The sequence below is a fragment of the Monocercomonoides exilis genome (genome assembly GCF_001643675.1).
Source record: "Monocercomonoides exilis strain PA203 chromosome Unknown scaffold9-1957334, whole genome shotgun sequence".
Classification (NCBI taxonomy): Eukaryota; Preaxostyla; order Oxymonadida; family Polymastigidae; genus Monocercomonoides; species Monocercomonoides exilis.
Window position 1 is genome coordinate 747,509 of NW_027150554.1, and position 54,804 is coordinate 802,312.

Genomic DNA, 54,804 nt, shown 5'->3' on the forward strand with positions numbered 1-54,804 from the left:
TCGAACGAGGACCTTCACTTTGTCCATCTTATCCATTTGTCAGTAGAAAAAGCTACTCATTCAACAAGTAATGCCTTTTTCTTGGTTTGAAAAAAAGACAGACATTTATTTGATGAAAATCAGAACAAATCGGAATTAATTGATAATCTGGATGAAGTGTCTTCATTTGTATCTGATGTCAAGCCCTGTTTTGTAATCAGCTTTAAATGATCAAAAGTTAAAGAAGAGCCTAAATCTATTCTTTTTCCTTTGGTGTTCAATTTTTTCTCTATTTATGTTGTTTGAAAAATTTCAACTGTTTTTGAACAAACTCTTGGTGAGAAATTGATTATTGATATAATTATCTTACACTTTGTGTTTTCAATTTTTTTTATGCCTGTTTTCAAACATGATTTTTTTAAGTGTAATTTTCAATTAAGTTGGAATTCAAATTATTATTTTGTTATGTTTATTTTTAAATGAATGTGTGCGGAATTAGCTTTTTTTTTAAAAAAAATTATTCTATTTTTTTTGAAACAATGCGATGTTTGAAATTTTTTTATTAATAATAAAAGCATTTCCACGTCAATTGGTTAATAAGACATTAAAAATACTCTTCAGAAAAAAAAATATGAAAAAAAATCATCGAGTTCCGGGTTTATGACATGTCCCGGTTTTTTTACACACTAGCCCAGCAATAGACCTTAAACGAATTGAGCGGGTCAATTCGAATTGATCAAGTCAAAACGTTTTTTGTTTATTTTATTGGTATTGACTTAATCAATTCGGTTTTCCCTCAATCTTATTTGTGATCAAAAATTCAAAAATTATATATCAATTTTGATCATAATTCTTTGAAGTTTTTTGTGTTTTCTGTTACAGAGCAGTTTGTTTTTATTAATTTTTTTATATGTGTATCATTAATGTATTATTAATATATTTGCGTTAAGTTTTTTTTTTTAAGATCATGAAAAATTCATCGAAATTTTCGAAACAAGTTTTTTTTAAGTTATTTTTGATTTAATAATAAGTTTTTAATGTTCAAACTGTTATTAATTGTTTTTATTATGAAGCTAGTATTCATTATTTCGTTGGTTTTATTTCAGTTTTATTTAGAAAAGATGTTATTTATTGAACTATTGTTTTTTCATACAACTTTATCTGAATAACGAACTTTATCATCTATCATTTTTATTTTTTATCAAGAAAAGAATTGGTTAAATGATGAGTGGTTGAAAATTTTTTCAATTCGAATTTGTTTCATTGTTTTTTCTGTTTTTTTATATTTCGTTATATATTTCTAATTCTTTTTTATTCATTGAATTTTTTTCTTCAAATCAATCAAAATTTATCAAAATATAAAAAACAAAATTTGTTTTTAATGTAAAATTTGTTAAAACAAAAAATAATGTTGAATAAAGAATTTTGAAAAAATCAAAACATAGAATCTTTCGTTTTTTAAAAAAAAACATTCACATTATAATTAATATGAAAAATAATCCATTTATTCTTTAAATATTAAAAGATATAAACAACTTAATTTTTGAAATTTTCTATTGATCATGCACCCAGAATTGAATCAACTGGTCTTGACTCAATCAAAACGGTTTTGAGTCTCACTTTTTGGTTTTTTATGTGACTTATTGGTATTAGTCAAATCGAATACCGCATTACTTAATAATTTCGTTTTAGTTCTAATACTTTCTTATGACTCAACTTAAACCTGGCCAAACCCTAACCCTGAAAATCCAAAAAAGATCAAATTTTTTTGAGTGCTAACCCTAAAAAGAAGAGCGGGAACATAACCCTAAACCCAAGATCTGTTACGCTAACCCTAAAACCTAAACCAAGCAATTAATACATTGATTATTTTTGAATTTTAACCCTAAAAATAAAAAAATACTGGGTCAGATCAAAACTGCCCCGTTCTCTGTGAATATGCCCAAATTTTTTTCCTCACGTCACCCAGGGCTAACACCTATACTGAAAAAAAGTTATCACTCCATCATCCACTTGAGTAGGCCTTTGCGACAAGCCGACATTTCACGAAGGACCTCGACAAGTCGACAGACAAGACAGTCACAAAATTTTGAATTAATTAATTTATATTTTTTATTGAAAAACTCATTTTTTTAATTCTATTAATTTTTTCATGAAAATTACGTGCAAAATTTGATTTGAAACAACTTTTTTATTTCTTTAATTATTTTTTAATAAAAATAACCTAAAATGATATTAAAATGGGTTATCGACAGATCTTTGTCGAGATCAGTCTGTTGAAAGATCAGTCTGTAGAACAGATCAATCTGTCGTATGTGTCTATTTCTATTAACTTTTTTATTACAGATATTATATCAATTGCGATTCAGTGACGAAAACAGTTTTTGATTTCGAATAAAAGGATTATTGAATCAATAGAAATTGCAAGTTTTACATGTTTGTTATTATATCATAATTACTCCAAACCTATTTTTGTTATATATTTCATCTGTTTTTGAATCACCGAAAAGAATGCAAATATTTAAATAAAGTTTTTTTTAAAGTGTTCCATAATAATAATTTGCTTTGAATTTTGCGAACAAACACGATATTTTTGGTTAAAGCAGAGGAAGAAAAAAGAAAGGTGTGATAAATATCTTTGTAATAATATTTATAAACGATTAACAGGAAAAGTTATGAAATGGAATTGTTTCTGATAACGATGAAGAATGAAAATAATTTGTGATAATCAAAACATAACTACTGCAGCTTCAAAAGGAATAATTCCTCATCCGAGCAGAAATTGAAAGAAGAAGCGATATCACCGAGATACGCAGTGTTCAATTATTAAACAGGAAATAAGAGAAAGAGAAAGAAGCTGCAAAGGATTAAGAAAAAAAAGAAGAGCTAGCGTTGAATACTGAAGAAAAAGAAAAAGAAAAATATTATTGGAAATAATCTGTCAGCAGTCTTTTATCTTCTCCTTCTTATCCTCTTCATCTTCGTCTTCAAACAGCATATCATTTCAAGTGCTTCAACAGATAAGAGAATGCAACAATTGCAATCAAAGATTTCATAGAAACATCCTCTTCTCAATCCGCCTATTGATTATGATCCAATGTCTCATTCATCTTTTCACCCACCGTTTGAATCAGTATCTGGTTTTGAAGAAAAGAAAAGAGAAAGAAGAAAAGATTAAGACAAAAGTGAAGAAGAAAAAGAAAACGATGAAGAAGATTAAGTTAATGCTCAATCTGCTCAAAGGCAATGGAATTGGAAGAAGAAAAAAGTTAAACTTTCATTAAACACAAAGCCAATTCTTATATATCATTTTGATGGAATGCTGTTATTTTTTCTAATTGATATCGTCCATTCCTTTTAAACATAAAAAACTATCTGAATATTCTTTCAATCTTTTGTTTGTCTCCAATTTTTTCTTTTTAACTTTGTTTTTTCTTTCTCAATAACCTTTTCTTTAGTGCTCAGATATGCCCAACCAATTTGTCTTCGATCCCGCACATTGCGCATCTGAAAGCGGCATTCAATCTCCTCCCCCGAATATTGTCGATCCAAAATAGGTGAGTCTGAATGACTTCCTCTCTTGCAAAGCAGCTAATGGTTTCTTCAGACATTCCGTGGCCATCTCTCTAAGAATACTACCCAAACGCCGAGAAAGAAACAAACCCCTCAAAATCTGTTTTGTATTCGGACATCTTATCAACAGCTGATGAAGCAATCTTCCCCTTTTCTGTTAAAACCCCCTCCACTGCCCTCTTCATGAAGGAAGACAATTCACCTCCCCCTGGCACTCTTCCACAAGAATATCACTACCCCATTCCCATTGAAATACCAGAATCTGAATCTCCCGCTCAATTCTTCCCAACACTCGTCTCCTTCGAACTGGGGCTGCCTGAAAGCCAGTTTCCTCTTCTTCCTGTTTGGGTTAAGACTCCTTTTCTGTTCGTGAGAAGAGCAACGAAAAGAGCAAAAGCGGAAAAGCAGCCAGAAACAGAGAGTGAGTCTGAAGATGAGACACCTATTCCACTATCACCGAAGCACAAACCAGTTGTGCAAGTGAAAAGAGTTGTGAGTGAGGTTTTCTTTATTATCGATAATATTCATTACAATAACTTATTTATCTTTCAAAATATTTTCTTTTGTTCCATTTCTTTTCAAATTTTTATTTTCTTTCCTCATTCCAAACCCAGCCACCTCCCTCAACCGATCCCATCTCCATCATCCCTCCACCTCTTCCTCAGCTTCCTTTTGTTCCCAACTCCCCTTAAATAAATATTCATCTCTGAAGCACACGAACTGAGGAGCCAGAAGATCGCCTCTGCAGTGAATTCACTTTCATTTCTCTCTCTTTCGCTCAGTACTGGCAGAGAAAGCAGATACAACAGCCCTTCCGATCAACTTATGTAGCAAAAATGACTCCCTTTGAGAATGAATTGAGTGATTCTTCATTGGTTTCAGATGAATTGCTGTCTTTTCACTGGTTAAGAGGCCGAGAACGCCTTTCTTCTTCTTTAAGATGTTAGCACAACCTCGCTGTTATACTCTGCCTGGCTATGTGGAGACAAAAGTGGAGAGGAAGAAGAGAGCAATTCAGAGAGAGAATAGGGAAAGAGAGAGATGTGGAGGAGGAGAAGGAAGAAGATGGGGATTGTGGGGAGAGGGCAGAATGAAGAGGGAGAAGGAGAAGAAGACGATGAGGAAGAGTTATTCTAGTTGGAAAATAAAATCCTGCTGATAAATCGCATTATGTGGTCTCAGAACTATCCTCTTTCAATTTCTGTTTCAGTTCAACTTCCTCTCATGTTTTCGTTTCCTAATCCAGTTTTGCCCGTTTCTTCATCGTCATTCAAAATATTCACATTAGTCATCTGCTTTCTCTTCTTCTGCTGCATTTGCATCTGAATCAGCTTCTTCTATTGTGAAATAAACACAAATGCTTCTCCAAATAGGTGATTCTTGTTATTCTTGATAATGTGTTTTCACTCAATATCAAAAAGGCTGTCATTGAAGATGAGAATCCCATTCAGCACCAAGCATCAAACGAGCATGGCGTAGCTTACGTTATCACACCTTCAGCTTTGAGGTTGTTCTTCACCATTGACAGAAATGGCAAAGATCAGTTACTCGAAGATTTGCAACAGCCTCTTGAGATGATCTATTTGTCGAGCATAGACACAAAAAAAGAATTAACAAAGAAGTTTTGGCCACACTGAGGCATCATTTAAGAATTATTACTTGCATATCAGAGCTCAAAGGAAGAATAAAACAATGCATGCTTGCTGTTCATACAGCGTATGATGGAAAATCAGTAGGAGCAGAGCAAATGGAATTCTTTCGAATTGTGAAGATTAGAATACAACTTGGGATTTTTCATTCGCGAATCCTTCGACCAAACTGTTTGAGTCTAAATTGAATGAACACACTTTCAAGACGAATCTGAAAACACACATTATTTGTGCGATTGTTGTGGAAATGTTAAAACGAAATCTCGAAAGTGTGCCATTTCGAGCTCCTTCTTTGTTGGAAACTTTTTCAGGTGTGCTCTGAAAGAAGATTCGTTCATAGCTTTGTTCTATATTCATGTCTTGGAATTATTCGGAGAAAAGTACATGACTGAAGATGGGAGTTTTTCTTACGACCTAACTTGAATGAAGAAAGGCACATTCACCACTTCTCGAAAAAGCACTCATAATTGATCATCTTCACATATCTCATATTACCTCATCACGCTGATGCATCCTCATTCATGTGTGCATAAATCATTCACGTCGACTACTGTTTCATTATGAAAGATAAGACTTCCTGAGCCTTTTCCGTTCTATCTTTTTTCCATATGTCAAAATTTTTTTGAAAAGTTCCTTTTGTTGAATTTTGAAATAAAATAAAAATTTCATATTTTCATCAAATTTCTGTTCCCACAAATTAAACTTCACTGAAATGAAAATAAAAACATCGTAAAGGTTTTGATATCCATTCCAGTGAAGTTTAATTTGTGGGAACAGAAATTTGATCGGAATATGAATTTTTTTATTTATTTTGAAAATTAAACGAAAGGAACTTTTCAAAAAAATATTGACATATCTTTTTGCTATATAAGTGGCTAAGAGGTTCAAATTATGTTTGAAGCAGTTGATCTGAAGGACAGCAATACTGATTTGCACTAAATGCTATGGCAGGCCAGCTCTGTTTTTGCTTTTCTTCCTGTTCCCAGAACTCTTTTCGATTTTCATCTTTTGTTCGTTTTGTTCGCTAATAGCTAGTTCAATTCAATGAAACCATCTCTTCCATTAACCGCCTCTGCATATTTTTCTTCGTCAAGTGCTAATCCAGCAGTTAATCCTTCTTTATCTACTTTGAAAAAAGCGTGACTTTTTCATTAATTCAACAGCTGCTTCTCGTCTTCCAATTGTCTTTTTCATGTTCTAATGCAGTTCAATTGTTGGCCACTGGATTCAGCCGATTGGCAATGTTTTTGAAAGATCATTTTAGGATGTGAAAGTACAGGATCAAGCTGCATGGAATGAATGCAGATAACACGGCAATATTTCTTTTTTCAATATTAACAAAGAAGGTGAACTGTTTCCAGATAGTATCATGAAATTGATAGTTTACTTAAATAATGAATTTATTTAATTATATATATTTGATTATGGCTTTTGTGTGTTTTTATTTCATCTTCAAAATGAAAAATATGTGTTGCTTTCTCTTTTTTTGAAATTTTTGTTTTTTAATTTTCGTAGTTGACGCTTCAGAAGAATAAAATTCTCAAAATGTCAAAACTTTATTTCTCGTTCATGAAAATTAAAATTCAATAAAGACATAAAGTCAAAAAAATTCTTTTGATTATAATTATTGAAAATTAATTATCACTTTTATGAAAATTGAATTGAGTGTTGATAAAAAAAAAAAAAAAAAAAAAAAAAAAAAAAAAAAAAAAAAAAAAAAAAAAAAAACACTCGACACTGGCTTATTTTTTCGACAGACATAGGTTGCCAAAAATTTCCTTATCGCAAAGACCTACACTTGAGTTCAAAAATTCTTATTTGGGACAAAATTATTTGCTTTATGAATTTTGTTTCACACTATTCCAACTTATATTTTTCTCAACTTTTTTTCATTTCTATATTTTATTTTGCACGATAATGTTAGTATTATAATCATACGATTGCAGAAAAAGTATGGAACAAATCTTTGTTTTTTTCATAAAAATTAAAACTTCATCCCATTTATCCAAAATCAAATTAATTAATAATATGGTTTATCATTTGAATTTATAAGCATGGTATGATCAACATTATTTTCGGATAGATCAACATTAATTAAGGACAGACTGTAGTGATTTCGAACCATATTCTTATTTTATTTCAATTAAAATAGCTACAATAATAGCAACCAGTGCGATAATTTACATCAAAAATGTGTCAGCCCGCGAATGGAATATGAATGAAAATGAAAAAATAATAATTCATCTTTCAGAAATTTGTATGTAAGCGATTCTTTTTTATGAGTATTTTTATGTGATTCAACTCGTTAACGTCAAATGCTTGCTGTTCATTTCGTATGCAGCACAGGTCACGTATAGCAATCTGTTCCATGCATCGAACACAAACTCTGAAGCGAATATTAATCGAATATTAGTGGATGAAAAGCGAGAAACGAACGACACGCTTTTTCGGATGCAAATCCCACTGTATAATTCTCTCGCAAGTTCCACTTTCCGCACAGCATGTACAAATACAATGGGAAAGAGGGTGGCAGCTTTATGGGGTCATATTTTGGATGTTACACATTGCTGATTCAGATTAAGGTAGTAGAAGCAGTGGAGAAAGGGGAGGCAATGGTTTCATCCAAGGGCTTAACATGTCAACTTTGGATATGTTCAAATTGACATCGTGTGTGGCAAATGCACCGGAGAAATAGAAGATCATCCGGCCGAATGAGATTGTGATTGTGGAGCAGACGCAGTGCATGCCACTTAAAGAGGAGATATTTGTAGAGGCGAAGCTTGATGCGCCCAGAGCAGCAAACTTTGTGGACCAGCAAGTGAACACAGCTATTTTCGGTAAGTTTTAGTTTTTTTCGTTCAAGATTGCCTGGATTCTCGAAGAAGAGGGAGGTCAGGAAAGCTGAAAAGAAGAAGGCAAAATATTTTGAGCTTGATTAAAGAAAAGAAAATAATTTCAAACAGATTGTCTTATGCAATGGTGAAGATTTGAAGCGATGTGGTGTGAGCTGAAATTTTCTTTTAATTATTACAAAGAATTTTTGTGCATTTATTTTTTTAAATAGATTTTTTTTTAATTTTTGTAATTTTTAGAACTTTTTTCATTATTTATCATGAACTTCCACTTTTTCTTGTGAGTTGATCGAATCGGTCATTTTGTGAATGCGCTTATTAACAATCTGCAGCACATTGCCTATCTGAACTACATCGGCAGAGAAATCATCGATTCACCCAATCTTTCCAATCAGATTGGACTCACTCAAACAATTGCTAATAAGCTCTGTCCAAGATACGATGAAAGAGCAATTCATCATTTAATAAGGTTTGTAATTTTTTTTGATTATTGTTATTATTGTTTTTATCATATTTCTTGTTTTTCTATTTTTAACTTTTTCAAACCCTCATTTTTATTTTTACAATTAATTGATACGTAAACATATGAACCATCTCTTTTTTTGTTATAATTTCATTCAGTTTCTTCTTTTTAGAGTGGGCAATGGGTCTCCTCCACGATCACCTACCACCGTTTGTGTCATCATTGGAGTCAGAGCTGATGAAAAAGACTGAACCGGGAACCCTCTTCTGCGCATTTGGCTTCCACTATTGTCACTGTGTTGCGGCTGACTGTTCATTCCACATGAAACGAGACTTCCTCTTCTCACAGACCACTAAACATTTCTTCTCTTCGTCGTCAATGCCTTCTTCTTATTCTTCCTTCTCAAATCAGTCATCCACAAACCGTTTTGTTGTTTCAATGATCAAAAAAGTCAAATGCACATCGCAAAAAGCAGGAATTATCTCCTCTTTCCAATAAAAGTTCTCCTCTTTTAACTGTCACTCCATATCTTCTGTGAATAACACTCCATTCAAACACCACAATTCTCCTTCTCCTCCTCTCTTCTTTCTTACTTTGCCTCAAAAAATAATTTCAGCTTCCACCAAATGCTCTCTTTCCTCAAATATCTTCAACAGATAAAACATCTTTTTTGTGTAACATCACAAGCACAAATAGAGCTGCCACGAGCTGTCAACATGTTGATTCTTGCAGATCATCTATGTCTTCAAGTTCATCACAACGTTCTTCTTCTTCTTCTTTGATTTCCTCCTCCTGCTGAAGGGATATCAATGGACAGATCGCTCAATTCTTCCCATCGTATTCATATGTTTTCACGCCTGAAGCGCATTCCTTAATCAAAAAAGTTGTATCTTCCTTCCTATCTCCAAACTTTGCACCACCGCTGCTGGGCGTTTCAAGCACAGGTATTTATTAACAAAAAGACAATAGACAGAAAAATGGAGTCTTTTGCATCATTTTTCTTCTATTACTTACACCAGCGTCGGATGATGTGTTGAAGAAATTATTGTTCCCATATGAGAAATGCATAAATGATAAAAGGTTGGGTAATGCAAGATAATGACAGAGAAGGAGAGAGAGAAGGAGAAGTGGAAGGAGAGACCGAAAGAGAGAGAGAAGGAAAAGGAAAAGAGAAAGAGAAACGAGAGAAATTTCCTAGTTTTAAGACTGTTAGGCGATTGGGTAGAGCATCTTGACACAGACGAGGCAGTCGATGAATGTGGAGTCAATCCATTGACACTCGAAAACTACTCATCTTCCAACACCATCAACACATTTGGTTTTCTTGATTATGCAACCAATCTCATTGACGACTTTCTCTTTGAGCAATTACTGAACAATGGCGATGGCATTCTGCGAAGAAGATTCAGTTCGCTTGCAAACAGCCTCATTTCGAGCAGAGAATTGTCTGTTTTTCAGTCAGATGCGATCTGAATCCATCTTATGTGCATCGAAGACAAAGACTGAGAAAAAGCAATCAAAATTCAACACAAACCTTTTTGACTCATTCAATTGCTGGCGTTGGCACATCAACAGGCACATCTCCTTCTTCATTGCCGATGAATCCTTTCTTTCTCTTCCTCAATCATCTCCTTCACCCTCTCCTTCAACTTCCTCTTCCTCCTCTTCATCATCCCAATATATTCCAGTGGTAAAAGGGATTTCTCTCCGCACCAGATCACCTCATAGCTTAGAGATTTCCTGCTCTCCGCATAAGAGCTATGCTTCCTCTCCTCCGCAGACGCTATCTCAACCGCTGTGCACAATTGGCTGCTGCTTCTTGTGCCTCACGTTCTTCTTCTTCCTCCTCCTCCTCCTCCACTTCTTCTTCTTCATCATTGCTTCGTTCTTCAAGAAACAGATTTCTGACAGGCAAAGAGCAGCAGATGAGGAGGATGCAGCAACAGTTCGGAAGAAGAAGGAAAAGACAATATTTTGTTCTCCCTCCAGATGCATTTGAGGCGCTGCCGCTGTTTGCAAAGTTTCGGATGGTGGAGCGGTATGCGGAGAATCTGGAGAAGAGGAAGAGAGAAAGAGAGAGAGCGAAGGAAAGAGAGAGAGAGAAGCAAGGAATGAGAGAAGAGAGGGGAAAAAAAACAAGAGAGCTGATAAAGTTGAGGAAGGAATTGAAACCTACAAATGATGAAAATAACAATGATGATGAAAAAGAAAAAAAATGAAAAACAGAAGAAAACGAGAGTTTATCATTGATTGGAAGAGAATCTTTGAAAAAAAACGAAGAAAAATGAAGATAGTGAATGCCTTTCCGACAGCTCCATCATCAGTGATGAAGAAGAGCGAACAGATGAGACACAAACAGAGAGAGAAACAGAGGTTGATGCGAAGGTATTACCAGGCGCTTGAGCTTCAACGTGATTCTGTTGTGAATGAGGTGCTTTTGATGGTCAGACCAAACCTGCTGCTTTCTCCAGAGCCGATTGATGAGTCGATAAAAAGACCAGGAATGAGTGGGAATGCTTCAAAAATGAGGGGGATGGCGAAAAGGATGAGAAAGAAGAGAAAGAAGAGAAAACTTCTTTGAATGAAAATGGAAACAAGGAAGAAGTTGAAGGCGATGAAGATGACTGAAAAGAAGAGGATCAAGAAGTGATTTTGGAGGATTCAATGAACAACCGCAAAGAAGTTGCTTGAAAAGCAAAGACAATAAAAAAGAAGCAGAAAAGAGTGCAAACGCCAAAGAATCCATAAAAAATGACAAAAAACTTGAAACGAACAACAATGAGCCAAAACCAGAGCCACTTTCATCGCAAGTCCTGCAAAAACAGCAGCAACAGAACGCAAAGCAATCACATTCCCCAAAGCCTAAACAATATTCTTAGAAAGAGAAACCTTTGGAACGATGCACTTAACACGAGGGAAGCGAATGGACGGCGGATGGAGAGGAGTCGGAGGGAGAGCGTTGATTGTGTACAGCCAAGAGATGGAGATGGGAAGAGGAGCTGTTGGTGCACCTATAACTCCACTGTCACCTGCTGTTGGAGGAGGAGGAATTGGAGGAGGAGGAGGGGTGACGTTGGGTGTGATGGGGATGAAGGATTTGAACAAAGAAGTGACAAGGGCGATGCAAGATGAGTTTCAGAATGAGAAAGGGAAAGTGGACGATGAAGAAGCAAAGATCATGTTCAGTTCATTGGAATCTGATGATCAGAGAGAAAAACTGCTTCGGCTGATGAAACTGTGGGAGATACAAAAGAAGAAGAAGGAGAAAAAAGAAAAGCGGGATCGCAGGAAAATGGAGAAAGAAGAAAAAGACAAGAATCTGTTTAGCAGCATCCAAGGAATATTATAAAAACATCTTGAGACCAACCAGAAGGAGAATAAAATGGCAAGCGATGCGCAACAAGAGGCGAAAGAAAGCCAAACGCCAATTTTGACAAGAGAGCGGAAATTGGACTGCATGTTGAATGATTTAGCGAATTCTGACCTGGAAGATTTGAGCGATGAACTGGATGTGCCCTGCCGTTATGTGCGAATCAAAAGCGAGGAAAAAGGGCAATTTGTGTGGAAGATGAGGAAAGTGCCTGTGTATGCAGAAGTCGACGCGATGCAGACGAGAACGCGGTGATCTGATGAGCGCACTGAAGAGCGGGCTGAGGCAGAGCAGGGCGGAGTTGAGAAGAGGAAGGGGGACGAAGTGGAGGGGATGGTGGCCATACAAAGAGGAAGCAGAAGCGACACACAGGAAGGGAAGGAAAGGAGCAGGGAAAGGATCACCTCTGCTGTTTCAGAAGGAGAATGGGAAAAGAACATTCAGTCAGAACAGCGAGCCTGGGAGAAGAGATGCGTTGTCAAAAGTCTTTTCGTCGCTGTCGTTTACAAAGTTGGCTTCTTTCTTCACATCGCACAATTCAATGGCAATGGATCTGATACAGAAATACCATGCACTCAATTTGGTTGTGCCTTTTAATTCAGCTGCCGATTTTACTTCGAATACAAACATTGCTCTTCATCCTCTTTCTCATTGAACTTCTTCACTTGTGAATTCGTTTTTGTTTATGAACATCCAACCGCAATCTTCTCCTTCCCTCTTGTCTCAAGCTGTTCATCCATCTTCTGCTAATTTTGCTTCTCCTGGATCACTTCCTCCACTTTCACTGCCTGCTCCTTCTTCGTCTACTTCTTTTTCATTCAACTCTCCTTGAATTCGGAGTCAGACCTCATCTTTCGTTGCTATTTGGAAAGATACAAAGAAATACTTATTCAAATAACGAATATCAGCCGAAATTATAAGACATGGAAATTATTTAATATAACGCTAAGAAAAGCATGCACGTTATCAACAAGAAAATGATTCTGGCTTTTTCATTTGGAAGCTGAAGCATTTGAAGTGAAAAGAAAAAGTATTCAAGCTATTTTTGTTTGGAATGGCTGGGTTCCAAAATAGTCAATGGCAGATTTCGCAGCTACGAAGCAACAGCGAGTTGCAGGAAATGAAAGCATGAGGGAAACTGATTCAGAGGAAAAGGCTTAAGTGAAGAGAAATTATATGAATTCTAGCGCAAATCTGAAAGATTGTTGGAATAAGAATATAGAATAAAATATTATCTGAAGAAAATTGTCTGAAATATATGAATATATTCTTTTTGAAGATACGAAAACAATGAATTATTTTTCTTGAGCTTAATTTATAGTTGATGGAGAAGAGAAAATAAATGAAGAAATAGTTGATGAAATTGAAATATTTTATTTGATGAAAATAGAAGGAAAAATAAAGAAATTAGAAAAAGGTTATCATTTCCAGTGATTTTTGTGTTAACTGCGCTGAAGGTGAGTGTTTGAGTTGGAACAAATGTTGAGGAAAGGAGGGTGAGAGAGGCGTCTTGGAGGAGGGAAATGAAGCTGGTGAGAGCACACTCGATGGTGGCACATGGGGTCTGTTGGGGTCTGCCACAGGCATCAGCATCAGTTCCTCTGTTAGAAACGATTTTATTCAAAGCGATGAAGATGATCCAGATATTGAACTTGACTTTATCCAATGTTCCACTATTTCGTTTAACGCTTGATGAATTCGATGAAACGAATAAAATGAATGGAAATTTGTTGGCCTAATAAAGGAAAGGGAAAAAATAGAAAAATGACTTTTATTGTTCAATTAGTTTCAATAATTTTGTTTTCCTTTCATTTTTTCTGTTCTTTTTATAAGCTTTCTCTTTGCAATGTTGTATTTTTCCAATTATGAACTTGCAATTTTTTCTTTTGAAGTTTTATTTTTTTATTTTTGGCTAATTTTTATTGAACTTGATCAAAAAAATCTTTTCGCACTGAAATTATCAAAAAGGTATGTTTTTTCGAATATAACAATAAAACAAATATATATTACAGAAATAAAAGCTAAATACTCGTAATTAATCTAAAAACTCTTTGATCATCAAATACCACAATAGATTTTATTTTTTCTATTTTTGATCTTTTTTAATGATACAGTCTGTCCGTAATTAATGTTGATCTGTCCAAAAATAATGTTGATCATACCGTAAAGTTAAAAAATAATTGCAGAGCCATTATTAATAGAGAATAAAAACAAAAGAAGAAGTGTTAACAAACTGGTTCCTTTTTAATTGTTTCTTTAAAATGATTGACATTTGAGATACAATTTATGAAAATACACACGTTGCATTCACGTTTGCATTTCATTTCGATTGTTCCTTTGTGATCAATGTTTGATTGTGTTTCTTTTTTTTATTTCTTGATCTTTCAATAACCTTCAGTTTCTATGAACAGGATATAATCAATTTGTTATTGTGTTTTGTTTCAAACTTCTTGAATGCGGAAAAAGCTTGAATTTATGATAATATTGAAATCATTTTGCATCATATTTCATTTGATGGTTCGAAATCAATAATCTATTGTTTTTCTTTGTTAATTTGCAACATGAAAGATGCCCTAAAGATTTTTATTTATCATTTATGATTTTTATTCAAGAATTGCTTTATTTTTAAAGAATATTCACATTCACTATTTTTGTTTGAAAATTTTATCATAGGAATATGTCTGACTTTATTTCGATTTATAAATAGAGAAATATATAACTTAAAAACTTTTTCATCATTTTCATTTTTTATTCAATCATTTTTTTAAACTTTAAAACAAAACAAAGAATACTCATAATTATTATTTTTTCTTTTATTTCATTAGTGAATATTGAAAATGTTTAAACTTGTTTAAATGAAAAAAGTCAAAGATTGTGAGTTAAACATTACAAATCCTTTTTTTCCAAAACCACAGGTCACGCATCGTTTTCCACATGCATAATTGTTTTTCTAGCAACGCGTGCTGAAATTTTCTGAAAAGATTGAAGCATTGTAGATATAAAATGAGACTCATCCTCCCATTTCAACGAGTTTTCTTCGACTTGGGCTTTCCAGATTCCAAAAATGTTTTCGATAGGATTTAGATCAGGGGAGTAAGCAGCATTAAACAGAACTTTGTATCCAGACTGTAAAATAATTTCATCAGTATTCACATGATGAATCGACGCATTGTCCATGACAATAACTGAAGATTCAAATGATTTTATGGATAGCAAGAATCTTTTCAAATACGCTTCAAATAGTTCGTGGTCTATTATTCCTCGAACCACTTCTGTGTATCCCATTCCGTTCATTGAAATTGAAGTGATGGCAGTGATAGATTGAAACAAAGGAGGAGGAGGAACAAGCACTTTATCCCCCTTTTCCGACCATCCGTACTTTCTAATGCAGCTTATGTTCCAAGAAGTCTCGTCAATAAAAAAAGGAACAGCACCATCCCGCTGATATTGGAAAAGCTTCTCCACAAAGTTTATTCTTTGGAGTTTATTTTCTTCAGAATTGCCAGCTGACGGTCGCACAGTAATTCTTTTAAAAGAAAACAACGGAAACTTGTGTGTCTCACTGTTTCTTTCTGTCAAAATTTTATGAACCGAAGATTTTCCAATAGAATGGCCTGCATTTGTCATTTCGTGTGCAACTTTTCTCAAAGTTGTTAGCGGGTTAAGTTTCATTTTTTCTCTAACTATTTTATCCAAAGTGTCATTATCGACTATTCTTTTTATTCCTCTTTTTTTAAACGGTTGTGTAATTTCCACACCAACCTGCAACTTTGATAAATACCTTGCAGTTGTAATTGTTGTGAGCAAGCATTCTTTGGCATACCATAATTCTGTCTTTGTCTGACCATGAACACGAAACAAATCCGCAAGCTTTCTTCTTTTTTCCAACGTAGCTGGAGTGTAGGGTTTTTTGTTGATAAACGTTTCAGAATCATAAGCTTTTTGTATTTGTTCGTTTTTTTGTACTTCGGTTTCTTTTTTCTTCAATTCTGCTCTCATGCGAATTACATGGTGAATACTGTCTTCCAGGGGATGAGCGAAGGGCATTATGACTGGCCTGTCACTGTATTCTTCTGCATTTGGAACATTTTGAGTGATCAAATGTTTTTTTATGTCGCTTGAGCATTCAATAAATAAATATTGCTCATAAAGATATTTTTTCACTGTTATTATCAGATATTAAGGTTTTAAAAATTTAACACAATTGAAGGTTTGATCAACATTATTTTTGGACAGATCAATAATAATTACGGACAGACTGTATCAAAAAAAATCACCCATATTCAAAAATAGAAAAAACAAAATAATCTAAATTTTCAGACCATTGCTTGAATATACTTCAGTCGGACTATTTTTTTATCGGACAGAAGGGCAATCTCCTGATTTATAACTGTTTCTAATTGGTTTTTAATAATAATTACAGGTCTGCCTATTTTGCCAACTTGTTGTTTTGCTTTCAAAGCAAACATTCCTCTATCCCATGCTCCGTTAGAAATAGCGTTGGATCCCACAGCAGCTTTCCATGTGACATTATGTTTCTTTTTGATTTCAAAGACTTTTTGTGAAGGGGATGTTTGATTTCGGTAATCTGATGTTGCCATCAGTCTGTGAAGTTCTTTGGAAGATATTTTTTTTTGTAATTTCCATTATTATTCATTTGATCAAAAATTGAATGAACCATATTAAAAAGATTTTCAATGATAGAAAGCCAATTATCAACATTCAAGAATTAATAAATGTGAAATAATAGTCATTTGCTTTAATTATCACATAAGAAGAAAATTCTTTCCATTTATTTTTTTCTACAAAAGTCTGTTGTTATTTCTTTGGAATTTGGTAGTTTATTCGATGATTGCTTCAACTACATTTCAAGCTCTGAATGCATTGAGTTTTCGAAAGTCATTTTGTTCATTATCAAAAAAATTGAAAACTTATTTCACATTCTTTTTGGTTTTCAGATTACTTGGACTACCGTATTTTCAACCGATGGTGTAGGAGAAATAAAAAGCATTATAAATTATTTTTCTTTCTTTTTCTTTTTTCTTTTTTTTTTTTAAGTTTTAATTTTTTCTTTTTATTATTTTAAGGAATCATTTTGACTTGTATTTATCTTATAAAAACAAAAAAAGTTGGAAAAAGAAGGGGGAAAAAATGAAAACTTGACTTAATTCAACCAACAGATTTGGCTGTTTATAAGAAGTTCGGCATCTGGATAAATATCAACCTTGAATCCCAAAATAACAAAGCAAATGAAGTGAAATATCGTTTTTGAAAAGGAAACAAGTATCAATAAATTTATAAATAATAAATAAAATAAAATAAAATCTGAAAACATAACAAATGCTACATATATTTCGCGAAATAGCTGGTTTTTGTAAAAGTTGAATAGAACAATTAATTTTTTTTCACATATTCCTTTGTTATTAATAATCTATCTCTCTTTCTTTTTCTTTTTCTTTTTCTCCTTTTTTCCATCTTTCTCCATTTTTCTTCAAATTTTCCTTCTCCTTTTCTTTCTGTCTTCTCTTTCTTCTCTTTTTCTTTCTTTCTTTCTTTTTCTCCTTCTTTCTCACCCTCCCCCAATTTTCTTCATCTGCTTCTCAAGCACAGCATGTTCAATAGGAACATGTTCAATATGAGGGATGTTTGGAATGTGTTTGATTGTTTCGTGTGTGCTCATCACTTTCAGCTGAATTTGGTTGTGGCGTCGGGTTGAAAGAAGAGAAAGATGAGAAGGAGAAGAGGAAGAAGAGAAAGAGAAAGAAGAAGAAGAAGAAGAAGATGGTAACAATAAAGAAAATGGAATGGAAGAAGAAGAAGAAGAAGAAGAATTAGGATTAGAAGATGAAGAAGAAGAAGATGATGATGATGGAGAAGAAGAAGAAGAGGCATAATTATTAGCAGCATGAGGAGTTCGATAAGAAGAGAGAGGAGAAGAAGAATCTGCAGAAAGATGACTTGAAGGATGCTGTTTGGGCTGAGAAGAAGGATGAAATGAAGATTGGACGGAAGAAGAAGTTGATGATGATGAAGGAGAGGAAGAAGAAGAAGAAGAAGAAGAAGAAGAGGAGGAGGAGGAGGAAGAGGAAGATGATGAAGGAGAAGAGGAAGAGGAAGAAGATGATGCTGATGTGGATGAAGTGTTTGACTGTGAAGATTGCTGTGATGTTTTGAAGAGAGAAGAAGGAGATGAAACAGATGAAGAGGAGGAAGATGGAGAAGAAGAAGAAATGGAAGAAGAGGAGGAAAAAGAAGAAGAAGGATTAAGAGAAGAAGAGATTGTAGAGGCGGGTCTTGTTTGTTGTGATGGAGTGTGAGGAGGAGGGTTAAAGCGAGGAGAAGACAGAGGAGAAGGAAGAAGAGGAGGAAGAAGAGAAGGAGAAAGAGACGGGTTGGGAGAACGAGGGGTAGAAAGACGAGAAAGAGGAGGTTGGATGGAAGAAGAAGAAAAGGAAGAAGAAGAATATGAAGAAGAAGAAAGAGAAGAAGAAGAAGAAGAAGAAAGAGAAGAAGAAGGAAAAGATTGAAAAGATTGAAAAGAAGGCAGTTGGGAAAGAGGAGAAGCAAACATTGGAGTGAATGCACATGAATTGTTTGGTAGAAGAGAAGAAGAAATTGTTTGGGGCTGGCAAATCACGTTTAATCCATCGAAAACAGAAGAACTTGGGAGAAAAGTGATGAAAGGAGGGGAAGAAGAAGAAAGAGAAGAAGAAGAAGAAGGAGGAGGAGGAGGAGGAAAAACTGAAGGTGATGATATTCGTGATAATGAAGAAGGCGAAGGAGAAGAGGAAGAAGGGGAAGAAGAAGAAGAAAGAGAAGAAGAATTTGACATGATATTCTTGTTAATTGACAGGCATGTCAAATCGAGTGAAGGCTGGCTGGGAAACAGAGGAACGCCAAAAGTGCCTAAGAAAGCGCCATCCAACGTGAACAAGGCAGAATGCTTGAAGAAAGTGAAGAGGAGGAAAGGAGGAGGGAGGAGGACGGAGGAAGGAGAGAGAGGAAGAGGAGAAGAAGAGGAGGAAGAGGAGAAGGAAGAAGATGATGATGATGAAAATCTTGGTGAAATTGGAGTTGTTAATGAAGAAGAAGAGGAGGAGGAGGAAGAGGAGGAAGAGGAGGAAGAAGAGGGGGGAGAAGAAATTGATTGCGAATTGTTGCCTTTCTGTTTATTCTTCCAAACAATCGGGAAAAGCGAGGGGACAAAGCAAACTGATGTGATTTCGTGTTCTTCTGGCTGAAAGACATAAGCAAATGGAGAAGAAGAAAAAGCAGAAGAGGAAGAGGAAGAAGAATTTTTAGAAGAAGAAGAAGAAGATAAAGTGCCAATCGGATTTCCCATCGAATCGATGACAGGTTTTTCGAGCAGTTGCGAAAGAGAAAGAGATTTTGAGCGTTCTGATTTAAAGACAGAGAGAAATGGGTATAAACATTGAAAATGGAAGCGGAAGAGGAAAGAGGCAGGGACGGGAGAAGGGAAAGAGGAGGAAGAGGAAGAAGAAGAGGAGGAGGAGGAGGAAGAGGAGGAAGAGGAGGAAGAATAAGATGAAGGAGAAGGAGAAGAAAATTGTGAGAATGAAACATCATCAGTGGAAGATAACTTGGGAGATGGAGGAATGGTAGATGGATAAAAAGAAGAAGAAAAAGAAGAAGAAGAAGAAGAAGATGATGATGATGTTGATGATGAAAGAAGATTGGAAGAAGAAGAAGAGGAAGACAATGAAGAAGAAGAATAACCAGAAGAAGAAGAAGAAGAAGACAGCATATTCAAAGAAGGAAGCATCGTAACAGCATGAGAATGCTGAATGAAATGATTTCTTTGCTTTTTTTGATTGAATCTTCCAGAAATCACATTTGAGCAGAGCAATTCGTGTGCGTCAAACACGAACACTTCCCCCTTTGGAGAGCAGACAGCAAGAGGAAGAGGGAAGAGAGAGAGGGGAGGGAAGAAAGAAGAGGAAGAGGAGGACGAAGAAGAAGAATATGAAGAAGAATAAGAATAAGAAGAAGGTGTGGTTAAACGAGAAGGAGAAGAAGAGGAGGAAGAAGAGGAAGAAGAAGAAGAAATTATGTTTGTTTCTTCAAATCCACCATCACCTCCTCCTCCTCTTCCGCCCAATCCAATTGGAGAAAGAGGAATATCAAGTGAAGAAAACACCTTTTGTGGTTGTTCATCACTCGAATCACTGCAAAATGAACTGTCTTCATCATCATCTTCTTCTCCTCCTCCTCCTCCTTTTTCTTTTTCTTTTTCTTTTTCTTCTTTTCCTTCTCCTTCCTTCTTCTCCTTCTCCATTTCCTTCTTCTTCTTCTTCTCATTCATTATTCCTCCTCCTCTCCCTCTTTCTCTTTCTCTTCTCTTCCTCTTCTCCATTTTTTCCTTCTCTTCCATCCACAACTCCCTTAGCATAGCTGGTGTGTGTGTGTCAATACATACAAACCCTCCTCCTTCTATGCCTGTGGCAATATCAGCCAGAAGATGCTGGTTATTCGATAACTGAGAGGAAGAAGAAGAGGAAGAAGAATAAGGAGAAGGAGAAGGAGAAGAGGGAAAAGGAGAAGAATAAGGAGAACATGACAAATTCTTTGAATGAGAAGAAGAAGAAGAAGAAGAAGGTTGAAAAGGTTGAGAAATATAACCTTGTTGCGATGGCATATGTTTTCCTTCCTTCCCTTCTTTCCCTTCTTTCCCTTCCTTCATTAAATTCCCTTCTTTCATTGCATTTCCGCTGATTTCGCTGTTTATTTGTGCATTTGTGTTCCAAAAGCGGAGGTGGCCGTCCAATCCGAATGTGACAAGCACAGAAGGATACGAAGGAAGGAAAGAGCAGAAGAGAAGAGAATCTGAGTCAGGGATGAGAGGAGGAGGGATGGAGGAAGAAGAAGAAGAGGAGGAAGAAGAAAGAAAAGAAAGAGAAGAAGAAGAAGAAAGAGAAGAAGAGGAAGAGGAAGAAAAAGAGGAGGAGGTGGAAGAAAAAGAAGAAGATAATGAAGAAGATGATGAACTGGAAGATAAAAGATCTGTTGTACTTGAAGAATTTGAAGAAGAAGAAGAAGAAGATGGATTTGTATGTTTATGCGAATGTGTTGAGGAAGCAGCAGAAGAAGAGCGAGTGAGAGGGGATGAAGTTGATAATTGTGATGAATTCTTTGAAGAGGAAGAAGAGGAAGAAGAAAAAGATGACGATGATGATGATGATGATGATAAAGGAGAAGAAGAAGGAGAAGAAGAAGCATGTGTTGTTGAATGAACAGCTATATCATCTGTTTTGCTTTGTTTTTGAATTGTTTCTTCATTTCTTGGAGAAGGTTGCGAAATTTCTTCATTCACATTTTTCTCTTTCTCTTTCTCCTTCTCCTTCTCTTTCATTTTTTCTCTTCCTCCTTCTCTTCCTCCTCTTTCTCCACCTCTTCCTCCTCCTCTTCCTCTCACAGGCACTTTCCCCATCCTCCTTCCAGCAGCCATCCATATGTGCTTCATATGCGCTGACTCCACATTCCACACACAAACAGAGCCATCAGAAAAGGCAGTGGCGAGTGAAGAAGGTGGTTGGAAGGACAAGAATGTGATTTGGGGCTCAGATTCAATGAAAGAAGTGGAGGTGGTGTTATTGTTAGTATTATTGTTGGAGAAGAATGGACGATAACTGCGAAGAGAGCGAAGGGAAGAGATGGAAGAGGAAGGAGGAGGACGTGAAGAAGAAGATGATGAAAGAGAAGAAGAAGAAAGAGAAGAAGATTTTTCATGTTTATTATCTACATAACCATCAGCTTTTGCCACATCTTTTCTTGTTCTTGGTGTTAACATTCCATTTTTCATCTCTTCTTGCCGCAATTTTGCTTCAATTCTGCTTTCATTCGCTTTTTCCCTCGCTTTTTCTTTGAATTTGAACAATTTTGTTTCGACATTTTCATATTCCCCTTCTCCATTCTTCTTCATCATCTTCATCATCTTCTTTTTTCCTTTCGCCCCTTTCTCATCTTCTTTCTCTTTTTGTTTCATTCTTTCTCTTTCTCTCTCCCTCTCCCTTTCCCTCTCTTTCTCTTTCTCTTTCTCTTCTTCTCTCTCTTTCTCCTTCTCCATCTTCCTCATCCTCTCATTCTCCTCCATCACGGGCACAATCATAGAAAAATCATCTTGTGGCATCGAAGCTGTCGAAAAGGTTGAAATCATCTTGTTCCCTTCCCCCACAAAGTTATTCACTGTTCTTGTAAACCTCTCCACTTTGCTTAGAATAACAGAATTAATGTTATTATTATTATAACTGCAACAATAATTATCCCTTCCACTTCCTCCTCCTCCTCCTCCTCCTCCTCCACTTCCTCCACTTCCTCCACTTCCCCCATTTCCTCCTCCTCCATTCGAAGCAAACACCACGTTTTGTCTCCTTCTCTTCTGTTCTGAACGAAGGTCCCATTCATCCAAGCCTTGCCCGCCAGTAACAAACAGAACATTCTGTGTGGAAGAGTTGAGAAATGCTGAGTGAATAAAAGAAATGGAAAGGTTGTGAGAAAAAGGGGATTTTAAAGAGGAAGAAGAGGAGGAAGAAGAGGAGGAAGAAGAGGAGAAGGAAGAGGAAGAGGAAGAAGAAGATGAATAATTATAGTTACTTCCTTGTGTGTTCATAGAAGATGCTGTTGAATCATCAACGGTCACAGCAGGAGCAGGCAGATTAACCTGAAGATCAATACTCGTTTCATTTCTTCCTCCTCTTCCTCCCCCTCCTCTTCCTCCCCCTCCTCTTCCCCCTCCTCCTCCTCCTCCTCTTTCCCCTTCATGCAGCACCGGATTCAGCGCGTCCCTCAGCGAAAACCCATTCACAATCTTTCCAGTGCTGAAATTCGTGATTAGAATCGAGCCATCCCCAGCTCCAGACAGCAATTTCCTGCCAATCGCATCTAAACACACAGATGTGACCCACTCAACATGGGGGAGCACAAAGCGAAAGATGTTTTTTGCTGTTTTTTTGCTCCACACATTCACCGTGTTGTGCACATCTACTGTGATCACTTCATCAAACGTTGGGGAGAACAGAGAAGTCAACAAGGGGAAACGATGTGACACGGCATTTTGGTCAGAAATGTTGTTCTTCTTCCACAAAAACAGCCTCCTGCTGCCCATCAATATACCCCCAGCTTCTGGGCAATTAACCATCGTGTGTATGTGCGAAGAAGTGAATGGATCAAACGTCGAAATCAGCTGCAGGCAGCGCTGTGACCGCAAATCCCAAATTCTGATTGACCTGTCCAGGGAAAGCGACAAGAAATGGTTTGATTTTTCCTCAGCAACGACCGAAATCACGGGACCTGTGTGTCCGTTGAGCTCGCCCAGAAAGCGGAGGGTGTTGGGATTCCAAAGGAGGATAACGTTGTCGAAGCCAGCAGTGGCAAGCATGTGGGCGCGCTGGCACCAGGCGAGGCAGAGGAGGCCGCGGCGGTGAGAAGGAGAAAGAGAAGAGGAAGAAAGAGAGGGAGAGGAAGAAGAAGGCAAAGAAGAAGAATTAAATGGAGAAGAAGAAGGAAGAGAAGAACTGTCAATTTGATAAGGTGGATATGCAGCAGATAAAGTGGAATAAGAAGAAGAGGCCGAAGAAGAAGAAGAAGAAGAGGGAGAGGGAGAAGAAGAAGGTGATATTGAAGAAGTTGATCTGCTTGTCTGAAGAAAAGCATTAAAAGGATTGCTCTGTGAATCCATTGGTGAATAAGACGAAGCATCAAATGGAACAGAAATAGAGAAAGAAGAAGAAGAGGAAGATGAAGAAGAGGAAGAAGAATTCATCAAAACCGGCCCGTAACTCACTCCCTTCCCTCTCTCTTTCTCCTTCTTCTCCTCCCCCATTCCATTCGCCGTCCCGATCGTCGTCACCAGCTGCAGTGTCTCCAACACAAAGAATTTGATTGTGCAGTCCTGTGATGCTGTTATTAACAGCCCCATTTCAGACACAAAGGCAACACAAGTTATGCCTCCTGAATGCGCTTTTGTGGACCAGCTGCCTTCGAAGATGCGCTCGTGGCAGTCACGAGGGGAATGGAGGGAGGAAGGAGAAAGAGAGGAAGAAAGAGAAGAAGAGGAAGAGGAAGAAGAAGAAGAAAATGGATAAATAGAAGAAGAAGAAGAAGGTGATATTGAAGAAGAAGAAGATTTCAATGGATTGAGAGAAAGAGGAAAAGAAGAAGAAGAAGAAGAAGAAGAAGAACTGCCCATTGGATGATTAGAGAAGGAGAGCTCAAAAGAAGAAGAGGAAGAGGAAGAAGAAGAAGAAGAAGAAGAAGAAGAAAGAGAAGAATAATTTTTGTTTGATGGATGGAAATGAGATGATTGAGAAGGAGATGTAGAATAAGGAATGGAGGAAGAAAAAAGAGGAGAAGGAGAAGAGGAAGAGGAGGAAAAGGAAGAGGAAAAGGAAGAGAAAGAAGAAGAGGAAGAAGAAGAAGAAGAAGAAGGTGACAAATTGCTAAGTTTTAGACGAGGGATATGAGGAGTGGAAGAAGAAGATGATGATGAAATGGAAGGTTTTTCAAAGGAAGAAGGATAAATAGCAGGTTGTGTATAAGAACGAGGAGAAAGAAGAGAAGAAGGAAGAGGAGGAAGAAAAGGAGGAGAAGGAGAAGGAGATGAGGAAGAAGAAGAACTTGAAAAAGAAGAAGAAGAAGAAGAAGAAATATCATCAGCATTTTTATTTCGAGCAGAAGATAAATCAGAAGAACGAAAAGGTGACAAAAGCGAAGAAGGACGAAGAATTTGATTGGAAATGGAATTTTTGTGTTTGTTTTCTTCATCCAAATTGAATGGGTCTTTGCTCATTGGAATAAGAGCTGCTGTTTGGAGTGAAGAAGAATAAGGAGAGAAAGAGAGGGAAGAAGAAGAGGAGGAGGAGGAAGAAGAAGAAGAGGAAGAAGAAGAAGGTGAAGATGAGGAAGAAAACAAAGCAGAAGAAGAAGGGGAAGAGGTAGACGAAGAAGAAGACGAAGAAGAAGAAAGATGATTATTTTTAGCAGGATGGTATATTTTAGGTGGATGAAGCAGAGTTGGTGGAGAAAGAGATATTCTTCCTGTTTCTTCTCCTTCTTCCTCTTTTTCTTCTTTTTCTCCTCCTCCTCCTCCTCCTCTTCCTCTTCCTCTTCCTCTTCCTTCTTTTGCTTCTTCTTCCACTCTTCTTCCCTTCCCATCCATCATCACCACCAACCTCCTCATATTCACTTTTCCTTTCTTCTCTTTCTTCTCCTTCCTCTCCCTCTCCTCCTTCCTCTCCCTCTTCTCCCTCATCTCCTTCCTCTCTCTTCTCCCCCATTCTTCTCCTTCGCTCTTCTTCATCCCCATCTTCAGCTCTCGAAACGTTAAAGGTGTGCGCTGAAAAATGAATGCTGTGTGATTTCGGCTTCTTTCTGTGTTTGCTCTTCCGTGTGTCCTTGTTGTGTATGCACGCCCTGTCACTCGAGAGGAAGAGAGAGGAGAAGAGAAAGAGAAAGAGGAAGGAGAACTGGATGATGAGGAAGAGGAGGAGGAAGAAGAGGAAGAGTTTAATGCTAATGTTGGAATTGCTAGTGGTGTGGGAGTAGTAAACTGGTTGCGTGGATGAAGAGGAGAAGAGGATGGAGAAGAAGAGGAAGAAGAGGAAGAATTTGATGATGATGAACGTAAACCCAGTGAAAATCTGTGTGATTTGCTGAGTTCTGACTTCTGGCTGCTTCTCAGAGGGGAGCTGTTGTCATACACCACCCTCCAATCTCCTTCTTCATTTGCTCTCATTCTTTTTCCTCTTCCTCCATCCCATCCTCCTATAATATCTCCTTCTTCCTCTCTTCCCTCTCCTTCTCCTTCTCCTTCTCCTCCCTCTTCTTCCTCCTCCTCCTTCCCTTCCCTCTCAATCAGCTCCTCCATCGAGCATGCTGGTGTCAGAACAGCGCTCCTCCCCAGCGACAGCTGCGGCAGACGTGCAATTTGGATGTCTGTCAGACGAGGCGCCGCCATCAGCAGCTCCACACGCCGCGAGGGAGACAAACTTCTTCGCTCTCCTCTTCGGCAGCAGCTGCTGATATTGTCATTGACATTGCTATTGCCATTGCCATTATTATAGCCAATGCTATTTGTGAACCCCGTGCTGCTTCCACTGATGCTTCCTCTCCCCTGCCTCCTTCCTCCTCCTCCTCCTCCTCCTCCTCCTCCTCCTCTGCTCCTCCCTCTCTCTCCGCCCACCCCTTTCGTGATGTCAGCCAAGGGCTGTGCGCTGTCCACCATCAGAATCAGGTCTCCCCGCGGCTTCGGCAGCGGCTGCTGGACGATCTGCGCGAACTGGGCTGCTGTGCGGGTGAGGGAGAGGTCTGTTACTCTGTGCACCATCTCGAAGGAAAGGGCAAAGAGCTCCAAAGTGCCGTTGGCCTCGCCCACGACGAGGAGGGGGTGGAGTGAGCGGTATGTGGGGTTGGAGGCTGAGGCGTGCGCCAGGTTGGCTGGGGAGTCGATTGGGGTGGAGAAAGAGGCAGTGGAGGAGGAGAAGGAGGAGAAAGGAGAAGAGGAAGAGGAAGAAAAGGAGGAAGAAGACGATGATGAGGACGAATATGTGTTTGCTGAAAGGAAGTTGGCAGAGAGCTGTGTGGTGTCGGGGGCGTGGTAGAAAGGGTGGAAAACCTGCCTTCGAATGAGTGTGACACCATCGCTCGGCTCTTCTTCTTCGCTTGGGGTATTTCTGCTGCAGCTGCTGGCAGCAGCTTTCCGGCTGTTGAGCTTGTCAGATGCATTTGATGAAGAAGAGGAGGAGGAAGAAGAGGAAGAGGAAGAAGAGGAGGAGGAAGAAGAGGAAGAGGAGGAAGAGGAAGAGGAGGAAGAAGAAGAAGAAGAAGAAGAGCTCTTTGAATTCGAATTCTGGCTCGAATAAGAGAAAGAAGAATGCGAGTGCTTTGCAATCTGCACAGAAGGGGTCACAGCACACATGGAGAGTGGCATGGACTCGAAGTTTTTGATCTGCCCGACCGCAACAAGCGAAGGCAGCTCGTAGAAAGTGACGTGGCATTCGCTCGACGCCACCGCCACAAACACATGCGAGGAGGATCCGACGCTCTTGGGGGCAGAAGAAGAAGAGGAGGAGGGAGAGGAGGAAGAGGAAGAGGAAGAAGATGATGATGATGAAGATGATGAATCAGGAGCCACAGCAACGCCGCCTGTTGTGGAGGTGATGGCAAGCGGAGGCAGCTCGCACATTGCAGTTATGATGAGCGGCTGGCGTGTCTTCACTGCGTCGATCTGGCGCTGCTTCTTCTCCACACTCACCGGCTTCAGCCGCGCCGCCTTCTTCCGCAGAAACAGCTGCAACGCTGTCAGCGTGCTACGCCCCGCTGTGCTTTCTCCGCCTGTGCTGCTGTTTGCACTGCTAACACTGCCAATGCTGTGGGTGTTGTCTGCTCTTTCTTCTTCATTCTTTCTTCTGTGTCTGTCGGTGACTGACTTGTTCTTGCTGATGCTGATGTTGCGGCTGCTGCTGCTGCTGCCAGTGCGTGCTGTTTCTCCGAGAAGCGGGCGAAGGCCCTGCGTTGACTGGGTGCCGTCCAGCATTTCCTGTTCGGCTGCTCTCACGTTGAACAGCGGATCTGTCAGGGTGATGGAGGAAAAAGGCTTCGTGGCTTTGGTGTGATCCACAACACATATTGGAGAGCTAAAAGTTGAATCCCACAATACTAAAATCCCATCCTCTGCTGTCGAGATGTATCGTTGGGATCTGGAAAGATAAATGCCATGGCTTATAGGATTGTCATTTGGCAAATTTTCACTTGGAATGCTCATCGTTTCGGGTTCTGATCGATAAAGTGCATCCTTTTCATATCAGAAATTTTAAGAAATGATTATTTATTGAAGTTTCATTTGTTCATTTGATGTCCATCATAAATGCTCAATAAAAAGCTGACACACCTGAGAAGAATACGTTGTTTTAGACAAATCCAGATGAGCAACATAAAAAGACGAAAACTGATCCCACGTAACTAGAAGAATGAATGATCAATTTTTATTTTGCACAATCAAAATAATAAATTTAAACTTTGTCCAAGGTTATCTGCATCTATTTTTTTAAAGATTACAGAAGATTCATAATGAGAAATCAAAGAACCAAAAGTTTTTCTGATGGCTCTGTAAAACTTTGTATCGAAAAACATATTTCATCAAAAAAAAAAAAAAAAAAAGAAAATTTATGAAAGCAAACTTGTGATTCAGTTATTCCGAAAGAAGAATATTTCGTGCAATTTTGAAAAAAATAATTTTGAAGCAACTTAATGGTTTCGAAATTTATAAGTTCACTCAGATTAGTATCGCGTTTCCATTTTCTATGCTGGTACGTGTGGAGCATGTCGAAAACCAATTGCTTCTTTTATAAAAATTGTGTTTTGGATAATATAAATTTATTATGGGCACAGAATATTAAACTTTTCTAAAAATTTGCTGAAAATCCTGACATGTTCGCATTTTAAAATAATTTTTGGTAAGAAGGCAGATAACGACAAGTTAAAAAATACGATTCATATGTTTTTATTAATTTTTATTATCACCAATGAATACAATTATGATATTTCCAAAGTGGTTTTCGAATAAAAGTGATTCAAAGCTGAGAAAACCTATCTTTAAAATCCAAAAGGAGTATTAATTTAAAAAACTTCCCCATCTTAAATAAAAAAACTCAAATCAGTTGATTAAATTAAAAGTTCACGTAAACATGATCCTAATAAGCATATTGACAAGGGGATAATCTTCATTTCCAATAAAAACTTAATAATAATAATCTCTCGTATATATCTTTGGGGTTTGATCATTAATTTTTCATAACTGCTGCTTTATAAATACTAAAAATTTTAAGTTTTTTCGAGAATATTTATCCTATTTGAGAATTTAAACATGTATAAATGGGGTTTTCAAGGTCAATAGTTCTTCTCAAACACAATTTTTATACCGGTCGCTATGTACCCTCTTTCATTATTTTTTAACAGCGGAAACAAGTCAATGGAGCTTGTTTTTTTTTTTTTTTTTTTTTTTTTTTTTTTTTTTTTTTTTTTTTTTTTTTTTTTAGTAGGTGATTATTTTTGAAATCATAACTTTTTTCGGAGTGTTGATTCTTTAAAACATTTTTTGCATGGAAATTTTTTTTCATTTTTAAAAAAACATGATAATTGTTTAAAACAACGATGTTTGAGAACATATTCATGAAATAAGTTTTTTGAGAAGAGTTAAAACTTTTCAGTGTTATTTTTATCAGTGTTCAAAGTGGATTCATAAGCAGAAATGGGGTGAAATACGCATTTTCAAGCTTTTTTTACACAAAGCATGAGATAATTGCTTCACTCATAACATTTCTAAACATTTACAGATTACAAATTAAATCGAATTTTCTTATCCGTAAACATCCGTCATTGATGCAATAGCAAAATGTTTTGTAACGTTACGCGAATGTCAAATTATGGACCCATTTTTATTGTGTTCTTTGATCTTAAAAAGTCAATGAAAAGTGCATATTTTTTCAATGAAAATGCGTGAAGAGAAATATTTTGCCCCAAATAACAACAACAAAAATCATCTCTGTCTTTCTATCACATCAAACTTTGTCTTTCGATTCAAAAAAATTAACATAACATTTCAACATAAATTTTATTTTCAAATTCATAAAATATTCAAAAATTATCTTCACCCCGAAAAAAGTTATGATTTCAAAAATAATCACCCATATTCAGACGAACACTGTTGTCAATGATAGGAAAAAAGACAACTTCGATGAAGAAGATGAAAAAGTCAACATTTCAAAAGTCTGTCCCTATCAATACACCAAAAGGAACTTCGAACTTGAAGCTTCTCATCCTCGAAATGTCGACATCCAAAGGCTCTCTGCATCAAATCAACTAACTCTTCTTTCATTTTTCACTCTTCATCAAAACCTTCATGATCAGCATCATTATTCTAACTCTATCATCTTCAATATTGATGAATCTTCTTATAGACTCTCTGATTCTTTCTCAACTCTTGTTTTTCATCCTTCCGACATGCCTCCTTGTTTCTCCAAAACACCGATGAATATTCCAAATGCAACTCTCGTTGTTGCAGCTGCAGCTGATGGATGTTGCCTAAAAAGCGTCGTTCTGTGGCCTTGTCGGAAACTGCCAGATGAACTGTGCCTTGTTCTGAGTTCGCAGTTGGATGTTTGGGGTGAAAATGAAGGCTGGATGACTGAAGCGCTATTCCTCAAACACAATGAAGAAGTGTTGCTTCCAGGGATCACGCATAGAAAAGAAACTTTGAAGAAGAATGATGAACGTTGCCTTCTCCTTCTTGATTCTCATTCTTCAAGAGCGCAGCCTGACTTGTGGAAGATGTTTGTTGATTCTTCAATGGATGTCGTCACCTTTGTGCCCCACACCACTCACATCGCACAGCCGTTGGATCGTAGCGTATTAGCTGTTTTTTAAAAAACATTTATTTCCAATTACGAAGCACCTTCTTCTTCTTCTATTATTTTTCGACGAGAAGCATTAGCTGATGTGCTTCCACAAGCTTTTCAAACTTCTTTGTTGCCTTCAACAATCAAATCATCATTTGCGAAGAGCGGAGTGCTGTCACATCAGTGGAACGAAGTGTTAGCCAAGCTTCCAAAAGAACCTTCAGTCACTCTGAAGAAAAGAACAAAAAGGTTTGATTATTTTGGAAAATTAATTATTAACGAAGGATTTTTTTTTGAATGGAAGAAAGAAAAGAGTTAAAAAATGAAGAAAAAGATAATGAAGAAACTGAAAAGGCTTTGTTTGAAGATGAAAAACCGAAAAAAAGAAAATTCAACCCATTGAAGATTTTAAATGATGATTATTCTGATGAAGAAAAAAAAGAAAGAAATACTCGAAAAATTGTGAAACGAGCGCTTGTTGATTATATTTATTATTAATTTTTTTTTAAAAAAAAAACAAAATCAATACACAATACACAAAAATAAATTCATTTATTTTTTGTTCGGTTTTTCAAAAAAAATATTCGGGTATATAAATCACCCTATATGAGTAATAAAAATCAATACATCTCATTTTTTCAAACATTAACAAAATAATGTGAAAATTTCAACGATAGTCCATGATAATATTGTCTGTTTAGAAAATCAAATAATTCATGAAATTTTGTGATGGTGTCTTCGTATCCTTCTTCTTCCAGCTTTTCAGTCACTTTCCTTTTTGAAGCTTTTCTTTTCGCTTCTTCCATTTCATCATCTTCCTCTTCTTTCAATCTTCTTGAAACATTCTTAAAGAACCGTAAGCATTCATATACCACACCTTCGCTCAACGTTGGAAGCTGTATCACCTCCAAAACAACATCAACTGCTCCTCCTTTTAATAAGTCTTCAACTCTCACACTCTATTTTCTGCTGCATTTCCCAAGGAATAAATGCACTTGTATCTAATTTCTTCATTATTCCCTTTTGCTGCTCGATAAACCTGAACAATGCCTCCAATAAGTATCGTAATTTCTTCATTCTTCAATTTGCATCTGCAAAAATAAACATAAAACATTCGAAACCATCTGATCAATGCAAATTCTTCTTTAGTTTCTTTTCCTCGTTCCACTTCTTTTCTCTTCCAATTCACAAACTTTAACAGTTCTTCTAATTCTCTTGCTGCCTCTCTCACAAAATGCAGCTCATTCACAATAACTTCTTTCAAGCTGTAATCATTGAAGCATCTGTATATAAAAAATTGCCAAGCAGATTGATAGGCCAGATGCGTAAGATTTCTGTGTTTCTGTTGATGCTCGATGATTTCAGTTATTTCATTCAAATATAGTTCTTGTTTCATTTCCTAATCAGAAATAAGAGGGGGAAAAAGCAAACATTAGAAAAATGAAAAAGAAGTGCGCATACACAATATCCTATTTCGCTCAAAGCCAGCAAAGCCATTTCATTTTCTTTTCGAGTCTCTTCGCTTTCCTCTTTCTTTGAGGCAGCTTTCAGAAGGCAAGATAAACAAATTGAAAGCAATTCTGGTGTGAAGCTGCAGCTTAGAAAAAGACAGCATTCACAAAGATCAATAATAAGCTTTTCGTTCTTTTCTTCTTTTTTCTCATTTTCGTAAAAAATCATCTTTTCAAATCTTTTGTTCAATTCAGAATTATAAAAACCACGACTCCACACATTCTTCAGTACTTTGCAATATCCAATATGCTTCAGCAGCAAAATTGCATTTTCTATCGTCATTTTCTTTTCTTCAATCATTTTGTATATTTTGTTGAATGTTTCTTTGTTGAAAATTGATCTGAATTCTTTTTTATTCATTTCCTCCAAAAGTCCATTCATTTCACAAATTTTCTGTTTTTGTTCATCTTCATCGCAATTTTCGAGATCGTCAAGCAACTCTTCAGAATAAAAAGAAAGCAAAGTGTTGAATATTTAAAAAAAAAATGAAAAATTAAACAAACTCAAAAACTTTTCTCTTGTGGGAATCTTTCGAATCTCATCGATATGCTTATCATCAATGCGCAACGTCATTCTGTTAATAGGAAAAAAAACGTAATATTTATTGAGCAAACATTTGTACAAAATGAACAATCGATAAATGCAAACATGTTTGATTATCTTGCAAAACGAAAAGGTTGCAACCACAAAAACAATTGCCCGATATTTAAAAAAAGTGTGAAAAATGAATATTCACCTATACAAATGATTTCGGTTGGAAAAGGTCAGAAATGCAAATTGTTTTGCTTCTGTTTGATCAAACCATCGAAAATAATGATTCTTCAATGGATTTCGAATTTTGAGACATTTTGTTCTATGAGTTGAATTTCCTCCAGTTATGTTGACTAGGAAATATCAAATGCCAAAAAGGAGTTTTGCTGAGGAGAAAAAGCAAAACAAGCAAATATTCTTCTTGAAGAGAAAAGAATACTAATTTTTAATAATAAAGTGAATTAAATTAAAAAAGGCAGAGAATGTTAATGTGTGTGCGCATGAATGATTCTGTTTTTTATCTTATTTTTCTATTTCCTGTTTTCATTCGTGATGACTTTCAGGATTGTTGAAGAAGAAAGAACTGAAAAAGCAAAAAATCAAAAAGAATTGATGATTCAAGGCAAAATGCACACAAACGGAAGGAGGACATGGAAAGCATGTTTCATTGCGAAATTAGTCCACAAGGAAAATTTGTAAAGGCCATCTCCAACATCAAAAAATACAGGGTTAAACAAATGGAGGAATTACAACAATGATTGCTGTGAGCTTTTTTCTCAATTGTTCATTGAGCACTTTTAACACATAACAGCATTTTGGATTCAATTGCATGATAATTGGAAAGGAAATGCATCAAAGTCAGCTGTGCTCATGAGCTGAATCTGGATGAAAGCGAGCAAATAACATTATCTTCAATAAGCAAAAATACCAGAAGTTATGAATCAGTGAATTCAGCTACTGTTTTCAAAGAATGAAGAGACCTGAAGGGAATTTTGATTCATTGTGCGAGAAATCCTTTTGTGCAAACGCAATCTTCATTCAGTCAATCCGAATCTCTTCTCGGTGCTTCGTTGCCATATCTTGTCACAATGGATTTTAAATGTGAATTCAAATTCAAATTAATGGACTTTTCAATCCTCCGTTTTCCCCATAAAAGCCTCACAATCATCAGAGAAAATACCCGCCATTTCACTCAAAATTCATCTGATTCTATCAAAATGTTTCATCAGCAGCATCTTTCTATTCCATCATTTTATCGGTCTCTCATATCATTCAACTTCTGAAGTTGTTAAATCTGCTGAAAAGACACAACTCGCAGCCGCAGCTGTTGCTAATTCTGTATGCATCGACGATGATCATTTGAAGGATTTGCATTCAATTTCATCATCATCATCATCATCTTCCTCTTCCTCTTCCTCTTCCTCTTCCTCTTCTTTGTCTTCTTCAACTGGAGCAGCACGCGGATCAACTTCGCCATTCCGGAGGCGGAAAAGCGACGAGAAGAAGGCAGCAGAAGATGATAAGCCATCATCAGTACCTGCGATTGACCCTTCGGATGCATCTGCGGTTGCGACGTCATACGCTTCGACAGGAGCAATGGACAATATCGAGAGACGGCTGAGGGTTGTTGCATCTGAAGAATGTGAGGTGCATGCAAATCACAAGAAGCTGTAATTGCTGATGCTTCAGTTGTAGCTGCGGGCGGTGCTATATGGAGGTGTTGTGTGTGCGTACGATGTGGCGATTTCTGCGATGCTTTCGGTTTCGCTGGTGGCGCAGCTTCCGTCGCTTGCAGCGTCTGTGGGAACGAAGCCAGAGGGAAAGCAGATTTTTGTATCGGCTGTATGAATGCGTTCCCTTCGATCTGCGACCTGTTTGACCCTTCACTGCAAATATGGTGATCGCCGCAGTCGAGGCGTGTGGTAGTGAAGCTGGACGAGGAAGTGATGGGGCGAGGGGTTGCAGTGTGTGAAGTGGAGGAGATTGTGGAAAATGGGCTGTCGGCAGCGGGGATGAGAATGAAAGGTGTGGTTCTGTTGCTGGCTGTGCTGAAGGAGCGAAAAGAAGCAGAGGAAAGTGATTTGAATGAGGAGAAAGGCGAGTATCCGACAGCGCACAGAGTGTTTGTGGAGAGAATCAAAGAGAACCAGGGGAAGCAGGAAGAAGCGACGGAGCTGCTGGCTGTGGAGGCACTTGGGCTGAGTCGGCTGAGTATGCTGAGGTTTGTGAAAGCAGGGACTGAGGCGGACAAGTTGTATTCAGTGGAACCTGAAATGAACAGATCTTCGCCAGGAGATGATATTCAACTGGAGAACAGGAGACCAGCAGAAGCAGCAGATGGGTCATTGGGCTCAACTTCAGACAAAAATTGAAGAAAAGGAAGAAGAAAAGTCTGCGTTTAATTCATTTCTGGTTGATCTTTTTCTCTTTTCGGCTTAGAAGATGTATTATTTGTGAATTTGGATGGCTTATCCAAGATGCATCCATGCAAAAAATTCCAACCTTCTCTTGCTTCATTCAGCTCAGGCGAGACTGTTGTCAAAAATTGATCCACACAAAATATTTTACAAAAATAATCTATTGTTGATCATTGCTCAAAAAACGGGTTTTGAATGAATTAGCAGAATTTCTCCTCATTACGCACATCAAAGAAGGAAAAACATGAAGCAGAAAATAATTCAAAAACGGACATTGGTAGTTTATGACAAAGAAAAAAAGCATGTGGAGGAAATGAAATACCTCGTTCGGTTGGGTGCATTTTTCAGTGAAGTTGAATCAAATTATCAGAGATCATTTGTCCTTCTGGAAGAAAACTGATTAAGGAAGATTCAACAACGAACATGGTTCCATTGGCGCAACATTTTATAATTTTAATGAAAGATTCGCTGAAAACAGCAGCAATTATTCTCCAACCGATACACAATCAAATGAAATTAGGGTGGTTTTTTTATCCGGACTTTTTTTTTCCGAACAAAAATTTAAAATAAAAATATCTCAACAAATATTCAATATTAATTTACAGAAATTTGTACAGTTGTATATTATCATATATGGCATCTATTCACATACAAATTTTTAATAGCAGTGTTGTATATTTTTTTGAAATAAATTATTTTTATTTTTGAAAATCCGACTTTTGATAAAATTTTCTATTTTAATGAAATGATTCAATTCATCTTTTAATCGCACATCTTATTTTTTCAATGTAATAAGCAATTCTGGTTATTTTTTATTTTCGCTTATTTGCTCTTTCTTACGGAATAAAAATTTATCATTTTTGAAAAATCATTGTCAATGGGACAACTTAAAAAATATTTTTCATTAAATGCAGAAACATCCAACTAAAACCAACACTTGCATTATTTAATATTATAGTTATATAAAATTACTGCCTTGTTGTTATTAATAATAATTTAAAAGAGATTTCATAAATGTAATGTGTTTTGAAAATAGTTTGTTCTTAATGTTTTTTTTTTTAGAAATTTGGATAAAATTTATTTTTTTGAAGCTTCACGGAATAATTTTTATTATAACTTTGTAATGATTTTATATAACTATTTTGTTAATTAATGAAAGTGTTGGTTTTAGTTGGATGTTTCTGCATTTAATGAAAAATATTTTTTAAGTTGTCCCATTGACAATGATTTTTTGAAAATAACAGATTTTCATTCCGTAAGAAAGAGCAAATAAGCGAAAATAAAAAATAACCAGAATTGCTTATTACATTGAAAAAATAAGATGTGCGATTAAAAGATGAATTGAATCATTTCATTAAAATAGAAAATTTTATCAAAAGTCGGATTTTCAAAAATAAAAATAATTTATTTCAAAAAAATATACAACACTGCTATTAAAAATTTGTATGTGAATAGATGCCATATATGATAATATACAACTGTACAAATTTCTGTAAATTAATATTGAATATTTGTTGAGATATTTTTATTTTAAATTTTTGTTCGGAAAAAAAAAGTCCGGATAAAAAAACCAACCTATGTTTGTTCAGCTAAATCTTTTTTTGCGGATGAATTTTTACAAAGTTTCCTGGAAATTCATCTTCAAGTGGAATTATCAGTTGCTTTTTTCATATTTTTGACTGTTCAATTGGTTTGAGATGAAAAAACAAACAAAATGACGATTTGTCTGATAAAGTTTATCTTGAGTCGTCCAAACTGAAATTCCAAGAAATAGCACATTGCTGTCAATATGCGAATAATTGATTTCTTCTTCTCTCGAAAAACCAAGTGATTTCTTATCCTTTCAATGATTTGAATCTGGGAAAAAAGGATTTTCATATTTCTTAAAAAAATGATAAGCCTTCAAAATCTATTTTTTTTCCGTTTCAATAAATTTTCCATTTGCATTCATTTTGTTTTCCTCATATGACAAAACCAATCGCATATTTTCTTCATAATTCTATTTTCAACGGTTTTCCAAGCAATATCGCAAATGGTTTATCTTTCTATCTTTCCACCCCTCAAATTAGTCGATTTCCGACTCTTCGATGAAAAGAAATCCCTTTGTTATCTTTTCAATTCCATCATGTTTCATTGAAAAAATTAACAGAATCCGATTATCGTCCAATACATTCCTCTTGCATAATTTCTCCAGCTCTCCTCATTCTCACTCGATATTTCACCATGAAAGGTGGTATCTGCCATTTCAAACAAAAAGTCAGATTCCCTGATTTGAAAAAGACAATGCGCATAAATATCTTTTCAACATACAGATAGACAAAAAAAAATATAAACATAAAGCTTATATATATCAACGACCTTTCTGTTGTATTTCCATGTTAGTCCAATTATATAAATCTCTAATCAAAAATGCAAAATCAATGCATCTCAATCGTTGCCATTTTTAATCACATGAAATAATATTTATGATTCTAGAGGAAAGACCCACTCATCGAACTCTCATTTTGCCAACTGATTTGGGACAAAATTTTTTGCATTATGAATTTTGTTCCACACAATTCTTTCAAGATTTTTCTCAACTTTTTTATATTTCAATATTCAATATAGCACTGCAATGTCAGTTTTGTTATTATACGATTGCAAAAAAAGTTTGGAATATCATATGAATTTTCATAAATGATTAAAGTGTAGAGTACCTTAATTCTCCAGAACAAACGATCAACTACAACACCTCTTGTTATGGGAGTAAGGAGCCTATTAAGGGCTCTGTCGCTTTCCAGATCTTTGACATGGAAGTATCAACTGCAGGACCTGCATCGGGACTGAGCAGAATTTTTACACTCGGCGGATCAACGGGCGATGTGGGATTATCTCAGCCTATCTCCTCAAGCAGTACACTTGCTTCCGACCAGTTTCCATTGACTTCACAACTGGCACCAACAGAGCTGACAGATAGCCAAGTTCCGTCATTTTCTTCGCTTTGTGCTGCCTTATTTAATGATAACATCAATTCCTCTGTATTCGATCTTCACACTGATTCAGCAGACTTAGCTGACAAGGTTGAACAAAGTGAGTCCGTTGTTTCCACACCATTAATCCACCAGAACATCAATCCAAACAAGAATATATGACAATCAAAGATAAAACATATATAAAAGGAATAATATTCAAAAAGAGAATCCATCATCAGAGCAAAACGCGCAAGAACCTTTTTTTTCGGAGTGCGACCTCCCAAGGAGACACCAGACCAGAAGGAAGGTCAAGCAAGACGTCGCAGAGAGTGGTTCGTCCATCGAGAACACCAGGAGTTTGGAGGAAAAAGTTGTTGGAGTGTGGACTCAACTAGTCGCGGAAGAGTGGGATTCACTGGGGGTGCGCAGCGTAATGCGGGAAGGAATTTTACCAATTTGGAGGGGAAAGAGTGCAAGGGAGCGGCTGAAAAAGGAGGTGGAGGATGGAAGAGGTTTTCTTGGATCCAAGCGGGAAGAGGAAGAATGCGCGAAGTGTGTGCTGGAAGGTCTGGCGACGAAGATCCTGGTTCAGCTTCCACCAGGTTCAGCGAGATGTCTCAACTCGTTATTTTTTGTGAAAAAGAAGAACAGCAAATACAGGCAGATATTGGACTGCAGACCTCTCAACAGCGCGGTGAAAGGAACACACTTCAAAATGGAAGATCACAGGACTCTGGAGAAGTTACTTCAAAAAGAGGACTACGCTACAACAATATATTTTCCACAATCGAACTTTCTAATTCCTGTTCACCCTTCTTTCGTTCTTTTTCTTTCTTTCACTTTCAGAGACAAAACACACACCTTCAAAGGAATGCCCCTCGGCTACAAGGACGAGCCCCGCATTTTCACACGCGTGATGAGGATAGTCTCTCAAGAAATACGAAACAGATGGGGTCTGCACTGCCTAGCTTATCTGGACGATATCTTGCTGCTTCATCAAGACCCGAACAAGCTTCAGACAGCAACGAAGGAGAAAATCGCATGGCTTGGAAGGCTTGGACTGTTGGTCAACTTCGACCAGAGCAAACTGCAGCCGAGACAGACATTCAACTATCTAGGATAGACGTGGAGGACGAAGAGAGGTTCAGTCAGCCTGGAACAAGAGAGATGCAGGTCCTTGAGGATGGAGTGCGAACGGTGGATGAGACTTGCAAGGAGAAACGCAGAAGTCCGGATCAAGAGTTTTGCATCGTTTGTAGGTCTCATCAGATCCACACGGTTCGTCATCAGAGACGCTTCGCTTCAAATGAACAGATAATACCAGGCCCTCAATAGAGCTGTGAAGAAGGAAGGATGGTATGCGACGATGAGGGTCAACCTTTCGATCATCAAGCAGATATATGGATGGAAGGCAAGGCTAACCAAGAAGGAACAAAGACCATGGACATCATTCGCAGCCCCCCAGGCAGTTCTTACTACGGATGCGGAACCCCGGGCTTGTGGAGCAACGCTGAGGATCAACGGAGACTTGTTTCATATTCACCAACCTTTCAACAAGGCCTTTTTCAGCCAATCCTCCAACTTCAAAAAGATGTTGGCTGTCCTTTTGGCCCTCAAACATTTTCGCGATCTCATAGCCAAACACAACGTCCGAAGGATTCTTCTGAGATCAGACAACACGACAGTGGTCAACGAAATCAATCGCCAGGCAGCGGGAGCGAATCTTCTTTCTCTGCTGAGGATTATCCGAAAGACGATAACAGAATGGAATATTCAAATGAGAGCGGTGCACCTTCCAAGAGCAAAGAACGAGACCGCGGACTCCTTATCAAGACTCCAGCGCGCGGAAGATTACGAGATCACAGACGAAGCATTAAGAGAGCTGGAACATCAGCTGGATCTAACAGTCGAACAGGACGCCTTTGAAAGCGCGACAAACAGGAAAACAATGACTTGGTTTGGACCAGGAAGTCCTGAGCTGGAGGACGGACTACAAGCAGACTGGTAAGGAGCGGTGACCCTGGTGCATCCACCGATACCTCTGATTCTCCCTTGCTTAAGGAAGATTCGGGAGGAGCAGGCGAGAGTAGTGATTCTTTTTCCAGACTGGAGGTTACAGGTTTGGACACCTCTTCTGAGAGAGATGACGACATCTTCCATGAGATGGAGCGATTCGAGGAAAATATTGAGGGCATGCCCAGGAATGAAGAGGTCAAGAGCATCAATCCCACCGGGACATAACTTTGCAGCATGACTCAACTGGAAGTGCAAAAAGGACAACAATGGTGGATCAGCAGCTTACAGAAATGCGGAGTTCCCCAATCACTGATCGCAGAAACCAAGAACAGTGTTTCACCTTCAACATGGATAGCCCACATATTTGGATTCGCACATTTTGTCCAGATTTGGACAGAGGAAAATTGTGGAGAATTTCCGAGGGACTTTGGAGAGTGGTGCAGAAGATGTGCCATGCTCTTCGTGAAGCTGAAGGAGAAGGGGTTCCCCTACACTTGCTTGTGTGCCACGAGATCTGCAGTGTCCCTTTTCTCCAGGTTAAGTTACGGAGAGGATATAGGGCAAATACCAATCATAAAGACAATCTTCCGCTCGTTTCACCGTTCACACGTACCCAGAAGACCTTACACATATATGTGGTCGCCTCCCTTGGTCTTCGATTTCTACAACTCACGGCCAAACAATATTGACCTATCCTTCTATGAACTTACCGTTAAGTGTTTAATGCTTTGCATGCTATTCACAGCATGCCGCTCCTACGAACTCGAACAACTATCGATAAGTAAATCCATTCACAATAACGATACCATCCACCTCCACACTCACCTGAAAACATCCATTCCCCCGAGTTATCTGACAATTCCTTTCTTAGGAGATGCAGATGAGAAGATCTGCCTAGCAAGAGCAGTCAACTGCCTTTGGGAAAGAGTCCGAAGAACCTACGAATCGAGAGACACATTTCTTCTGAACACAACTCATCACACTCCACTAAAAACATCAGGAATCAGGAGACTAACAAGGTTGGGAATGACACAAGTGGGGATCCCAAATGAATTCAGACCTTACACGATCAAGCATGCAGCCATCTCAGCCTTAACCTTGAAGGGAATACCGGAAGTTCTGATAGCTAGACATGCACGCCTATCACCATCAGCTCATACCCCCACTAGGTCTTTCTTCAGAACTAACCTGGCGTTGAGCATGGCCCACGCCCTGATAGCACCCCAACAGGAGAACCAAGTGGCCCTCACACTATTCAGCCCAGCTTCCGCACCTCATATAGCTCCTCCACCAACAGCCAGACCACCTGGCTTAACAACCCTCTTACAGACGAATATCACATTCCAACAGCAGCCTCCTCCCGAACTCACCAAAGACATGAACACTCGAGACCCAAACCCACAGACAGAAGAAACGACTAAGGATTGCAGCAGAATTGAGCTCACAAATATTAGAACAATTCAGACAAGTGAAACAAGACACATTCAAGCTGATTGATAACAATCCCAACTACTTATACTCCCATAACAAGAGGTGTTGTAGTTTTGTTTGTTCTTTACGAAAAGAATTCTGTCCCATATCCAATTAAAATTTTCCTTTTGATCTTTGCAGCCATTACGAAAAAATTGAAAAGAATTAACATTGGTTATTATTATTTTCACTTGCTGTAAATGCAAATGCAAGAAAGGATGGTACGGATGCACATCTTTTTATTCCTGCTTTGGAGTATTTATTTTTCATTTATTTCATCTTACCAAACGTATGCGAATTCAATGTGAATGGCTGAAATATTGTTGCTTTCTTGAACAATTTTTTTTTTAAAAAAAATGTAGGATACAGACAACACAAAAATATTCAACAGTTTGCAATTGTTATTGCAAGTGAATTTTTGCTTATTGCATCTTTTCTTTGTTTTTTTATTGAAGAATTATTCTCAGAGCTTGAAGATTGCAATGAGGAAGATCAGAAACAGAAAATCGAAGAAATGAATGAAGTGATGGAAGAGATGGAAAAAAAAGAAATAAAATCCATTTTAACAGAAGAACTGTTCGACAAAATTCTAAAAATGACAGATGAAAAGAAATTGAATTTTGGAAATGCCATTCTGTTGTTGAAATACATTGGATATTGCAGTGTTCCGAAAAGAATTTGGAATTTTTCTTTTGGCGAATCTTCTTTGAACAAAAGATTTGAAAAGATGATTATTGATGAAAACGAGAAGAATGAAGGAAAAAATGAAAAGCTTCTTGTTGATCTTTGCGAATGCTATCTTTTGCTTTACGGTATGTTTAATCCAAAATTGCTTTTAATTTGTAGCTGCTGCCTTCTGAAAGTTGCATTGAATAAGGAGGAAAATGAAGAAACTCAAAAAGAAGTGGAAATGGCTTTACTTAGTTTGAGTCACATATACAGAAGAAATTTTGTATGTGCACTTTCACTTTCTTTTGAATGTCTTTGTTTTCCTTTTCCTTTTTTTTTTCCTTTTAACTTTTTTATTTTATTATTTTTTTTTTATAGTTTATGGATAGAGAATTGCATCTAAGTGCACTCAAAGAAATCATCCAAAATCATCTGGAACATCGCAACTTGACGCATCTTGCATATCAAATGGCTTGGGAGTTTTTTATAGACAGATTTTTCAAAGACGAAAGCTTAAAAGGTCTAATTGCAAATGAGCTGCATTTTGTGAGGGAGGCAACAAGAGAACTGGATGAGCTGACGAAATGCGCAGACTGGGAGAGAAATGAAGAAGAAGGAGGAGGAGGAAAAACAAAAGAAGTGGTAATTATAATGAGATGGCTTGAAGTGATTCAGACTTTCTTTTTTCAAACCAGATATCGAAACGAAGAATATGCTGAGCTTATCAGCAGCATTGTTAACGTGTTTAGAAAAGCAAAAGCAAAATTTAGTAGAATTTGCCGGAAATGCATTTATTGCATTAGAGCAGCAGTGTATAATAGCGCTGTTAAGATTGAAGACTTGTTGGAAAGCGAAGCTGTTGATGTTGTTTTAGAGGCGTCTCCACCATCACACGTGGATATTATAAAAATTGATGTTTATTTGGATTTTTTCAAAATCCTTTGCGGAAGATTGACCTGCGAAGAAGAAATAGAAAGCGATGAAGCGAAAAGAAAAGAGTTGAAAAGAAAAGTGCTTGAAAAGATGGAAGCAGAAGGATTTGAAGATTATATCATACAGCTGCACTGTTGCAAGATTGTAAAGGAATACAATACATATTCTTTGGTTGAAAACACTAAAGTCTATTTTGTTTATTGCTGAGTCATTGACTTTTTCATTCGTCTCATTTCTTTTTTTTCTTTCTTTTTCTTTCTTTTTCTTTCTTTCTTTTCTTTCTTTTTTTTTTTTTTTCATATCATTTGATTTTGAGCAAAATACCTGTTCTTCTCTTCTTTTTTGTGGAAATTGCACACAGCGTTCTTTTTTCAAAATGCGACTTTATTCAACTTCTGAATTTGATTTTTTTTCACCTTTTAGATTTAATGAATCAGAGTTTATTGATTGTTTTCGAGCACATCTCATCTTCTTTTTATCTTTTTCTTTTTCTTTGTTCCATTTCAACTTTGAGGGAAAAAAGACTCTTTTGTAAATCAGCTCAAATATTTGCATTATTTTGAAAAGAAAATAAAAATAGTCAAAAAGGATATATGAGTTGCAAAAATCAATTGATTTTCTCAAATGTTCATTAAATAATCAGAAATATCCAACGATATTTCATAATAATATTTTTGTTGAAGAAAATCAAATGTTTCATGAAGGCTTTCAATGACATCTTCGTATCCTTCTTCCTCCATCTTTTCAAATATCTTCTTTTCACCTATCCTTCTTTTCTTTTTAGTTACTACATAATCCACGTTTCCTTTCAATTTCTTTGAAATATTGAAAAAAAATATCGAGCTTTCATTTGACGTTTCGTCATTCAACGTTGGCTGCAGAATTTCCTCCAAAAAGAGATCAATAGCTCCTATGTTCATCAAGTGATCAATTTTTACATTTCGATTTTCTGATACTTTTCCCAATGAATAAAGGCATAGACGGTTTGTATATGGGTAATCATCCCTTGATGCTCGAAACATCTGAACAATGCTGCCCATTAGCTCAACATATTCTTCACTCCACAATTTACAGCAGCGAAAAAAAACCTCCAATATATTGAGCCATCTTTTCAAAATAAGCTCTTCTTTCGTTTCTTTTCCTCCTTTTTCCTCTTCTTTTAACTTTTTCCAATCCATTTCTTGGGAACTCTTCAAGTTCTCTTCTAGCCTCTCTGACAAAACGCAGTTCATTCACTATTACAGCCTCCAAACGATCATCATTAAATAATCTGCAAATCAAAATACACCAAGAAGACCAATAAGTAAGTCGTGTCAGTTTGTGACGTACCTGATGATACATGATTTTTTCTTTGATTTGATCGAAGAAAAGTTCTTGTTTCATTTTCTTATGAATAAAAAAAGAAAAGAAAAGAGAAAGAAAGAAAGAAAGAAAGTCTGTGATCCTTGATAATTCAACTTTTTTAAAGACCTAAATGCCAAGCTGTTATTTTTTTCCTTTTAACTCTGTTTAGATGAGATTTTTTGTTATTTCGGGGAAAAGATCATAATAAGTCTCGCAATCTTCTCTTTACAAAATTCTCATCTTGAATTATGTATTGAGTAAATAAACGAACGTAAAAAGAATTTTGAATTTGTCGAATGAAGAAAATAATTATAGCTAAAATAAATGATTATGCCTTTTGAAAAAAATATTTTTATTCTATTGGTTTCAAAGAATCAGCTTTCAACTTGTTTCAGTTTCTAATGCTTACATGTGATTTTGTTAAGTGCATTTCATAACCAAAAAACGAAAAATTGATGCTTCGAGAATAATTTTTACAAACACAGCATTCATTGTTAAGCTCAATGCTTGATGAAGATCAATGCATTTTAAAACGGTTTAAGAGAATCAACCGATTCCATTTCCCAACTGTCACTTGAATAACTATCATCATTTTCAACATGTGCATTTGAATGGGCAAAATCTTTGACTTCCTGTGAGGCTTGTGCGTGCGAGTTAAGTTCGTGTTCATGTCCTGTGGATGCGCCTTTCACAGAAAAGGATGTTCGATTATCTGACATTTGCACCGGATTGTCTGAATTCGCTGAATTATCTTTCCTCACATCGAATTCATCAGTCATCCACCTCGTTTTCTCCTCTGTCACACCTCCCGAAGAAAACAGCTGATTTGATGACCCAGATGAAGATGAATCTTCCTCTATAAATTTCTGCTTTTGTGTGTTCGCTTGCAGTGTGGGAAAAGAACTTAGCTGAGTTAAAGAGGTTGGAGACACATAAATGCCTTGCTTGTGTTGTTTGCCTTTGCAAACTTCAAACGATTGCTCGCTGGCCTCAATCGCATCCAGCTTCCACTTCAAGCTCAAAGACTCAATTTCTGCTCTGAAATCGCTGAAGCGCTGCTGCTTTGTCTTGCTCGTCAGGTTTTCTCTTCTCCTGAGATTTTTCGAGGAATCGAATGCTTCTGTATCTTCTGCAGACTGAGCATTTGTGGCATCATCAGTTTCTGCATGTGTTTTGCTGCAATGAAAGCAATTTTCATCAAAAGTGCTGTTTTGTCTTGTCTTGCAAATTGGATCAGTTAAGTTTTCTTCTTTTTTTAATTGAGTGGCATTTTCCTTGCTGATTCTGAAACTGTGGCTGACTTCTTTGTTCTGTTTCCCTGCTTTCTCTTCTCCAATTGATTGCTTTGAAGAAGAAGAAGAAGAAGAAGAATTTCTCAAGCCAGTTTTCTTTTTCAAATGTGTTTTTTGGATTCCCTCTTCATTTTCATCGAATTTTGAACTCATTTTATTTTTTCCATTTTTCGTCTTTTTCTTTTTTCTTTGAATTTTTGATTTCTTTCCAAAATCTTCTGAAATTTTTGCTCTTTTTTGTCTTTCTTGCTTTTCCCTCCTTTTTGCTTCACTCAAATTCTTCTTCAGCCAAATTTCCAATTCAACATTCCGAAAACCTTGTTTCTTTTCCTTCTCTCTTCTTCCAAGCCATTTTTCAGTGACACTTTCATTCAAATCGCTTTGATTTCTTATGATTTCTTCATCTTCCCAATCAAATTCATTCACTGAAAAGCTATCTTCTTCTTTCTCTTTTTCTCTTTCTCTTTCTCTTTCTATTACTTCACCATCACCATCATCATCATCATCTTCTTCTTCTTCGTTTATTCCATCTGCTCTAAGCATTTCCCTTTGCAAATTAAGCTCCTCTTCTTCCTCGTTATCCGTTTTTCCCTCTAAAATTGGATCTTCCCAATTGAAAATTGTCTTTTTCAGGTGCTTCGAATTGAAGTTGCTTTGAATGGAATCAGATTTGTGTGTGTTGCTGGATGTATTTGGGAGGAAGAAAAGAGGAGGAAGAGGAGGAATTTCATATAATGAAGAAGAGGAAGAGGAGGAAGAAGAAGAAGAAAAAGAAGGAGATGACGATTTTGAAGGTGATGCCGATGAAAAAGGATAGGTTGAAGAGGAAGTTGAAAAGGAAGGGGCTGAAGAAGAAGAAGAAGAAGAAGATGATGATGAAGACGATAAAGAAGAAGAAAATGGTATTTCTTTATTCTGGTTGTAACTTCTTCGGATTGAATGTATTGATTCGTGTGGAGAGAAGGAAGATGAAGTGAAAGAATGTTGATGAGGTTGAAAAGACACTGAAGAAGATTGGAAAGTGGCTGTTTGTGAAGGAATTTGTGGTTGTTGATAGAGAAACTCTGGGGGAAGTGATGATGCTGATAATGAAGAAGAAGGAGAAGAAGGAGAAGATGAAGAAAATAAAGTTGGAGAAGGAGAAGGAGAAGGAGAAGGAGATGATAATGAGGATAATGAAGAAGAAAACGGTGAATAAAGAGAAGAAGAGGAAAGAGGGGAAGAGGAAGAGGAGGAGGAGGAGGAAGAAGAAGCAGAAGATGATGATGAATAAGGTTCTCTAAAAACAGCGGGATTCTGAAAAAGCGACGAGAAATATCCATTTGAGCCGTCTTGTTTGGCATAATCGTTTTTCTGCTGCGTCTTCGGAGAAAAATCCGAATTAAAAACAGATTTTGAGTAAAATTCAGCTAATTCAGCCATTTTTTTCAGATGAGAATGCTCAAAAACTCGTTGTTTTTCCTCGTCTTTCTTCAGATTTTGCTTCTGGTTTAGCGATTTTTGCTGTTTTTCGAATGTTTCTTTGTCATTTGAATGCAAATTCCGATGAAAAAGTCCGTTTTGCTGCTCAGATGACGCACAGGGAGAAGATGCTGGCTTGTCAAAAGAAGACTTTCTGTCAAATTGAGAACTGGGAAAATCAGAACTTTCTGAATTTTTTGAAATTTTTGAATTTTTTGTGGAATTTTGAGAAGAAAGAGAGAAATGTGCCTCTTCTGAAGCTTGCCTGAAAAAGCTGTTTTTCGCTTTATTTGAAGTTTTGAATCGTTTTGTGGGCTGCTTATATTTTTCATCTGAATCGTTTTCTTCTGTCTTTTCATCGTCTTCTTCTTCTTCTTCTTCTTCTTCTTCTTCTTCTTTATGTTCTTCATCATCAATATCTTCTTCTTCTTCAGATAAGTTTGACCCATTTTTCTTCGAAAGCTCTTCCAATTTCTTTTCCAACTGAATTGATAAAAATTCCCCAATAATAATAAAAAATAAAAATAAAAATAATGTGTGACAGATTGGAAATCAAAAAGAATAAATAAATAAATAAATAAATAAATAAATAAATAAATAAATAAATAAATAAATAAATAAATAAATAAATAAATAAATAAATAAATAAATAAATAAATAAATAAATAAATAAATTAATAAATAAATAAATAAATAAATAAATAAATAAATAAATAAATAAATAAATAAATAAATAAATAAATAAATAAATAAATAAATAAATAAATAAATAAATAAATAAATAAATAAATAAATAAATAAATAAATAAATAAATAAATAAATAAATAAATAAATAAATAAATAAATAAATAAATAAATAAATAAATAAATAAATAAATAAATAAATAAATAAATAAATAAATAAATACTTCTGCTAAAAGATCTGCTTTGGAGGAATTTTTCGTTCTTTGTGCAGAATTTTGAAGTTCGCAGTTTTTAACTAACTGTGAAACATAAATATTCAAATTATGAAATGATTCACATGGAAATGAGTTTGTAACAAAAGAAATAAAAAAGAAAGAAAGAAAACAATTCATTTTTTATGTTCACAATGAATAAAATTGAATAAAAATAATTTATTTTAACTCCAAAAAAACTTAGAAATACAAACTTTCTCAAAGTGAGATATCCATCTCTTGGCCCGTTTTTTCCGATGTCCCATCAACCTCCATTCGGCTTCTTCTTTTGCTCCTCTATCGCGCTCCATTCTACATCTTTGCTCAAATTCATTCACAGAATCATTGATCTTTCATGTTAAAAATGAATATTTTTAAATTCAGGTAAAAATCAATTGATTAAAAACAATCGATAAAAAAACTATAACAGACTTTTTGCATATATGCTTCTTGCATTGTTCTTTCAGTTTCTAATTCTCTTTTCATCAAATTTTGCTCCTGGAGAACTAAGAGGATGTTAAAATGTTAACTTAAATTCATAGTCACACTTTTTGCATAGTTTTGTAAAAACATAACATTATCGAAACTTAAAAGTTGCATGGCACCAATTTCAGAATAAGTTTTCATCAGATTTTCAAGAAGAGATGAACTTTGCAACGAATAACAATCTGTTTCTCCACTTTCTGAAGCCAGATCATGGAAACAGAAATTCATCAAGTTTTCTTGATTCATACAAAGAATTTGAAGCAATTGATCAGAAGAAATAGATTTAAAATCAAGATAACTCTCGCATTCTTGACGGAAAATACTTAACGTTCCAAAAAACTGTTTCTTCTCCAAATACTGTGCAACTAATCCTACAGAAAGCTGCATCAATAAGTTAAAGGAATTCCCTTTTAAGATTTTGTGCTTTTTCTCATCCTGACCCAGAAAAGTCTTCCTTGTTTCAGCCTAAAACAAACAAAATCATTTCCACTTGAAAAAAAAAGCAATTCTTTTCATTCCTCCATTTTTCTTATCAGATCATCACAGTGAAATTGTTTTAATAGATGTTTTTTGGACACCTTCGTTCTCATTAAACAAAGAATTTTAAAAATGAAGATTTATTTATTATTGTTCGATCAATTATTTTTTTTTTTTCTTGTAAATTCATAATAAAACAAAGGTCTTTTATTTATTAAAAAACATGCTAAAACTAATTAAAACCTAAACATAAATAAGAGATGTGTTTGACGAAATGTCGTGAAGTGGTTGTGAAATGTCCGGAAGTTCGGATGGAGCACCAATCAAAGTGATATCAGCAGGTTTATTTCCAACAATAACTTCTCCTTCATCAGAAAATTCGCAATCTTCAAGGAGATTTGGATCTTGGATTAGATAGATCGAATTTGAGCCAGCAACCAATGAAGTTGCACTACAACGAATCTAAATTGGAGAAAGAGTAGTAATTGTTAATAAATTAGAAGTTAAAAAAATGAAATCGTGTAAAAGAAAAAATCGAAAAAATGTTTTCCACACAATAGGTTTGTAAAACAGACGCTTTTGAATCATAAAGCAAAATGCGATTTCGCCCAATAATATTGCAACGGTACAGCAATAAATTATGTAAAGCATACAAAACTGAAGAAAGAAATAAGTTTCTGCAAGATATAAAATTCCATGAAAGACCCCAATAAATAAAAGAAATATTGTGTTTGCAATTGCCGAATACAAGTACAGCCCACTATATCTCGAATTATAAACGCCACAAACTATAAACCATTCAAACCTGGGAAATGAATCCTTCAATTTGCTTCGATAAAAATAATTGAAATAAAATAGGATGCAACTTGCATATCCGCAGTAGCATCCAAATTCGCTTCCAAAAATACAAAGCAATGATTTACCAGCTACACTTATTGCCAGTAATACCCAATGCAATATGTATTCGTGATTAATTTCATCGTTTCTCATCATTAATATTTGATCTTAAAAGTAACAAATTTCAATTGTTAATCGAATCGTGACTTGAACGAATTATTTTGATTAATGAATTTTGTTTCACTCGATATTTTCTATAATTAAACTTTATTTTTTCATTTTTCATTTTTCATTTCTTTTTTTTTTCTTTTATCTTTTTTTCCCTGAGAATTTTAGATTTTTAATAGTGTGATAGCAGAGAAAGTTAGGAACAAATTGTTGTTTTTTTTCTTTTAATGAAAAAATACTATTGTTCCACCTTTGGATAATTGAAGATCAAAATTTTTTAATTGTGAACTTGAAAATCACTTCATAATATTTTTTTAAAAAAGAATAAACATAATTGAAACTTTATGAAAGGATCTTCATTTGGAAAGTGGGCAAATAACGACAGGAAAGAAAACTCGATTTGAATGTTTTAATGACCCTGGGCGACGTGAAGAAAAAAGTTCGTTACGTCCATCACCAATTTTCCACCTTAAAAAAAAAAAAAAAAAAAAAAAAAAAAAAAAAAAAAAAAAAAAAAAAAAAAAAAAACATTTTTTATAATATGTTGGTTACGATCAAAAAATAAACAAAAGATTTCCATTTCTGGACTTATACAGTCAATCCTTGCGATTCCTTCGCAATTTCTTTTGCACTTTTTCATTAAGCAATAACATAACAGTTTGTATTGCGAACATTTAAGTACTGCAAGATAATCAACGATGCTTGTATTTATTTTGAATTTATTGCTTGTTACACTTTGCTACTCTTTTGATATTTTTTTCAACAAGCAGAATGAGTTTGCCAGAAGATGACAATTTTGAAGATGAAATTCTGACTACGGTCAGAACCGAGCAGTTTTCAAGTTTGCTTGTTTATTTGAATTGAACAAGTTGAACATTTTTTTTTTGAATGCCTTTGAAGAATTGTTTTGTGGACTGGAAGGTTGCAGAGAAGATGAACAAATGCAGAAAATCGAAGAGTTGAATGAAATTATTGAAAAATTGTATTATGAAGAATTTCAAACAGTTTTCACAAAAGAACTGTTCGATAAAATTCACCAAATGATTAAAGAAAAGACATTGACATTGGAAAGTGCAATCTTGCTGTTGAAGCAAGCTGGATATTGCAAAGTGCTGGAATGCGTTTTGATTTTTTGTTTTGATGAATCATTATTAAGCAAAAGATTTAAGATAATGATTTTTAAAGAAAATGAGAAGAAAAAAGAAGAAAAGAATGAAAAGTTTTTGACTGATCTTTGCGAATGTTTTTCTTTGCTGAATGATGACATTTCAGATGAATTGCTTTCGATTTGTATGTCTTGCCTTCTGAAAGTTGCATTGAAGAAAGAGAAAAACGAGAAAACTCAAAAAGAAGTTGAAATGGCGTTGTTGGCTTTGAACAATATTGGATATCAAGTTTGAATATTTCTTTTATATTTTGATATTATTTATTTATTTATTCATTGATTTTTTTTATTTTTTATTTTTTCTTATTATTTATTTATTTTTATGATAATTCTGGTTTTTTTTTAAAAAAAAGTACTTATCCATTTTTATTCGATACAATCATTCATTTTTCAATAAGTCCATGCGAGTGGAAGAAAAAGATGTGCTTCCACCAGTCAGCTCCAATGGACCATTTCTCAATCACACTTCATTTGAATTTTCTCTTCCAATTCAAGATAAAAAATATGTTCGTGCTTAGAAAAATGGATAGCCTTCGATTTCATAACGAAAAAAGAAGAAGAAGAAAGAAAGAAAAAAGAAAAAGAAAAATTCAGAGAAACAAAATGAAAAGAGCACCATTTCCTCAAATATTCGCAAAATAATCAGAAACGTTCAATGATATTCCAAAATAAAACCTACTGTTAAGAAAATACAATTTTTTATGAAAACTCTCAATGCAATCTTCGTATCCTTCTTCCTCCATCTTTTCAAACATCTCCATTTTAATCTTCTTTCTTTTCTCTTCTTCAACTTCATCTTTCCCCTTTTCTTTCAATTTGTTTGAAACATTCAAAAAAGCCTTCAAGCTTTTATATGTCATTTTGTCCTTAAACGTGTGCCTCTGAAGCCCTTCCAAAACAGCATCAACAGCTCCCCCTTTCAACAAGTCTTCAACCTCCAAAGCTCCATTATTAGCTGATCTTATTAGCAAATAAAGACATTTCACTCCAATATCTTCCCTATTATCTGTTGCTGCTCGAAAGATCTGAGTAACGCTGCTGACATGTTCGACAGATTCATCTGTCCTCGGTTGGCAAAAGAGAAAAAAATGCTCCAAACATTGAAGCCCTTCAATTAAAATATATTCTTCTTTCCCTTCATTTTCTCCTCTTCTTTCTTCTTTTCTCTTCCAATCAATATTTTTAATCAGCCATTCCAATTCCTTTATGGCCTCTCTGACAAAATGCAACTCATTTGCAACAGCACCCAAGCTTTTCTCTTTGTAAAATCTTTCTATCAAAAGCTGCCAAGCAGACTGATAGGCAAGATGTGTGAGATTGCCACATTTCTGGTGATATTGAATTATTTCTTTGAACGCATCCAAATACAGCTCTTTTTTCACATCCTTGAAAATTAGGGAAAAAATCAGAAATACCAAAAAGGAAATTGATATGTCCATACACATCGAATTGAATTCAATGTCAAAAGAGCCTTTTCCACTTCTTTTTGAGTTTCTTCACTTTCCTCCTTCGACAATGCAACTTTCAGAAGGCAAGGCACACCGATAGAAAGTAATTCTTCTGGAAAATCATCGATTAGCAGCATGAGATAGCCTTCGCAAAGATCAACAAGAAGCTTTTCATCCTTTCCTCCCTTTTTCTTATTTTCATTAATAATTATCTCTTCAATTCTTCTGTTCAATGAAGATTTCTCAAAGCTTTGAATGAAAATTCTTTTCAGTGTGTTGCAATATCCAATGTGTTTCAACAACACAATAGCATTTCCAAAATTCAATTTCTTATCATCTGTCATATTATGAATTTTGTCGAACAGTTCTTCTGTTAAAATGGATAAAAATTCGCTTCTGTCCATTCCATCAATTATTACATGCAGCTCTTTAACCTTTTGTTTCTGCTCTTCCTCATCGCAATCTTCCAGTTCGCAAAACAATTCTTCAACAAAAAACAAAGAAAAAAATGCAATAAGCAAAAATTCACTTGCAATAACAATTGCAAACTGTTGAATATTTTTGTGTTGCCTGTCTCCTGCATTTTTTTTTTTAAAAAAAGAAAAAATAGTTCAAGAAAGCAACAATATTTCAGCCATTCACATTGAACGAGCACATGTTTGGGTAGAAGAAATTGGTGCAAAATATAAACTCAAAGCAAACATGAAAATATAAGTTATTATACCATTCAAGGTTTTTGGTATTATTTGACAAAATGTTACAAAGAAAGAAAAGAAAAAACGACAAATCTTTTTCTGATTTGCAGTTATGGATACCAAGATCATTTGATATGAAAAAACAAAAATATTCTTGCTAAAATGAGAGATGGAGAACAAATATTTTCTGCGGGGTAGGCGATATTATTTTGAGAGGTTGCACGAGACAGCGACGGTGGTGAATTGATGATGGAATTGTGCGAGATGACTTTTTTTGAAAAGCATATTGGAAGGAAATGCAGCAATTCGGTTGTTGAAAGAAAATGTTTTAGCGTTTGCTTTTTTTATTGTTCTTGTTCATTTTAAAGATGCTTTTATAAACCATCTTTTCAGAGCCCAAGAATCTGATAGATTTTAAAAATGGCCAATTCCTTTGTCTTTCCGAGGAGAACTTTAGGAGAAAACTGTGCTGATGTGCAACCAGCAGGTAGGAATTGCAATATTTTTGTATTCGTTTGGGAGAGGGGATGAAAACAAATTCGATTTCAAAGCATTTTGATGAGATGAAAAAGAAGAACGCTCACAATTGGACATCGCTTGGAAAGAAAAAATGAAAAGATATTTTTTTCAGGAAAACAAATGGACGAGAACATCGAAAGCAGGATATTTATGTGGGGAAAAAGGATGATGGAGAAAGGAGCACTGGGAAACAAGGGAAAAGGAGATTGACAGCGTCAGTGATTGAACAATCCTTTGCTTATGTAATATGGAGGGCACGTGTGTTCTTTTGGGAATTTTTATAATCAATACAAAACCAATTATTTTTATATATTATTTTCAATTTTTTTTTCCATTCCAAACAACATCATTTTTTTATGTTGAGCCACATTCCCAAGGGCAATGCATTTTAAGCAACATTTTTGTGGATTGTATGGTTTCTTCTCCTCCTTCGTTTTCTTCATTGACGATATTTTTTTAATTTGGCTGATGATAAGAACGTCATCGTATTTGAAAATTTGTTGTTTGAATAGCCATCAAATGCTCGAATTGCTTCATGAATTGATCGTCTATCTGTTGTTGCTATTGGCATTAATTTCTTCGATAAAATTGATTGGTTTTATTCATTTTCAACAAGAAAGAAGTTCTTCTTATTTTCAATCACACACAAATCAGACTCTTCCACTTTTGACTCACCTTTAGGAAAGAAATCCGACTTTCCCGCCTTCGTAATCATCTTTGGCATTCACTTCAACTTTCAAAGCGGACAGACACAATTGCAAATTCTGACAATGAGTCTTCTTCTTCTCTTTCTCCATTCAGTAGCCTTTGAAGAGTTCATCTGGTTCGTTTCATATCATTTTGTGACAAACCACATTCCCCTTCTACTTCTTCTTCTACTCTTCCTTCCTTTTCTTCTTCTCTTCTTCTTCTTCTTCTTCTTCTTCTTTCAACAATTCAAAAGTTTCTTCATCCACATCTACTATTTTCTTCAATCTTTTTATTTTCTTCCAATTTCAATATGGAAACATCAATTTTCTTTCCGTTTGCCTTTGTGTCAATAACTCCTTTTAAAAAAAGTCTTTTTTTTCCTCTTCTTCAGCTTTGCTAAGATCAGCTTGAATGTGGAAATATCATGAAAGATACTGGAGCTACAATAGATTTCTCAAAAAAGAAGAGAAGAGGCTTAGAAGCAGATGAAT

At 35.9% G+C, this 54,804-nt stretch overlaps 17 protein-coding genes across 17 annotated transcripts; 11 read left to right on the plus strand and 6 right to left on the minus strand.

Annotated features, from left to right (window-relative positions):
• Nucleotides 1-9,614: 9,614 nt before the first annotated feature.
• Nucleotides 9,615-9,989, plus strand: MONOS_4982 (uncharacterized protein; the record flags this gene model as incomplete). Its single annotated transcript, XM_067875094.1, has 1 exon — nucleotides 9,615-9,989. One exon carries the CDS (start codon nucleotides 9,615-9,617, stop codon nucleotides 9,987-9,989), a length of 375 nt encoding a protein of 124 aa, XP_067732392.1.
• Nucleotides 9,990-10,276: 287 nt separating this feature from the next.
• On the plus strand, nucleotides 10,277-10,735 carry MONOS_4981 (uncharacterized protein; the record flags this gene model as incomplete). Its single annotated transcript, XM_067875093.1, has 1 exon — nucleotides 10,277-10,735. The coding sequence occupies one exon, from the start codon at nucleotides 10,277-10,279 to the stop codon at nucleotides 10,733-10,735; it is 459 nt and encodes a 152-aa protein (XP_067732393.1).
• Nucleotides 10,736-11,439: 704 nt separating this feature from the next.
• Nucleotides 11,440-11,865, plus strand: MONOS_4980 (uncharacterized protein; the record flags this gene model as incomplete). The annotated part of the gene is made up of 1 exon (XM_067875092.1): nucleotides 11,440-11,865. The coding sequence occupies one exon, from the start codon at nucleotides 11,440-11,442 to the stop codon at nucleotides 11,863-11,865; it is 426 nt and encodes a 141-aa protein (XP_067732394.1).
• A 238-nt stretch (nucleotides 11,866-12,103) lies between these two features.
• On the plus strand, nucleotides 12,104-12,541 carry MONOS_4979 (uncharacterized protein; the record flags this gene model as incomplete). Its single annotated transcript, XM_067875090.1, has 1 exon — nucleotides 12,104-12,541. One exon carries the CDS (start codon nucleotides 12,104-12,106, stop codon nucleotides 12,539-12,541), a length of 438 nt encoding a protein of 145 aa, XP_067732395.1.
• Nucleotides 12,542-14,802: 2,261 nt separating this feature from the next.
• On the minus strand, nucleotides 14,803-15,885 carry MONOS_4978 (putative DDE superfamily endonuclease; the record flags this gene model as incomplete). Its single annotated transcript, XM_067875089.1, has 1 exon — nucleotides 14,803-15,885. The coding sequence occupies one exon, from the start codon at nucleotides 15,883-15,885 to the stop codon at nucleotides 14,803-14,805; it is 1,083 nt and encodes a 360-aa protein (XP_067732396.1).
• A 1,570-nt stretch (nucleotides 15,886-17,455) lies between these two features.
• On the minus strand, nucleotides 17,456-28,032 carry MONOS_4976fu4977 (uncharacterized protein; the record flags this gene model as incomplete). The annotated part of the gene is made up of 3 exons (XM_067875088.1): nucleotides 17,456-27,694; nucleotides 27,791-27,861; nucleotides 27,918-28,032. The coding sequence occupies 3 exons, from the start codon at nucleotides 28,030-28,032 to the stop codon at nucleotides 17,456-17,458; spliced, it is 10,425 nt and encodes a 3,474-aa protein (XP_067732397.1).
• A 1,869-nt stretch (nucleotides 28,033-29,901) lies between these two features.
• Nucleotides 29,902-30,324, plus strand: MONOS_4975 (uncharacterized protein; the record flags this gene model as incomplete). Its single annotated transcript, XM_067875087.1, has 1 exon — nucleotides 29,902-30,324. One exon carries the CDS (start codon nucleotides 29,902-29,904, stop codon nucleotides 30,322-30,324), a length of 423 nt encoding a protein of 140 aa, XP_067732398.1.
• Nucleotides 30,325-30,756: 432 nt separating this feature from the next.
• MONOS_4974 (uncharacterized protein) lies at nucleotides 30,757-32,591 on the minus strand. The gene is made up of 4 exons (XM_067875086.1): nucleotides 32,457-32,591; nucleotides 32,312-32,382; nucleotides 31,758-32,248; nucleotides 30,757-31,695 (listed from the first exon to the last, which is right to left on the minus strand). Exons 2-4 carry the CDS (start codon nucleotides 32,379-32,381, stop codon nucleotides 31,249-31,251), a joined length of 1,008 nt encoding a protein of 335 aa, XP_067732399.1. The 5' UTR covers nucleotide 32,382; nucleotides 32,457-32,591; the 3' UTR covers nucleotides 30,757-31,248.
• Nucleotides 32,592-33,460: 869 nt separating this feature from the next.
• MONOS_4973 (uncharacterized protein) lies at nucleotides 33,461-34,013 on the plus strand (the record flags this gene model as incomplete). The annotated part of the gene is made up of 2 exons (XM_067875085.1): nucleotides 33,461-33,479; nucleotides 33,625-34,013. 2 exons carry the CDS (start codon nucleotides 33,461-33,463, stop codon nucleotides 34,011-34,013), a joined length of 408 nt encoding a protein of 135 aa, XP_067732400.1.
• Nucleotides 34,014-37,545: 3,532 nt separating this feature from the next.
• MONOS_4972 (uncharacterized protein) lies at nucleotides 37,546-39,042 on the plus strand (the record flags this gene model as incomplete). The annotated part of the gene is made up of 2 exons (XM_067875084.1): nucleotides 37,546-37,815; nucleotides 37,993-39,042. The coding sequence occupies 2 exons, from the start codon at nucleotides 37,546-37,548 to the stop codon at nucleotides 39,040-39,042; spliced, it is 1,320 nt and encodes a 439-aa protein (XP_067732401.1).
• Nucleotides 39,043-39,111: 69 nt separating this feature from the next.
• MONOS_4971 (uncharacterized protein) lies at nucleotides 39,112-39,633 on the plus strand (the record flags this gene model as incomplete). Its single annotated transcript, XM_067875083.1, has 1 exon — nucleotides 39,112-39,633. One exon carries the CDS (start codon nucleotides 39,112-39,114, stop codon nucleotides 39,631-39,633), a length of 522 nt encoding a protein of 173 aa, XP_067732402.1.
• Nucleotides 39,634-39,957: 324 nt separating this feature from the next.
• On the plus strand, nucleotides 39,958-41,220 carry MONOS_4970 (uncharacterized protein; the record flags this gene model as incomplete). Its single annotated transcript, XM_067875082.1, has 1 exon — nucleotides 39,958-41,220. One exon carries the CDS (start codon nucleotides 39,958-39,960, stop codon nucleotides 41,218-41,220), a length of 1,263 nt encoding a protein of 420 aa, XP_067732403.1.
• A 487-nt stretch (nucleotides 41,221-41,707) lies between these two features.
• On the plus strand, nucleotides 41,708-43,341 carry MONOS_4969 (uncharacterized protein; the record flags this gene model as incomplete). The annotated part of the gene is made up of 2 exons (XM_067875080.1): nucleotides 41,708-42,145; nucleotides 42,241-43,341. The coding sequence occupies 2 exons, from the start codon at nucleotides 41,708-41,710 to the stop codon at nucleotides 43,000-43,002; spliced, it is 1,200 nt and encodes a 399-aa protein (XP_067732404.1). The 3' UTR covers nucleotides 43,003-43,341.
• Nucleotides 43,342-44,375: 1,034 nt separating this feature from the next.
• On the minus strand, nucleotides 44,376-48,401 carry MONOS_4968 (uncharacterized protein; the record flags this gene model as incomplete). The annotated part of the gene is made up of 5 exons (XM_067875079.1): nucleotides 44,376-47,375; nucleotides 47,802-47,876; nucleotides 48,044-48,178; nucleotides 48,261-48,334; nucleotides 48,377-48,401. 5 exons carry the CDS (start codon nucleotides 48,399-48,401, stop codon nucleotides 44,667-44,669), a joined length of 3,018 nt encoding a protein of 1,005 aa, XP_067732405.1. The 3' UTR covers nucleotides 44,376-44,666.
• A 583-nt stretch (nucleotides 48,402-48,984) lies between these two features.
• MONOS_4967 (uncharacterized protein) lies at nucleotides 48,985-49,777 on the minus strand. Its single transcript, XM_067875078.1, has 3 exons — nucleotides 49,597-49,777; nucleotides 49,347-49,551; nucleotides 48,985-49,253 (listed from the first exon to the last, which is right to left on the minus strand). The coding sequence occupies exons 2-3, from the start codon at nucleotides 49,440-49,442 to the stop codon at nucleotides 49,035-49,037; spliced, it is 315 nt and encodes a 104-aa protein (XP_067732406.1). The 5' UTR covers nucleotides 49,443-49,551; nucleotides 49,597-49,777; the 3' UTR covers nucleotides 48,985-49,034.
• Nucleotides 49,778-50,346: 569 nt separating this feature from the next.
• On the plus strand, nucleotides 50,347-51,484 carry MONOS_4966 (uncharacterized protein). The gene is made up of 4 exons (XM_067875077.1): nucleotides 50,347-50,453; nucleotides 50,567-50,637; nucleotides 50,697-51,190; nucleotides 51,315-51,484. Exons 2-4 carry the CDS (start codon nucleotides 50,568-50,570, stop codon nucleotides 51,477-51,479), a joined length of 729 nt encoding a protein of 242 aa, XP_067732407.1. The 5' UTR covers nucleotides 50,347-50,453; nucleotide 50,567; the 3' UTR covers nucleotides 51,480-51,484.
• Nucleotides 51,407-52,992, minus strand: MONOS_4965 (uncharacterized protein; the record flags this gene model as incomplete). The annotated part of the gene is made up of 3 exons (XM_067875076.1): nucleotides 51,407-52,346; nucleotides 52,403-52,893; nucleotides 52,959-52,992. 3 exons carry the CDS (start codon nucleotides 52,990-52,992, stop codon nucleotides 51,585-51,587), a joined length of 1,287 nt encoding a protein of 428 aa, XP_067732408.1. The 3' UTR covers nucleotides 51,407-51,584.
• Nucleotides 52,993-54,804: the final 1,812 nt, after the last annotated feature.

Bases quoted from the DNA above. Each gene is read 5' to 3' on its own strand.
- MONOS_4967 (XM_067875078.1), bottom strand. From the start codon at position 49,442: ATGCTTTACATAATTTATTGCTGTACCGTTGCAATATTATTGGGCGAA. The intron at 49,254-49,346 runs GTGTGGAAAACA...TCTCCAATTTAG, and splicing joins GTCTGTTTTACAAACCTATT to ATTCGTTGTAGTGCAACTTC.
- MONOS_4966 (XM_067875077.1), top strand. From the start codon at position 50,568: ATGAGTTTGCCAGAAGATGACAATTTTGAAGATGAAATTCTGACTACG. The intron at 50,638-50,696 runs GTTTGCTTGTTT...ATGCCTTTGAAG, and splicing joins CAGAACCGAGCAGTTTTCAA to AATTGTTTTGTGGACTGGAA. The intron at 51,191-51,314 runs GTTTGAATATTT...TTTAAAAAAAAG, and splicing joins TGAACAATATTGGATATCAA to TACTTATCCATTTTTATTCG.
- MONOS_4974 (XM_067875086.1), bottom strand. From the start codon at position 32,381: ATGACGTTGCGCATTGATGATAAGCATATCGATGAGATTCGAAAGATT. The intron at 32,249-32,311 runs GTTTGTTTAATT...TTTATTCTGAAG, and splicing joins CACAAGAGAAAAGTTTTTGA to AGTTGCTTGACGATCTCGAA. The intron at 31,696-31,757 runs GTATGCGCACTT...ATTTCTGATTAG, and splicing joins TGAGCGAAATAGGATATTGT to GAAATGAAACAAGAACTATA.